At 43.3% G+C, this 72,089-nt stretch overlaps 1 protein-coding gene across 1 annotated transcript; it reads left to right on the top strand.

Moving 5' to 3' along the window:
- Window positions 1-27,274: 27,274 nt before the first annotated feature.
- LOC147866408 (calcium-dependent protein kinase 28-like) lies at window positions 27,275-37,427 on the top strand. Its single transcript, XM_087316853.1, has 14 exons — window positions 27,275-27,412; window positions 27,991-28,070; window positions 28,476-28,836; window positions 29,441-29,571; window positions 29,653-29,694; window positions 33,863-33,974; window positions 34,069-34,147; window positions 34,242-34,411; window positions 34,494-34,620; window positions 34,727-34,842; window positions 34,987-35,094; window positions 36,057-36,119; window positions 36,221-36,394; window positions 37,041-37,427. Exons 3-14 carry the CDS (start codon window positions 28,552-28,554, stop codon window positions 37,188-37,190), a joined length of 1,557 nt encoding a protein of 518 aa, XP_087172979.1. The 5' UTR covers window positions 27,275-27,412; window positions 27,991-28,070; window positions 28,476-28,551; the 3' UTR covers window positions 37,191-37,427.
- Window positions 37,428-72,089: the final 34,662 nt, after the last annotated feature.

The following is a 72,089-nucleotide window of genomic DNA, read 5'->3' as shown; positions in this document are numbered from 1 at the left end:
CAGATGCTCATGTGAGCATTGAAGTACATGGTACTTCTGTCAGTCCCAAGAGGACTTGTATAAATAGTGCTACTTAGCATAGTGTGTATACACAGTCTTGATATAATTTTGAAATTGTGTTCTGCTCTCTCTCTCTCTCTCTCTCTCTCTCTCTCTCTCTCTCTCTGTGTGTGTTGTTCTCTGTTTTACGCTTCCGCAAACACTTACGTTTACAGGTTCGGTCGAACCACAAGCGAAATCGGGACTCCCTCGGCACAGAGTGCTAAGAGGATTTTTAGAAAGGGCTATCAAGGCGTGGGGCTGCGATAGTCTAGACGGTCACCGGAAACCCCACACTTGTACACTAAGTAGGAAGTTTTGGCTCACCGGAAAGTGAGGTTGTACAATAATTGGCATTGGTGACCGAGAGAAAAGACGGGTCGGAGGGTGCTTGAAGGCATGCAGAGCCTTGGGCCCCGGTGATGACATCACTGGCGTTGTGGAGGCAGTCTCGTTCGACGACACCCTCGAGGAGATCAACAAGGTAGTCTTGGGGGATCTAAGTGAAGACCAGACGATTCCAATCAATTTGGTCGAGATGTATGAGGTCAATTCGGTCGAGATGTATGATCGAGGCAGATCGAACCACTCAGGTGGACACTAAGTATAAGATTGTGGACTAGAAGGTGAGGCCAATTGTGGCACCCTTATCAGAGGACAACTAAGAACGAATGAAAGGGGTCACGACCAACCCGAGTCTACGAGAACTGGCCAACATAGGGCACCGGTTCACCGACGAGACATTTCGGAAGTTGCATATTAGTGGGGGTGGCTTTCTACTGTCGGCGAAGGAGGACTAGTTTCAGAGGATGCTCGAAAGGCATGGGAATGCCTTTACATTCTCTCCGGGGGACATTGGGTGCGTCGACCCGACAATTGTGGAACCAATGGTAATCTTCATGGTACCGCATGTACTATGTAACCTCAAACTAATTCCGTTGTCGAGAGCTCACATCCCAAAGTTGATGGAGTTGCTCAAGGAAAAGGTCGACATGGGGATTCTTGGGCCGTCGAGTGCCCCATATTCGAATCAGTGGTTCACGGTGCTAAAGAAGAGTTACGGCACATTGCGTTTCATTTAGGACCTATAGCCAGTGAATAAGGTGACCATTCGGAATGCAAGGGTCTAGCCAACAATCAATGAGTTCGCGGAGGCCTTCATCGGAAGGTCGATCTACTCAGTCGGCAACTTATACTCCGGGTACAACCAGTTCCAACTAGTCGTCGAAATCAGAGACATCACGATGATGCGGACCCCTCTCGGCTTAGTTCAGATGTGTACCCTACCTCAAGGAGCCGAGGGTGTTCGGAGGATGTGAAGCACGAGTCGGTCGGAGAGGATGGATGCCAGAAGTTCGTGTTGGACCACATCGCTGATTGCGAGAAGATATTGGACCGACTGGAAGGAGCATGCCTAACTTTGTCGGGAGAGAAGTCGGCTTTCGGGCAACCAGAGATTGTGGTAGTCGGGCATCTGTGGCTCATACAGTCGGAAGTCGTCTCCGGCAAAGATTGAGTCCATCACAACCATGAAGGAGGAATGTCAGTCAACCATCGAGGTTCGACATTTCTTGGGGGCTTGTGCTTTCTACAACATATGGATCCCTATCTACCCACACATTGCAGAGCCACTCAATGAATTGTTGAAGAAGGGGCGAAAGTTCGAATGGAGAGAGTAGCACTCAGAGACGGTACGAAGACTAAAGGGGATGCTGACAGTGGCACCAGCTCTTCAGAAAGCAGTATATGGGAAGGACTCTTCGGTTTTCGTCACGGTCGACACAAGTTCGACCGGAATCAAATGGGTAATCAACCAAGAGGATGAAGCTGGAACACAATTTGCCATCCAATTCTATGCAAAGGTACTGAACAAGTGACAATGAGGATACGTCCAAGTTAAGTGTGAACTGTGGGGTATTGTTTCGGCGGTAAAGGCCAACAAAGACTACTTAATCGGGATAGCGGTAATAATCGAGACGGACTACCTCCGGATTCTCAGGATGATATCTAGATGCACGTCTCAGGACCTGGCGATGCTTAGGTGGATCACATATATCAAGTCCCCCAATCCGGAGATACGACACAACTCCGGAAAGGACAACGCCATGGCCAACATGTTATCGAGGGCAAGGTACAACGGAAAAGAAGACATGCTATCAGAAGATGAAAAAGTCGGCGTGGACTTCTTTGAGTCGGCTCAGTTGTCGGGGAATGGGCGAAGCAATCCGACCCTACACGAGTTCAACAAGGATGACTACGATAGGGAGTGGCTTTAGATTGGATGGTTCTTGAGTTTGATGATGACGGGCGTGTCGGGGACAAAGGAGGAGGCAAGTAGAATCCGGAAGAAGGCATACCGGTTCTTCTTGAGGGATGCTAAGATATGGCGGCATCCGAAGAAGTGGAACGACACACCACTCCGAGTGGTGATGTAGAAAAAGGACCAATCGGTGTTGATGTCGGAGTTTCAAGAGAGCCCTTGGTCCGGACATTGGGGCACTTGGGCCACGTTCGAGAAGTTGAAGGAAAGGTACTAGTGGCCGGGGATGTAAAGGGATGTGCACCACTTCGTGTCGACATGCAAGAGTTGCGAAAGGCATTCGGCGGTCCGTCACTACAACAAGTTGTACCCGACTTACCCGTTGACCATTCAGTTCAAGTGGATGGTCGATTTACTGAAGATATCGATGGGGGTGTAGCCCATGCCATGAGAATCAATTTGATGTCTTGAGCCAATTAGAGGATGTGTTTAAGTCTAGCCAAAATAGGAGCCATTTGGTTGAACCATCCTAGATATGTAGAGTCAGTACCTAATTGTGGTTCCATTTCATCAAATCAAGTTATTAGAGTTCTTTCTGCACAAGTCGAGCTTAGCACATCTACAGGTCATCGAGTCCTAGCCTCTGCCCTCCTAGATTCCGGAGCCAATTCTTGTTTCATGGATTGCAAGTTTGCATTGAGCCAAAACATCCTCTTGAGTAAGCTCTCGAACCTGGTAGCTGTAGGAGTCATCGACGGTCACCCTATAGCATCAGGTGATGTAGTCGAAGAGTTTGAACCAATTCGTGTAGTCCTAGGTAATTTTGCAAGTGTCATCTCATTCAACATCATTAGTAATCCAGAGCACTCCCTAGTTCTTGGTCTTCCTTGGTTTGAGTTACATAACCCAACTATTAATTGGAGAAAAAGAACTATTGAAAAGTTCATGGTACAGTCCGAGTCTCTTGAAACTCCAACAAAGGATCTGGGATCCCACACGATTTCAACAATCTCTATACATTAGTTACGTGAGGATGGAAGGAAAGAAGACAAGTTTGTGTTCGCGGTTTTAACAACTCCTTCATCTAGCTCACAAGAGTTGGGGGTCCAACTACCAAAGAAGTATATAGAATTCTCTGATGTGTTCGATAAGGTGAAGGTTAATAGACTACCAGAGCATCGACCATATGATTTCCCGATTGATTTGCAGCCAAGAAAAGAGCCTCCATGGGGACCAATTTATAACCTTTCGCCCATGGAATTAGAGGTTCTTCAAAAATATATCGATGAGAACCTAGCAAATGGTTTTATCCAACATTCAAGATCTCCTACTGATGCACCCATCTTTTTCGTTAAGACGAAAGATGGAACGCTTCGTATGGTCGTGGATTATCAGGGCCTGAATAAAGTGACTATTTGAAACCGAAATGCTCTACCATTGATCTCAAGCCTCTTGGAACGCCTTAGTGGAGCAAAATATTTCACGAAGTTAGATCTTCGAGGTGCCTACAACCTCGTTTGAATTTGTCCAAGGGATGAATGGAAGACTACTTTCCGCACTCGCTATGGTCATTTTGAGTATACAATGATGTCATTTGGTCTCACGAATGTACCAGCAGTTTTCCAACATATGGCGAATGACATTTTTCGAGACTTCCTCGATATCTTCATCATAGTTTACCTGGATGATATCTTGATCTACTCAAAACTCAAGAGGAGCATGAGATACACGTTCACCAAGTTTTGTAGCGGTTGCGAGAGTATGGTCTCTATGCAAAATTGGAGAAGTGTAGTTTCGACAAGTGTCAAGTGGAATTTTTGGGGTACATGGTCTCTTCAAATGGCATCTCTATGGATTCATCAAAGGTTCAAACAATTATGGATTGACAAACACCACAATCTATTTTTTGGGGTTCGCAAACTTTTATCGCAAGTTCTTCAAAGATTGTATTGCCCCTCACTCAATTGACGCAAAAGAATCGACCATTTGTATGGAGTACGGAGGTGAACTTTACATTTGAGGGTTTAAACCAAGTGTTTACATTTGCACCAATGTTAATGCATGTCGATCCAATGAGGCACTTTATACTTGAAGCTGATGCATCTGACTTCGCACTCGGAACTGTACTATCCCAGATTAGTGATGATGGCGAACTGCATCCTGTGGCTTTTCACTCACAGAAATTTGAAGCCGCAGAAATCAACTATGAGATTCACGACAAAGAGCTTCTTGCCATTGTGGATTCTTTTCAACAATGGCATCATTTTTTGGAGGGTTCTTCTCAATAGATTATTTTCTACAATGATCACAAAATCTAACATACTTCCAAAGTGCTCGAGTATTGAATCGTCGACAAGCTCGTTGGGCACAGTTCTTAACTCGTTTTGATTTCGTAATTCTATATCGCCCTGGGATGCAACAAAGAAAGCAGATGCTTTATCTCAACGTTCGTATATGGAACTTCAACCGGGAGAGGCCGCATTTGAAAGTCAGAAGCAAATCCTCTTAGGTCCTGATCGTCTACGACTAATGGCAATAAATACTATTAACACACCGGAAGATTGAAGGCTTCTTGATACATTCAAGAGCCTATTGCGACTGATGCATTCGCCCAAGAGATTTTGAACCATATTATCCCAGATCGTGCTTCCAACTCCCAAATCCTCGTCTAGATTACACCTAGTTCAGTTGGCATGATGGTTTACTTTTTCGACAAACTCTCTTGTATGTGCTTGACAGTCCTTCTCAACTGGAAGTCATGCAACAATTTCATGACACACTAATGGCTGGACATTTCGGCATCCACAAGACTTTTGAGTTGATTTCTTGCCGATATTGGTAGCCACAGTTTCGCCATTTTGTTACGAATTATGTTCATAGTGGTGATACATGTTGCCAATCAAAAAAACCTCAACGTCATCCATATGGCTTATTACATCCAATGCCCATTCCTGAGAGCCCATGGAAATCTATTTCCTTGGACTTTATTACCGATCTTCCACCTTCCAAGGGTTTTGATTCTATTCTCACGGTAGTAGATCGTTTTACGAAGATGGTCATTTTCTTCCATGCACGAAGACCATTACTAGCCAAGAGACATCTGATTTACTCATGCGGGAGGTGTTTTGCCATCACGGTCTTCCAAATGATATTATCAGTGTGGGGTCCCCAATTCATCTCAAAATGTTGGTGCCACATGTTCAAACTCTTACATACTTCTTGTAAACTCTCTTCCGGCTACCATCCAGAGCCTAATGGGCAAAGTGAGCGCACCAACCAAATAGTTGAACAATATCTTCGTTGTTTTGTAAACTATCAACAAGATGATTGGGTTGATCTATTACATTTGGTGGAATTTGCTTACATCAACTCTGAACATTCTTCTACTAGATATTCCTCATTTTTTGTGAACATTAGGTACCATCCTCATTGGACAATGCTTGAACTTCCCGAACTTTCGATAAACCCAGCTGCTAAAGATCGGCTCACCTGACTCCAAGAAGTTCAAGATATACTTTTGCACCATTTATGTGATGCTCAAACCACTCACAAGAAGATTTTTGACCGTCATCGGCGTGATTCGTCGACTATGTTTCAAGTAGGCGATCGAGTATGGCTCTTACAAGGTAGCATTAAAACCACCTGACCTTGCTACAAATTGGATTATCAACGTTTCGGCCCATATGTGATCTCTGGTAAGATCAATGATGTGACATTTCACTTTGATCTTCCTCCTTATATGCGTCTTCACCTAGTCTTCCATGTTTCACTTTTGGAACCCTACAGACCAAGCTCTATTTCGGGTCGTCTTACAACACCCCCACCTCCAATCGAAGTTTCCAATGGCTCAAAATATGAGGTTGCTGCCATTCTCAACTCCAAGATCATCCGCAACAAACTATATTATTTGGTTGATTGGTTAGGTTATACACCTAATGATCGAACATGGGAGCCTATCGAACATCTTGCTAATGCCTCTAACATGGTTGTTGCATTCCACAAAAAATATCCCCATAAACCAAGTCCGAACTCTTGTCTTCCAACTCGTGCAACTCATCATCGAAGAGGGGGGATAATGTCATGAAGACATACATTTTAGCTTATGAGGAGTCGAACCCACAAATTCTTGGTCTATGTGTTGAACCTTTAATCATTGTAATAACATATATGATGTATAGTTATAATAATTATATTTTTAGTGATTACAAGATATTTGGAATATTCTTGAACATTCTAGATTATTCTAGAACATTCTTGAATATTTCATGATTATATTTATTATCATAAATATCTTAAATATTCTAGAACATTCTAGAATACTCCATAAGGATCTATAAATAGGTGTCTATAAATTCATCACAACTCATTCGGTTCAACACCAGTCTTTAGCCCTAAATCCTAGTAACTCTTTGTAACCTTGTTTTCTCATAATATAATATCATTTCCATTTCCATTTCCAACTTGATTCACAAGAATCTTTCATGCCACATATCTCAAGGATGCAAGAGGATATGCAAATGTATAACCGCTCTTCTAGCGATGAAAAAGATCCGGACCAATTTGGGAAGTTACTCCTACAAATGTGCAATAGTACCGGATTGCTTATTGCAAATGGTATTTCCTTATGGCCCAACACTAATGGTTTTACATGTAGAAAATACAACGGAAATAGTGTGATTGATTATGTGCTACTTTCCGAAGGTATTTTGGATCGTATACATAAATTCTCACTTGGTGAATGGACACCGGAATCAGATCATAGGCCTTTATGTATTGATCTCAAATGTATGCATAGGTTTGATTGTGAGAAGGCTATTGAAGATAATAAACAACCGCACTTGAGCATGAACCTTAAGTGAGCACCCATGTATTCCAAGATGGTTGAGGATATGTTACAAATGACAAAGATACAACATGGTGCCACACTAGAATGCAAATGGGAAGCTTTCAAGAAAGTCATTCTCTCATGTACAAACAAATGTTTTTCAACCAACCGCACATCTTGGAAATGCACCAAGAAACTTAGGAAAAAATGATTTGATAAAGAATGTCGTGAAGCTCGAAAGTGCCTTATGGTTTTGGATGTAGTTAAGGATAAAGAGAATTACCAAAAGCATTTGCATGAGTATAAAAGGCTTATTCAAAGAAAGAGAAGAATATGGGAAGTTACTCAACAATTTATCCAAACACAAGAGAAAGCACATGCATGTGCTAAATTTTGGGGAAATCTAAAGGGAAAACGTGTTGAGAGTTATGGTGACTTAACTCTTCACGACTTGTCTATGCATTGTAAGAATTTATATGAGTTATCTCTTGCCGGAAAGATGATGTGTTATGGTTCTCTTTCACATATGCCTTCCTTCTTTACAATTGAAGATATATGCATAGGACTTAAGAAATTGGCCTCTCGAAAGGCAAGCGATCTTCAATGTATAAAGGCTGAAATGCTCAAATGGACGGGAAAGGAAGCACATATATGGATAAGCGATATGTTTAATGATGCATTGCAACATGGTATGCCGTACGATTGGACTACAAATTGGATCAAACCTTTACATAAAGGTGGAGATATAAATAATGTAAACAACTATCGAACCATCATGGTTGGCTCATTAATGGCAAAACTATTTGGATGTATAATGGAATCAAAGATAAGTGTATGGGCTGAAAAAAGTGGTAAGAGAGCTTATGGACAAGCTGGCTTTCGGAAACACCATAGCACCATTGATCACCTTATCACCCTTCGAGTATTAATGGAGGAAAGTCGCCTTAGAGGTAAAGGTTTATATTGTTGCTTTGTAGACTTCAAGAAAGCTTTTGATATGGTACCTCGTGAGCATCTTTGGAGGCGAATGGAAGAACTTGAGGTGCCAAGTGAATATATGCTTGCAATTTCCCGAATTTATGAGAAGGTTATATGTTGTGTGCGCATGAAAGATAAACTTTCAGATTTTTTCAAAAGCACTATTGGTGTTAAGCAAGGATGCCCACTCTCACTAACACTATTTGGTCTATGCATTGATGAATTGGAAGAAATGGTTACCAAGTTTGCAAAGGAAGAATGTGTTGAAGAAGTTGCCATTGGGAATGTTGTGATTATGCTTTTGCTATATGCAGATGACGTAGTGCTTTTTGCAAATACTTTAGGAGATGCACAAAAGCTTATGAAGGCATTGGAAAAATTTTGCATGCATACTAAATTAAGTGTCAATAGCTCTAAAACAAAGAGTATGCTTGTGAAGAGCCAAAAAAGAGATAAACCATGCATTATGTACAACAATGAGCCACTTGAATGTGTGGAAAGCTTCAAATATCTTGGCCTTGAAGTTCCTTCAAATCATAGATGGAATGAATGTGCTACACGCCGCTTAGAGGCGGGCAAACGAGCATACTATGCATTTGAGAACACATGCAATCTTGGAGATATTAAGTGTTGGGTCCTCAAGAAATATCTTTTTGACACTTTGGTGACACCAGTTCTTCTCTATGGGGTGGAAGTATGGGGCGGTAGCATCCCTAAGTCTATGTGGAAAGAGTTTGAAAATGTCCAAAAGCATTTTCTTACCAAGTTTCTACAAGTTAAGAAACAAACGCCCTACACCCTGCTCCTCCTTGAGACGGGATCGCTTCCCATTGAGATCATGGCCATGGAAAGGGTTGTTGAATACATGCTTAAGGTTCAAAAAAGTCCCTCACATCGACTTCCTAGAATTGCGTGGGAAGCAAGCAAAAAGATCCAAAAGACGCATAAAAGCAAAATTTTGTGTTCCGGTTGGATGCAAGATATAGAAAAATGGTTTGGTAGATGGGATGCGAGACACTTGCTTCATGATGCATCATTAGATTCCTCTGTAAATGAGGCATTTTTGCAACGCCAATGTATCATGACATGGGACAAATGTGGAGGCTCACGCTTCACACATTATACTACACATGTTGCACCTAACTACAAAACCATATTCTTTGCGGAACGGGGAAATCGTACACATCCATACATGTTAGAGCCCATACCGTTATCTGCCATTCGAACCATTGCTTCCATGCGACTTAGCTCACATGCATTGCGATGTGAAACAGGGCGTTGGGGTACAAGTGATGAGAGTGGTCGGCTATGCACACTTTGCCCTAAACAAGTTCGCGAGTCTGAGTATCACACTTTGATACAATGCTCTGCCTTTGATCATATTCGACCATGCTTTCCACATCTCTTCGATCGAGCCCAATCTTTGCATGAATTCCTCTCACAACCACAATGTGCACTCTCGATTGCAACATTCATTGGTAAAGTTCTTGAACATCGAGAGTCACTACTCACTTTCACACGTATCACGTGAAATGTAATATTTTTGGTCTCATAGGTCATATTTGATCTCCGAAGACGATAATATAATCTATCTATCTATCTATCTATCTATCTCTCTCTCTCTCTCTCTCTCTCTCTCTCTCATGTACAACAATGAGCCACTTGAATGTCTGGAAAGCTTCAAATATCTTGGCCTCGAAGTTCCTTCAAATCATAGATGGAATGAATGTGCTACACGCCACTTAGAGGCGGGTAAGCGAGCATACTATGTATTTGAGAACATATGCAATCTTGGAGATATTAAGGGATGGGTCCTCAAGAAATATCTTCTCCACACTTTTGTGACACCGGTTCTTCTCTATGGGGTGGAAGTATGGGGCGGTAGCATCCCTAAATCTATGTGGAAAGAGTTTAAAAATGTCCAAAAACATTTTCTTACAAAATTTCTACAAGATAAGAAACAAACACCCTACACCCTCCTCCTTGAGACGGGATCGCTTCCCATTGAGATCATGGCCATGGAAAGGGTTGTTGAATACATGCTTAAGCTTCAAAAAAGCCCCTCACATCGACTTCCTAGAATTGCATGGGAAGCAAGCAAAAAGATCCAAAAGATGCATAAAAGCAAAATTTTGTGTTCCAGTTGGATGCAAGATATAGAAAAATAGTTTGGTAGATAGGATGTGAGACACTTGCTTCATGATGCATCACTAGATTCCTCTGTAAATAAGGCCTTTTTGCAACGCCAATGTATCATGACATGGGACAAATGTGGAGGCTCACGCTTCACACATTATACTACACATGTTGCACCTAACTACAAAACCATATTCTTTGCGGAACGGGGAAATCGTACACATCGATACATGTTAGAGCCCATACCGTTATCTAGCACTCGAACCATTGTTTCCATGCGACTTAGCTCACATGCATTGCGATGTGAGACAGGGTGTTAGGGCACAAGTGATGAAAGTGGTCAGCTATGCACACTTTGCCCTAAACAAGTTCGCGAGTCTGAGTATCACACTTGGATACAATGCTCTGCCTTTAATCATATTCAACCATGCTTTCCACATCTCTTCGACTGAGCCCAATCCTTGCATGAATTCCTCTCACAACCACAATGTGCACTCTCGATTGCAACATTCATTGGTAAAGTTATTGAACATCGAGAGTCACTACTCACTTTCACATGTATCACATGAAATGTAATATTTTTGGTCTCATAGATCATATTTGACCTCCGAAGACGATAATATAATCTCTCTCTCTCTCTCTCTCTCTCTCTCTCTCTCTCTCTCTCTCTCTCTCTCTCTCTCTCTCTCTCTTCTAGCCGTTGTGATAATGATGACACAACAATTCGTTGTCGCACCGTCGTCTGTTGCCATGTGGTGTTGCCTGCCATCGTCTGCGGCCATTTGTTGTCTTCTGTCGCCAACCATTGTCATCAGTCGCCCCATTTGTGATAACGACGACGACATAGCAGTTCGTTGTCGCACCATCGTCGGTTGCCGTGCGGTGTCGGTTGTTGTGTGGTGTCGCCTGCCGTCGTCTGCTGCCACGCTATCATTTGCGTCCGTCGTTGTCTGCTGCATTCTTGCCATTGTAAAGTGCGCATCGTTGGATCTTTGAGGTGTGTGGGTTTCACCCATTCGTGGGTTCTTTCGGCGTTCTCATAGTGTGCTTCATACGAACCGACGAAATGTTGATGTGACTACGACATACACACAAACTCGGCTAAGTCTCACACCCATTTATTTTATCTTTTTCTTGTTGACACCACAATGATGTCTAAACGAGCTAAGGAACATAAGGATATACAAGACGAGGCTATAAGTAAAGAGGACTTTTTAGATATGTTTAACCGTTTAACAAAAATAGAGATGGATATGAAAAAATGGGCGAAAGACACTGAAACCCACAAGAAAAAAGATAGAGGAAAAAGATGCCCTCAAGGCTAAAATAGAAAAACTGAAAGTGGAAAACACCAACCTTAAAAAACAACTTAATGACATCGAGGTATTTGGAGAGGACGGTGAAATATCCTCCATAGAGGATATAAAGGACGAGATTAAAAAAGTTAAAGAGGAAGTTAAAAATAACATAGAGTTAGCTAAAACGGGTTGGGTAAACGTGATTAAAAGAAACATTAAAAAAGAAATAAAAGATGAAAATATTGTTAATACCACCCTTGAAGAAGAGAATATGTGTCAGGCCCAACGCTTAAATGTACGTGTCATTGGGATCAAGGAAGGTGCATCCCCAGACGAGGATGCACAAACACTTGGGAAAATGTTAGGGTACATAGAGGCCCTACTTATCACCAAATCCTAGAGGGCCGAACGTGACACAACTAGGAAGAGAGCCTTAGTCCTTCAATTTAAAGACTTAGACTCTAGAATCACTTTCTTTAAGAAGAGACCAATTCTTCGAGGATTGGATGGGGACCCTATCTATCTTGATGAAGATCTCACTAAGACCTCACTAAGACCTCGCAAGAGTTGTATGCCACAAGTTATGCAAGCTCGTAAAGAAGGGCATCACGCCTTTTACCGAGACAAGCGAGTGATCATAAACTATCGCACTATTAATTGACGGCGTGTGGCCCATGTGACAGAAAATACACTTAGGATGACCTTATGGAATTGTAACGGCGCACTCTGGACACACCCTAGTCGCCTAGAGGAGATGTTAAAGGTATCAGATATACTTTTCTTGGTAGAAACACATCAAAGCCCAAATAGAGGACTCCCACAAGTCGAAGGATTCCGTTGGGAGTCCGCTTTTAGACAAACCTCACGTCGACACACTACCAAGGGATCTGGAGGTGTTGCGATACTGTTTCGGAGAGAACTACATAATAGGATAGAAATACTGAGGACAGACCCAAAAGCTCATTTTATGTGGGTGAAAGTGTCCACAAGCAAGGACCAGGTAGTATTTTTCGCCATTTGTTACTTTCGCCCAAAAGGATCCCGTTATAATACTGCTGGCTTGGCGAGATTAGTCGATGAAGGAATGCCACATGGGCCTTCCCCATACAAACCTCTATCGGATGACATAATCCAATATTCTTCCCAAGGAGAAGTATTCCTTGTAGGAGACTTCAATGCAAGAACCCAATCCCGACAATGTACAATATTTCAGATGAATAGAAACCTAGAAATGGTAAATGTCGATCCTTTAGACATAGGCACCACACGTACTTCAAAGGATCAAGGTATGGACGCCATGAGCTTTGGCCATCATCTGCTCGAACTTGGCAGTCAGCACCGGATGGTCATATATAATGGTTTAGCCAAGTGGCCAAGCTCGGAAGATCTCACATGTTTCCCACATGGAGGAGGGGACAGCACTTGATTATCTAATAGGACGCCCTGAAGCGACCCACATGATTAACTCCTTCCGGGTGTGCCCCCATGCCCTATTGGCGCAAACCATAGTTTCTTATACTTCAAGCTAAAATGTGATATCTCTAAGGTCACCAACTCTAGTCAACCACGTCATCACACCACAATACATTTCACACATGAGCTCTCTGACATATACTCTCCACATGGTCAGGCCCAGCTCTCCTCCCTTGATCCCTCCCTACCTTTAGAAAGCCTTAGTACGAAACTGACACACATCCTTCACTCCACAGTAGTTAGCAGTTTCCCATATACAAAACACTCAAATCAAGGTAGATCAGGATCTATGCCACAAAATAAATGGTATGATGAGGATTGTAGGGACTTCCATAGACAACTTACAGTATCACAACTCAGTTTTAGTATTACCTAAATACAAGCTCGCAAAGAAATGCGCAAGATGACACGTCGTAAGAGACGAGCGTGGGAGGCATCCCAATATTGGGAACTCTACCATATGCTCATGAGTAGCGATTGTGCCATGGCATGGAAGAGACTACGGGAGCCAAGACCACAAACACCCATCGAAGATCCAGAAACCTAGCACACATATACAGAGAGACTTTACCAAATCCCAAACCAACCACCGATTCCAAGGCCTTCCACACCCCGGCCTACCACAGGGACAATTTTCACGACCTCTAGGGTCGCGAAGGCCATAAAGAAATTACAACATAGGAAGTCCATGGACCACACAGGATTGCAAACAGAACACATTATATATGCGAGAGAGTGCCTAGCTCCCTTGCTATCTCTAATCTTCAATCGTGCCCTCGCACAAGGTTTTCCACCACAATGGACTATGAACACAGTGGTCCCCATACATAAAGGGGGGAACCCAATGGACCCAAATACATATAGGACCATTATGATAGGTCATACCCTTCCTAAATTATATTGTGTAGTAATGGAAGTAGAGCTTAGCGATTATATGGAGACCCTAAATCTTCGTGTACTTGAATAGGCTGGCTTTAGATGAGCCTTCTCCACTATTGATCATATCTTCACACTTAGATGCTTAATTGACCAAACTAAGGCTCGCAAGAAGAAATTATATTGTTGTTCTGTGGACTTCCACAAAGCCTTTGACACAGTCCCAAGAGAGCGGTTGTTTGATAGGCTTAAAAGCTTGAGGATACCAAATGATATGGTCTAGGCCATCTACACACTATATGAACAAGTGTCTGGGTGTGTCCGACGCCCAGGTGGCCTATCTAATTGTTTCACTAACATTATTGGTGTAAAACAAGGTTTCCCCCTATCACTGACACTTTTTGGGATCTACATTGATGAGATCATAGATTTTATTGCTCATAAGGGAGGCAACGGAGTAGTCCTTGGGAATACGTAGGTTCATATCTCGCTCTATGTAGATGACATAGTTTTGCTCTCTGAATTTGAACACAACCTACAAAGGCACCTTAATGTCTTAGATGACTTTTGTGCACAACGAGGATTGGTAGTGAATCTAGGGAAAACTAAAGTCCTTATCTTCCACACATCGGCCCAAGTTAGAGCTAAGTGTCACCTAACTATCTCCCATGGCCCAGTTGAGGTGGTTGGATCATATGTCTATCTCGAAGTCACTTTCAGTGCCCGCTCAGGTAAATTTTCGATGACACAGGCAGCGAAGGATAGACTTACGAGAGGACATGCATCCCTCTCACTACTTGAGAGACAATGCCACCAAGCATACTTTCAAGAGCCACAGACTAAAGGGTGGCTCTTTGACTCATTAGTGACCTCCTCCCTCATGTATGCATCAACGGTTTGGGCTCCAGGATTACCATCTTTCATGTGGACACAATTAGAGAGACCATTGGTGATGATGTTATCATGCCAACTCCAAAGCAAATCAACAATACCACATGACATTATTAGGGTTGAGTTCACGTTACCCCCAATGTTAGTAGAGGCACTTTTCCAACTTGTAGTCTTTATTCACAGGATACATAGCCAACCACATGATAGAATATCTCATCAAGCCTTTAAGGCCTCTCGATCACTGTATGAGTCCGGCTATACTAGCTCATGGTATGGCATGATGGTGAGTTGGCTTCTTGCGAATCTTCTAGACATTAATAACCTACCTCCCCTTAGGTACAACCACACGATTGATAACACTTTAATCTCTCATGAGGACCGCAATAAAGTAATACGCCAAGAAATATGGAAAATTTACACTCGGCCTTTCCCTTGATGAGGCAGAAAACCAAAGAAGAACCAGACGTCCTCGGGTGCCGGGTTTCAAAACAAATATCCTTCCATTAGTTGTATAAAAAAGGTCATAACTACAACATACAAAGTTTTCCCCCCCAACCTGTCTTGTGAAAGACACTGGTTGAGCAAACAAATCCAAAATAGAGAAAACAATCCATTAATTGTAAGTTATTCCTTAGACACAATGCAAGGTATCATATCCACATACAACAACCAAAGTACTTATATTCGCAGATCATAGTTATGAACCTTTCAATACTTCGTCAACCTGCTCCTGTCTATTGCATATTTGAAGGCGATCCAATACATTATACTGTCAACTCAACAAATATGCTTCCTCTTTTCACATCAACCATCTCGCCAGTTACCACCAACTTCCTATACATCACAAATTGGAATGAGATCCAATACATTATACTGTCAACTCAACAAATATGCTTCCTCTTTCCACATCAACCATCTCGTCGGTTACCACCAACTTCCTATACATCACAAATTGGAAGGAGATCCAATACATTATATTGTCAACTCAACAAATATGCTTCCTCTTTCCACATCAACCATCTCGTCGGTTACCACCAACTTCCTATACATCACAAATTGGAAGGAGATCCAATACATTATATTGTCAACTCAACAAATATGCTTCTTCTTTCCACATCAACCATCTCGCCGGTTACCACCAACTTCCTATCATACAACACATTAAGTCATTTTTCTCCCACGCCATCATCACTCATCCTTATCAAAAACCTACAAATTGCTTCGTGAAGTCTACATCAACCATCTCGCCGATTACCACCAAATTCTTGCACAGAGACAATAAAATGAGTTTAAATTCCTCATCTTCTCATGAGAATCTGCTTCGGCCTCCACACCATCATCACTCATCCTTATCTAAACTGTTACTAGCATGACCATATAATATCCTGTGGTGAGAATTTACCGTAGTATTCTATACACGTGGATAAGTGTGAGGGTTAAACAAGAGTGTAAAGAAGGGGAGGATTACTTTTAATACTCGGGATTGAGACAACCCATTAGGCCAAGTGTGAACTTGCCTAGGGGCCTTGGGTATCGCTATAAATAAGAGGTCTAGCTACCCTCATTTCATCATCTTTAGACTACGTCGAGACTCTATTTCATGGTGGTTCAACTCTTGTAGCGAGCGCACCAGTACCAGGTACGACTCGACGCCACGACAATGGTATGGGACGCTGATCGAGGCTCGAGTCCATCTCGATCCCTTCACTTGGGGGTGGTTGGGTGGATCGACACCCTTCTTTCTCTCTCTCTTTTCTATCTATCTATCTATCATTCTTTTATCCTTATCATATGCTTACATTAGGGCATATCTCTAATACAAACCATGAAAATTGCATCGTTAAGTCCACATCAATCATCTCGCCGAATACCACCAAAAAATCTTACACATACAACACAATGAGTCTTGTTTCCTCATCTCCTCATGAGAATATGCTTCGTCCCCCACATCCTCATCACTCATCCTTATCAAAAACATACATTCTTCTTCATCAATTCCACATCAAAGATCTCGTTGATTATCGCCAAAATCGCTAATTTACCACCAAAATCATGTACCTACAAAAACAAAGTGACACCACTCTCCTCGTCTGTGTCATGGACATGACAACAGTCATGTCATGATTCAAACTCTTGACCTACTGTATTTAATCGATATGTTTTAACCAATATATCCAATACATAATCATGTTACTTTAATAGATTATTGTAGATTATCTATTCTACATGTAGGATTTTAGAAACTTCCAGAAAGCTCCTAAAGCTAGAACATTCTAGAAGCTTGTGCATGAAAATGAGTCTTTGCATGGGGCTACATTTAGAGCCCATAAACATGTATAAATACAGGGGTTCACCATGGATTCAAGGAAAATCAAGACAATTCAAGAATAGGCCACTTCAAAAGGAGTAAAGGATGTCGAGTCGTTCCTTGGTTTCGCAAATTTCTATCGGCGATTTATCAAGGAGTTCTCCGTTGTCGTGAAAAATCCGTCACTACGTGCGGATCGTGAGGTGGAACCGCCGTGGTTCTAGACCAGAAGGATTCCGAAGTTTGCACTAGCTTTAGCGAGAAAGTATTTAAGATAGATTGAAAGAGAGAGAGATTGAGATTGAGATTCTAATTTTGAAACAGATTGAGAAAGATTGAAATGGAGAGAGAAATTAAGAATGAACGCTTGACTTTAGATTCGAGAGTCGCGATTAATACATCACCAAATGGGATAACAATTTTTCTTACTTTTAATTTCTTGATTATTACATTGCCCTTGTTTTTCTTCCTCATCCACTCTTTTATAGATGCCCCCATGCATATGATGCATGTGAGGGTGCAAGACATGCATAAAATGCATGAGATGCATGTTTTCCATTTGGCGCTCATGCATTACATGTGTTGCATGATAACCATGTCACTCAATCAAGCTCTCATGTATGAGAATTTACATGTGAAAGTATAATGATAAAAATATAACTTAAAGAAATGACTCAACTTTTTCGTTTCACACCGAAATCTTCAAGGCATCATGCTTCACAATCAACCTATCCGACGGACCCATCTATCTAGTCCGCATCCGACCCAGTGATCAAGTCTATCCAGTCCGGTTCCGTGGCCGTTCAGCACCGTCCGCCGGTCCTATTCTGGTTCCGTCGTCGTCCATCCAATTACGGTTCCGGTTTCAGTTCCGTCGTCGTCCGGTCCTGGTTCTGGTTCTCAAAAACCATTATGAGTAGTTAAGCCACAGTTTTAGCCTAAGAACATTCTATGCTCCACACATAGACAGATAGTAATAAGTTTTGGCTCTGCTTATATAATGTGGGATCTTGATTTGTCCTATCTATATGGGATATCTCATAGTTTTGTTTTTCTCTTCTTCTTCTCAAACTTCACATAACTTGACTCTTAGTTGTCTGTTTCAAATGTAGTAAAGTACATTCGGAAGCTCTTGAAGACCTTCAACTTCCTGTACTAAGATATTAAGCTAATCTAAAATAGTATCTTCACTATTATTGTTTCATGTCTTGTGTATGAAGAACCACACTCAATTTTGTTCATTCCATGTAATTTTCACACTATTGCCGAAAATCTTCACGACACCATCATAGTCCAACCCTTGATTGAGCTTACTCATAAAGGGATGTCGTTTCAATAGACTCCATCTACTCAACACGCCTTCGACCTACACAAGGAAGTTTTTACCCGGGCTCCAGTCCTCCTTCACGTCAACCCTACTAAGCATTTTCAAGTTGAAATAGATGCCTCTGACTTTGCCATTGGTGTCATCTTATCACAACCTGATGATGGCATCCTACATCTGGTGGCGTACTACTCCCGAAAATTCACAGCTCCAAAAATCAACTATCCCATCTACGACAAGGAGCTCGCAGCTATAGTGGCAGCTTTCATGGAGTGGAGACCTTACTTGGCTGGGGCACAACATCGGGTTCAAGTATTAACAGATCATAAAAATTTATTGTATTTCTCAACACCCCGTACTTTGAATCAACGACAGGCCCGTTGGTCAACTTTCTTAGCCGACTATGACCTTGAAATTGTCTTTCGGCCGGGGGCACAAAACATGAAGGTTGATGCTCTTTCACGACGGTTGGATTTTGAGTTGAGCCCAAGGGATGATGTCTATGCTCAACAATCTCAATGTTTGCTTAAACCAGATCAATTCCAACTCTTCACCCCATGCATGCTCCATGACGACTCTTTGCTTGAGGAGATAGCCAAAGCACTTCCCACCGATAAATTTGCCAACGCAATTCCGGAAGGTCTTATTGATCTGTCTAAATCCAAGACCAAGGAAAACCTTGACCGCTTCAGATTCAAGGGGGGATTGCTTTACCGAGACCAACTCTTATATGTTCCGGAGGGCCGATGTCGAACTCAAGTTCTCCAAAAGTGTCATGATGACCCCTTGGCTTGTCATTTTGGCGTTACAAAGACACTCGAATTAATCTCACAAGGATATTGGTGGCCTCAACCATGGAAGTTTGTCAAGGAATTTATTAGGAAACAGGTCCCTCCGGATGGGAAGAGAGAAGAACAATGTTGATGAGAAACTCGGTCGAGGCCAATAGGCCAAGGCCAAAACCGGATGAGGAGTACCCGCAAGAGCCGGATGGTGAAGGCCCGGTGAGAAGTGCTCACCGGATGAAGGGACATATTCGTAAATATGTTTATGAGAGTCCATTGGGGCTATATTTGTAAATAGCCGAAAAGTCATATTAGTATAAATATGACTTAGGGCAAACAGAGAATTATGATTGTAGTTGTCTTTCTTGTTGGTGCAAGATTAGAGTGTGTAACAGTGTACAAAGAGAGAGAGAGAGAGAGAGAGAGAGAGAGAGAGGAAGAGGTTGTTGCCTCTGTTGTAACCGCCACATGTGGCGAAGATAGCAAGCTCGAGGTCGTGGCCTCGGTGCTTTACTATTGTACATTCTGATATAGTGATAGTTTGCAGTCTGTGGGCTGTCGTGGTTTTTCCCTAGTTTGGGTTTTCCACGTTAACATCCTGTGTACTCTTCTCTTCACTGTGTCGTGCGTTCATTATCCGTTTTCTATGTTTGATTTTAGACTCGGTTGTGGCTGAATGTTGTGCTTAGGGAGCGTGCATCCCTGTCAGAATTCATCAAGACATGTGATACTTGTGCTAGATCCAAAGTCATCCACCATAGGCCATATGGGTTGCTCCAACCACTTCCCATTCACAACCGGCCTTGGGCATCAATTTCCATGGATTTCATCACTGACTTGCCTCTTGTCCACGGATATGACACAGTGCTCATCATGGTAGATCGGTTTACAAAGATGGCTCATTTTGCCCCTTGTGCAAAGACTATTTCAGCAGAAGCAACAATCAATCTATTTTTAAAGAATGTGGTGCGGCTTCATGGGGTTCCAGATGATGTCACCTCAAATCATGGACCCCAATTTGTCTCTTGTTTTTTGCAGCGGCTCCTTCAAACATTGGGCACAACAATGAATTTGTCTTTGTCCTATCATCCTCAAACTGATGGCCAAACGGAGCGGGTGAACCAAATTCTTGAGCAATACCTTCGATGCTCACTTAGCTACCAACAAGATGATTGGGTTGTCATCCTACCCTTGGTAGAGTTCACATATAATAATACGCTACATGGTTCAACTGGGGTCACCCCATTTTTCGCCAACTATGGTTTCCATCATTACTTCAGTATTTCCATCCCTGGCAACTCTGTCAACTCGTCAGCGGAAGGACGTGCTTGTATTTTAGCCGACATTCATCAAGACCTCTCCCTCGAACTCATCCTTGCAAGGGACCGGTATAAAGCGCAATCTGATCGACATCGTTCCACTACACCCGCCTTTGCAGTTGGTGATCAAGTTTGGCTCTTACATCACCATGTCGATACTACTCAACCTTGCAGAAAGTTGGATTACAAGAAGTTGGGGCCTTTCCGCATCATTGAGTGTGTCAATCCCATCACTTTCCGACTGGAACTTCCTCCACATTTCCGGATTCATAATGTCTTCCATGCCTCTCTTCTCTAACCTTATTATCCATCCACTATTCCTGGAAGACACTCTCCACCTCCACCTCCAATTGAGCTTTCCACATGTGAGGAGTATGAGGTGGACAAGATTCTGGACTCTCGTTGGCATCGACGACAACTTCAATACTTAGTCCTATGGAGAGGGTATCCAATTTAAGAGGCAACTTGGGAACCAACCCAACACTTGGAGAATGCACCGGACGTTGTTCATGCATTTCATCACCAATATCCACAAAAACCAGGGAGGCATCTTCAGAGGCAGCCTTAGCAGGGGCATCATGTCATGGATATGACAACAATCATGTCATGATTCAAACTCTTGACCTATTGTATTTAATCGATATATTTTAACCAATACATCCAATACATAATTATGTTACCTTAGTAGATTATTGTAGATTATCTATTCTACATGTAGGATTTTAGAAGCTTCCAGAAAGCTCCAGAAGCTAGAACATTCGAGAAGCTTGTGCATGAAAATGAGTCTTTGCATGGGGCTACATTTAGAGCCCATAAACATGTATAAATACAGGGGTTCACCTTGGTCTTAGTCAAGGTGAACAACAACAATTACGGAATCATAATTCAATTCTTGTTCTCTTGACGACTTTCTCTCTCTTTCTTATTATCTTGTCTATGATCTCTCTCTCTCACTCTCTTAGTATTGAGCCTCATCTACTTGTTCGTGACAGTCTGCTCATTAAATCAGTTACAGCCCTCAACACTCTATAGTGTACAATTTTGCCTATTCATTCATTCATTCAACATTTGATGAATATTTTGAGCTTGAAACTTCAAAAAGAGGATTTGGATGTAACTTCAATTGGTGCAAAATTTGATATCACTATTTCTAATATGCAGAGGTATTTCTCGAGAAATGACACATTTGTGGATGGAACAATGTATTTATCTAAGTTCTTAAGATGTTCTAAAGTTGGGTTTTTGGAAATAGAGGATAAAGATGGCATTACATATGGACATGAACTATACTTCAAACAAATTCCCATGGATAAAGCAAGTCACAATGATAAGAATCTCAATATTAAAAAGTCTAAGCTAATGAGGCCATTTATAGATGGATCATTTGAAAGTTGTATTAAACTATCTCAAAATTATTTGCAAATGATTATTGATGGACTAAATGTAAGGTTCCCTGACTTAAGCCTCCTCAATGTAGCAAATTATTCAACCCATGCCATTATGTAGATAACGATGTGATTAGGGATAGTAAAGCAAAGACATGGTTGGGAATTTTGATTTCTCACTTACAACCAAATGTTGATGTCAATGCATGTCTTCAAAATTTACATGATGCAAAGGCTTGTGAAACGAAACTCTATAGGTTTGTTGACACTTTACATTTAAATTGTGAAGACTATACTATGCATGAAGCTTGGCGTATGTTTTTCAAAATGAAGGATTGGCAAGATAGTTTCCCTCATTTGATGAAATTATGGCACGCTACTTTCGTTATTCCATCTAGCACGGTTTCGTGTGAGAGAGGGTTCTCTAAGCAAAATCTCATCAAAGAGATGAAAAGAAATTGATTGAATATAGAACATTTAGATTATTTAATGTGAGTCTCATTGAATGGGCCACACATTGAAGAAATACAATGGGATCATGTATATGAAATTTGGAAAGATGCAAAGGATAGAAGGGTATAATATATTGTTTAGTACAAATATTCGATGTATTTACTTTTTGAAGGGCAATTGGCAAAAAATTTGGAATACCATTCTCATGACAGGCAATGTTAGCCGTCAAAAGGCAACATTGCAACCACCTCTTGAGAAGGAGGTGGAGACTTAACTACCTAGTAATTATGTGTCATATGACTAACTTCTATAACACGCTAGTTATGATACAAAGTGGTGGGTGTTTACACACTTGACTATTCCTAAGGTGTGTTCCCACACTAGGGAAATTGAGTTTGATTCTCAACGCATCGAGTATTGATGTAGGTCATACCTTGGGTTTAATGAGGATCACATGTGCTTAGGTAACAAGAGCAATAGCCACTCTAACATAATCTTGACATAGGTAAAGTCTCCTTGATAAGAAGGTAGCTAGTTTCTTATATAGGACAAAACCCTAGGACAAGTCTCCTTATGAAGTAGTCAAGTGACAACACACTTAACAATTATCTCATGTTGTAGAATTGTAATATTCAACTCATAGCCTTGTTCCTTTCGGAATAATCTTGCACATACTCATCATAAGATAAGGGGAAACTACAAAAAACAAATATCCCTAACCCCCACTTCCCCCAAGTACAACTTCATATTGTTGGCACCCTCCATTCCTAACATCCCACGTGCAACTAGCCATTGTCCAAGCCTTCCACATCCCCCCCACTCCCTTCCCACCCTAAAAGAGATACATCTTTTCCTTGCAACAAGTTCATGCTCTCCGCCATCCCTCAACTTGATGGATTACATCTCATTGAACAATGAGTCACATGATGTACCTAAGAGTATGCCCTCACGAAGCTAGGAGGATGTTAGGTGCTCTTCATTTAATATATGGGGTTGAATTTGATGACACACAAAAGTCAATGAAATGTGTGTAGGAAACTATGACAAGTACATGAAGGGATATGGGGCCATTAGAGAAATAAGAGGAACAAGGACTTTTTAAGAACACTAGCCCGAATGAAACAAAGAGAAAAAACATAACATTGAGTTTTAATCTTAATGCACAAAAGCATTGCCTTTATACATCCTAGTTGATTATATGCCATGTTGTATAAACTAGTAAATAATATGGGTCTCAACCGAAGAAGAGGCGTTAACTATCTCGACCACAATTAGTATAAAGTGGTCTTTTTAGGGTATGTACTTAGTCACTTACAAGAGAGTTTAAGAATAGCTAAGCTACTCAATGTAACCGTGCTTGATTTCTCCTAAATATATCCAATCATAGAATAGTCCAAGACGGGATTCAAGATGTTGTTGTCTCCTAATGAAGGAAATAATCTCCAATGCTAAGTCATGATCGTCTTCAATTGGCTCATAGGAAGTGGGTTTATGACTATTAGAGATATATCAAATTTATTATTGTCCTTTACACAACATGTGTGGAGCTGGTCAACGACTCTCAACTTGCAAGAATTCTATTAATGAGTGCTACAATTGAGATAGCATGTTCTAATCGAGAGATAAATATGTAGGAATACGTCAATGTCGAAAATGTGGGGAGCATGTTTGGGTGATTGTCGTTTGCATGTTTCAAAGCAATGTTGGTAAAAAACGTGTATTCTATGTTCAGAATACATTTTTCAATACTCTGAAGTATTCTCCATGTATTCTACGTTTTAGAACTACCATTTTATATTATTTCATGTATTCTAAGTATTGGATATTTAAAAGTATTTAACGTTTCCAGAAAGCTAAAAAACATTTAAAAAATAATAGTTATTAGTGCTACTATTTAAAAACAATAGTTATTAATGTTATTTTTAAAAACCCTTATAATTTAATAAGTATTTCAAATTTTTTATATGTATTCTACATACTGTATTTAATCTATTTTATACGTATTTAATGTATTTTATCTATAGAACACGTATTTTAATTATTATTTTTAAAAGGTAGAATACTTATCATACATATTCTACAACAATGGTTGAAAGAATTTGGTATCTTTGTAGATTGGTGTAGCATATGTTAATGTAATGTGGTGCATAACACGTGAACTTTCACCTCTCTTCACAACACACATAGCAAAAAAAGCTTAGTCACATCGAAATCTATTTTGTGATGTGTGTCTATTAGAGAGAGTGAGAGAGAGAGAGAGATTCTGATGAGATGAGAGAATCTCTTATTGACCAACCATATGTATATGTAATTTTGACATATATAAAACACATTGCATACCTTTTTCGCAACGATGGCATCCTTTTTGTACTCCAAACTATTGCTTTTACAAAAGAACTATGTTACTTTTCAAACAGGGATTCAAATAATCCTAGTGCTACATAGATCAAAATCATATCAACATAAGTAAACAAATGAACAAGATGATTATATATGCGTAAATGAATAAATAAATAGTCAAACAATTAAATAAATGAATGATGAGTGAATGAACGAATAAATCAAACAAATTTTCAAATGAATGAATAAGAGGAAAGAGTAAAATAAATGATAAAATAAAGAAAACAAAGACAAACAAACAAATAGAATGATAAAGACATTACGCGTCAAAGCATAAATTGGGACACCACCACATATGGCACCATGCACATTTCATTTGATTCAACCCATAAATGATTACTTCAAAGATTCTGAAATATGTGAGATGTAAAGTGTGGCGATAAAGCTTGACTTGAGGTTAATGTAGGTTTGACACCCAAATCCTTGGAAGAGCTCATTGTGCTTTTAGTTTGAGATCAAGCATGCTATCGAAATCAGGTTTCCTGGTAGGTTTACAAGAAAAGTAATTCACAAGTTAAAATGAGTCCATGTGCGTAGCACAAATTTCTCCTACAACTAAAATGTGATGTTGTAAATCATTTTCCATGACCCAATGATTGAAAACAATACCAGTCCCTACTAGGAAAAAAGTATTTCGAAAATGATAGCCAATTAAAAATAATTAAATCGATCAAATTATTGTTAATCCTCTATGAGTTCCGTTGATTATTTTGACTTATTAAACACAGAAATAGCACTCTTGTTTTTCCGTCAACATTCCCAAAATAAGGTGATTGTAAAATGATCAAATTTCTCATGCCATTTTTCAAGAGTTTTCTGGAAAAACTGAGGAATACATGAATGTAGGGGAAAAGAACTTAGTGATATTCCCAAAGTTTTCTTTAGGTGGCCAAATATCCATGGGTTTTCATGATCTCCCTAAAAATGCCCTTGGCTTACCCCTCGATGCCCAAAAATAATAAAAGAGCAACCAATCAATGACACATGTTCATTGGTAGCATGGACAAATTTGTCCCATGTTTTTTTTCTTCCAAGCAGGTCAAAATGGGGGGGGGGGGGGGGCTAAATGAGAACTTTAGAGGACCATTTGCAAGCAATAGAAAGAGAATGATAGAATAAGGAAGTCACATAACTTTACGAGACCATTTGCAACGTATGTTGTTGTGAGTCCCAATATATCATCACCCTTTCTTATCGCAATGCACTGACCACACTCAGATCATCACATCCCGAGTTTAATTTCGCAACACTCCCTCCCAAGTGCGGATCCAATGGGACAACAAGTCATGAAGGAAGGCACACATGCTACTATTCTTAGCTCTTATCTTCGTGGAGTTTTTTGTTGTTTAGAAAAGAGATCCATTCATTACTGTAAATAGTTTACAATGTTCTGATTCCTATGTGATTGGAAGAGGGAACAACCATCTTGGTGGCTAAAAGTGTCAAAAAGAAGTGTCATTCTTCGAGTACGTAAGTGGAGTAGCTTTTCACAAAGTAAGAAACTATTGGTGCTGGGCAACTTTATCGTCCAAGTCTCCAATAATACCATCCCATTAACCCTTCAAAGTATGAACCATGTCCAACCAAATATTATTTACCAATTCAGTTGGTGAGGGTCCAACTTGATGAAAAACGAGAGAGCACCGAGCCTTCCAGATATAATATGTAGTAGTAGTAGTACTACTCGGTATCACCCATAATGGTTGCACCTCCTTCCTTATCCCGAAAAACTGCATAGACACTGATGGAAGTACACGAACACTTCCAGAAGTTAGTATGAAAACCATGGTCCATAGATTCGGCGACATTGTAATGGAAAATAGAGCGGACAAACGACGTCTGAACCACTATGCCCCATGTGAATACTGGATGGGGGAAAGTAGTTAGCAAATATTCTAAGGAAGGCGTTGCCAAACCAGTTGACACTCAACATAGTCCCATAGAATACCAAGTAGTAGTACATATTACATCTGGAAGGCTCGGTGCTCTCTCGTATTTCATCAAGTTAGAAGCCTCACTAATTGAAATGGTAAACAACTGTATTTGGTTGGAAATGGTTCATACTCTTTGAAGGGTCAATGGGATTGTATTACCGGAGATTCTGAAAGCTACTCTCCACTTATGTCGTGCGAACTCTGAACGAAGAATGGCGCTGCTTGTCTTGGCACATTCAGCCAACAAACAAAAACATAGGAATCAGAACTTATATATATTATGTATATATGTAAATGAAGAACACTAATGAATGGAAAAAAGTTTAGTGTAGAGTAATAGTAGTAGTAGTAGTAGTAGTAGTAGTAGTAGTAGTACACAGTAAAACTTTAAAGAAAATTTCTTTTCAATTCAGAAGAAGAAGAAGGAAATGGTCCATCGTCAACAAACAAACAAACCAAACAAACAAACAGACACTCAAACCAAAACAAACAGACGATCGATCGATCGATCGATCGATCTTCTTCTCCCGATCGATCTCCGTCTTCTCCACGATCGATCGCTCGCTCGCTCGCTCGCTCTTCTTCTTCTTCCTCCTCCTCCTCATCATCATCATCATCATCTGCTGCTGCTGCTACTGCTTTTGCCCGGATACTCTTTTTTGTCGCACAAATCCTCCATCGCCATTCCGTTCCTTTCGCCACGTCCTGGACATCCTTCTCCTTCAAAAGTACGTCCTCTCTTCCCCCCTCCCTAATTTAAATTTTCTCTGTCTCTCCTCTTTCTGTGCTTCTTTGATCCTTCCGATACATGCGGATTCGTGCATCTTCTTCTCTTCACGGGAGATTCACTGTAATTAGGTTCAATTAATGAAATCGTTCCGGACACTGTTTCCATCCCGAGCTATGCAATATTCCTCCTTGGCGTTCCTTTACAAGTCAGTGCCAGTCTCTCATTTCCATGAGTAGGATCTGTCTGTTATTTGCAGAAGAAAACAGTATGCTAGTTGGCGAAGAAAACTATGCGTTTTAGATGCAGAAGAACGTTTCATGTATTTTGTTTCCTTGAATGTCTTGTTGAACAAGTATGAAATTCTTGAAGAAGCGAATGTTATATGATACGCAGATGTAGGGGTAAGTCACATATTCCTTACAGTTTGTAGAGATAGAATTATTCATCATAAATATGAATATGCTAGGTGCAGAGTAGATTTCAGAAGGACACTGTATGTCTTTTGTTATCTTGATTGTGTTGTAAACATGATAAATGAAGTAAAATTAATTGATTTCATGAGGTTTTTGGATACAGAAAGATCACATATTTCTGCCACTTCTTACAGCATAGCAAGCTCATATCTCGACATTTCCACGAGAACAATTGAAAAACTGGTATGTTTTCTAGAGCTTCAGAGCTGCACACGAAAAACTGTATGGTAGATTATCTTGTTTTGGAGAAAACTTTGAAATACCTCTGACTTTTTAATTTTTTCCCAAAATGGCGATATGTCTTTGTTGCATCACAACTGATCTTTGGCAGTGTCCCCTTGATATGATATTTGGGCGAATGTATGGTTGTTTCAGCCCCCTTGCTCTCAATCATATTGCGATTTGTGCAATTAAATGCTCAATTCTTCCCTTTTCTCTCTCTTTTGGGGGTTGATCAAAGGAATTTGACGAAATAAAGAAAACCTTAGGTGTATTTTGGAGTTTTTCTCTCTGATTTTTTCTCAAATGCCTCGTTGATTCATTGATGTTTGCAAAGAAATGAATGATTTTTATGGTATCTAAATGCAGGAGGATAACATATTTTGGCCAGTTCTTGGAGTAAACTGGATTTCTTTTGCTTATTGGTCTCCAAGAATTAATAGTCATGGGAGCGTGTCTCTGTTTACTAGCTAACAGGGGAGAGAAGAAGAATACAAAACAGAGCCAGAACCCCAGCACTCAGAATTCTGAAACAACTAAGAGTACCAAACCAAAGAATACTTCTACCGTTCCTTTAGGAAAAGTAACAAAGTTTGGGTACTCAACAGACTTTTCACAAAGATATGAAAAGGGGAAGCTTCTTGGCCATGGTCAGTTTGGTTTCACCTATGCTGCGACTTCACGTTCGACTGGGGAAAAAGTTGCAGTTAAAGTTATTGAAAAGAAGAAGGTTCGTTATGCCTGGAATGTATTTATATCTGTGTGAACTGTATGATTATGAGAAAGGGCTCATCATGCTTTGGATGTATTCATATCTTCAGACAATGTATGAATGTTTGCAGTAAAGTCATAGAAAAGAAAATGATTTTTCGTACTTGGGATGCATTCATATCTGCAAGCACTGTATTAATGTTGAAATCATCAGGTTCCATATGTGCACATACCTATAAGAAGCAAACACATCCATTCGTGTTGCATCTAATCTAGTTTACAATTTGGTGTGTTTTTAATATGCACATATTCAATACTATCTTACCTATTGTGTTCATAGTAGTAGATGCTTTGTTTTGGTGTGTTTCAAACCAGTAGCTGAATTTTATCTATTGTTTTTGAACTTGATCTTACTTTTTACGTTTATAATAATAGATGCTTGTTTATTGTATGGTTTTAGCAAGTAAATGCTTCTTATCAATCGTTGTTGGATTTTATCACATCTTTTGTATTTATAAAGCTTAAACGAATGGATTTTGAAGATGTCAAAAGGGAAGTAAGCATTATGAGAGACTTATCAATTGCTGTTGAATATTATCTCATCTTTTGTATTTATAAAGTAGATGCTTAAACGAATTGCTGTTGAAGATGTCAAAAGAGAAGTAAGCATTATGAGAGACTTATCTGGCCATGAAAATGTAGTACAATTTTTTGAGGCTTTTGAGGATGAGGATGCTGTCTATATTGTGATGGAGTAAGTCATTTTCAGCAGGATGGTATTTGATTTCTGATTATATTATGTGATGAAACTTATTGTACGAATTGTGTTGCGCAGACTGTGTGAAGGTGGTGAGCTGCTTGACAGAATTCTTGCCAAGTTAGTCTTTAAAACATTTGCTCATGTTTCATGCAAAATGAATGATATATGTGTGTTTATAAAGGGTTTTAATGCTCATCTTTCATGTGTGTAAGCATTATGCTAATCAAATTATATTTACATGTAAGTATGTATATTAAGATTGTCAGCAGAAAGATATTACTGTTTATCAGATTTCTCATGTCATCTTTCACTATTCTAAACAGCCCCTATTCAAACAGTATCAAGGTATTCCCTTGGGTTCTGATTTTTCTGGGGAAGGGACTACTTTCATTCCCTTTACTTATGAATGTGGTTTGATGAGACAAATAATTCTATCTATTTTCCTACATGATTGTTTTCATATTAGATACATGTAGACGATCTCTTGTGCGTGGCACTCCACATTTACTGGGTTGTACTTTTTTCTTAGGAGATCTTATTCTTTTCAAACAATATTGAATTGTCAAATGGGACAAACATTTGATTGCTGATGAGGCAAATAATTCTATCTATTTTCTTACATGATTGTTTTCATATTAGATACATGTAGACGATCTCTTGTGTGTGGCACTCCACATTTACTGGTTTGTACTATTTCTTAGGAGATCTTATTCATTTCAAACAATATTGAATTGTCAAATGGGATAAACATTTGATTGCTTCCCATTCCATCCCTGTCATGTTCCCTTTAGCTGTCCCTTGCTATTTTTCCTTGTTTATGTTCACTAAAATTATAATAAGGAATGAAATTTAGTTCCATCTCAATTTGAATTTTAGACTTTAGGAATTCTCTGGGTTGATTGTTTATATTTATTTCCCCTTTCTTTTCTGCTAGCCTTCATCATGAACAGGTTCCATATATATTTAGGTGTAAAAGCAACTAAGTTGATTATGTTTTGCATCTATCCCTACTCTTGGACACTGGCAACGTAGGGGGAATGGATGACGTAGCTTTGGTTTAGCCTATTTATGATGATCTTTCACGCCTTGAGCTTCATATTCCAGTGTTGAGGAGTGAGCTCAAAACAAGGGAGTGGAGGAGCAAGAACCTGCTTGAGTATTATGTATGCTTAAAAAATTCACGCGTGGCTCTACTTGAATAAACTATTGACGGTTAGCTTGTGTGCTGCCATCATCATGAGTTTCGCTGTACACTTTTGATACACTTTTCACAATTTCTCTTCTCTATGAAGTAGGAACTTGGGGACCAAGTCTTCACAAGGAAAATAGCTGGAGAAATTTGGCGAAGACCTTTAGTCTCATGATATAATTCAGGCTGAGATGGGCCCCAATAATCACCGAGGCATTATTCTGATCAGTGGCAGCAAGGCACTGAAGATTGGCACTTACCGTCATCAAAACAACTTGCTGAATATGGAGATATAATCATTTTCAGTATTTTGAAATGCAACAATGGTTTGAATAACATGCAGAATAATAAATTCATTATCCCTATTCCAATATGGCTTGGATTGTCCCCATCTGAACATGATCAAAAAGGAAAAGAATAGAGTGACCTAATCCTAACCAATATTATCAAATTAGATAAAAAAAGAACATGAATCAGCCCCACAACATCTCTTGGTAGGAAGATGCTCCTCTTTAAGGCCCGCCTTTTGCACACATCTGAGGGTAGATTTATCATTGGGCCCTCTTATATGGATATACATCTGTCACATAGGTTGCGAGTGTGAAAAGGCAGTGGTGAACTTCTTCAGATCACTTAGAGATTGAGGTAAGAAGATATACATGCACACCTCTGGAAGAAAGAGTTTGTCAATTGTGTCATCAAGGAGTGGAATCGGAAGAACACTATGTTTGCCACTACGAGGGACAACAATACAAAAATACAAACTCAAACCTCTTCAGTAAAGAGCAATCACAACTTCATTTAGCCCCATCATTCCTATTCATGTTACAAGTCAATCAAGCCTACACAAGTGGGATCCAGATCAGGACATGGTAAAGGGGTTATAATAGATCAAGCAAAACCAATTTTTCATGCAGGTAGGGCATGGCCTTGTGTAGACTACGTTCTTGCGTAAAGGCCATTATCTCCAGCCATCACAAGTGCTTCCCTCGCTTTGAAGGTCACTAAAGACTGATCACTAAAACCATGGTTCAACATCCATCGGATGAGGTTGCCTAATTACAAAGCTTTAGTTACCAGTTACCACTAATACCGGGCTCGCCATTATCTCCTAGGTACCATTAACAGTCCAAGAGGGCCTAATAACACATTCTTTTGTCTTAGGAGATAATGATGAGACTTGGGCAGACTGTAAATCATCCCGAGCACCTCTTGGACCGTAACTGAATAGTTCTTCTTTGCCTTGGACAGTCATCGGCTGATGTAGAATATTGGGTCACGACTATGGCTTGTATAGCTACATAAGCATGCTGCTGATGGCAGTATCCTAGACACTACCATTCTGCCTACATTAGAGAGGCAACATTAACCAACAATTGTTCTTTCAATGGAAAAGCGTTTAGATAAAGCTGCAAAGTATCCAGTGAAGAGGGATGGATAACTTTGCCGCAAAAGTTGCTTCCATTATTTAATATTAGCAACAGAGATTTTCTCACCCAACACTCTACATCCATATTCACATGTCTGATGACTGGTTCTTTCTACACTCTTCACTATGAGATATGTCCTGATAATTGGTGTGATTGATAGGTTGCTGAATGGAAAAGCGCAATACAATCATGCTTAGAAAGATGCCGTTTTGTGTATGAATGTGACATCTCTCTTCCACTCTCTCTTCCACTTTTAGTGCACTTGTATAATAGAGCAGGGAAAGATGCCATTTTTCTTCGCCGAAGGATCTGGACCCTTAGAGTGGAGTGCACTGACCAAGGATGCCTAGAGTTTTTAAGGAGACATGGAGAGGTTCATTTGAGGAAGGACTGGCATACAGACCAACCTCAGTGGATGAATTTGATTGATATGCTCAGTAAGATACTTTGGGGACATACCCATTGACACTGGATGGATGGCTATCACCCCTTTTAAAATGGGAATGTGTCTTATAATGACTGGTCATTGCTCTGTTGTACCATGCCACACATGTCTATTTGGACCATTGTCCTGATGTTAATATTGTCACATCCTACACAAAATTGGAGATGTCTTGGGAGCCCCACATACCTTTTCATATGGAATCACCCCTTGATGGGGGATCTTCAGAGGGTGGCAATTCTAATCCTGGTTGCCAGGTACTTTTCGTGATCACTATCGATGATTGAGTCACCTATGGCTGCATCTATTCAAGCTTTAATGTTTTAGAAATATAGATGACATATTTTTTTGCTACGCATTTTAATGAATTAAAATAAGTAGTGGTAGTGTTGAAGAGATCTCACAGGCCATTATGTGTTTTAGGGATGCTAGTATATCCTTTTTTTTCTGTCTAATGGCTTATTGATTAGCTATGTATGTATGTAAGTTATGCATATATATCCTCAAAAAAAGTCTCCGATCTCTAGACAAACTTCTCCAAGTACTCGTGTAAGATAACTTGCTTATTCTGTGACACATATCAAACTACATTTCAAAGCAAAGGGAATAAAACTCCCTGCTGATGCTTGAAGACATCTAAGTAACAAAGAGATGCGTCATATATCTTTGGGAATTATATAAAGAAGTAAATGGAGATCTGCTCTATTGCGATGTACTGTCCATAATGTTTTTGGTCCATCTTTTCTAAATTGTGATCATCCTAGAAGAGTAGGTATAGGAGCTTATAGTAGAGCATCGATTAGCAACATCAATATATATGTTCACATCAACAGTAGTGAGGACTAATAACATCCAACTAATTCTGTAGTGTTATGGGTTAGTGATGAAGGCCTTTAACCTTGATTATTATTTATCTAGAGTCTAATAGAACAGAAAGTGAATTTGATCTTGAACTACTAATTATCATGCGTATAGTATCTTGAAGTGCATATGATAAGTGAGGATGGTTAGCCAGATGCATCCAAACATAATAAAGTCTTGTCATAATCTGTATTAAAAATACTTCAAATTTCAGGAAAGACACGATATGGTCAAAAGGATATAGTAGTAATTGTAAGGCAAATGCTAAATTTGGGATATGATAAGTGAGGATGGTTAGCCAGATGCACTCAAACATAATAAAGTCTTGCCATAATCTGTATTAAAAGTATTTAAAATTTTCAGGAAAGACAAACGATACAGTGAAAAGGATGCTGCAGTAATTGTAAGGCAAATGCTAAATGTGGCTGCACGCTGCCACCTACATGGAATTGTGCACCGAGATCTAAAGCCTGAGGTATGAATAGGTATAACTTATCATGATCAGATTCATATTATTGCACGCTTTTGCATATTTTATTCTGCATAATTTTCAAACTATTCTTTTGTAGAACTTCCTCTTCAAGTCGCGAGCTGAAGATTCACCCTTGAAGGCGACTGATTTTGGCTTATCAGACTACATCAAGCCTGGTGATTACTTTCTTCTTGAGCATTTTGTATTGTATGAAGTAAATTGAATGGTAACTAAAAGTTCTGAAAGTGTGTGTTTGGAACATATTGTTAGGTGAAAAGTTCAATGATATTGTTGGAAGTGCATATTACGTTGCCCCAGAAGTTTTGAAAAGAAAATCTGGGCCACAGTCTGATGCTTGGAGTATTGGTGTTATCACCTACATTTTATTATGTGGAAGGCGTCCATTCTGGGATAAGACAGAAGATGGAATATTTAAAGAGGCAAGTTATTCTGTAGGGGAGCATGTTTTGAATGATGGTTATATCTACTGCAAACTTCTCAATTATTCTTGTGTTTTCTCAGGTTTTGAGAAGGAAGCCTGACTTTAAGCAAAAACCCTGGCCATCAATAAGTCCTAGTGCGAGAGATTTTGTAAAGAAACTTTTAGTCAAAGATCCACAAGTTAGGATGAGTGCTGGACAAGCATTATGTATGTGCTTCTTTGAATTTACTTACCCTAATTCATAGTTTTATTATTCTTGTTTTATTGTGAGTTGGAGTGAAAAGCTAACAAACTTTGATCTTACTAATTTCAGCTCATCCATGGGTTAGAGAAGGTGGTGATGCAACAGATATTCCATTGGATATTTCTGTTCTTTCCAATATGCGGAAATTTGTAAAATACAGTTGCTTAAAACAGCTCGCTTTGAAGGTAATTGCTTGCTTCTGGTGGTATGTGTTATTTAACCATTTTTATACTAAAGTTTCATATTTTCCTTCAGAGTTTTTCCAGTTTTGTTTTCATCACAAAAGGGGTAGAAATTAATAGTTAGTTAACATCTTTGCATATGTTCAGGCATTAGCAAGCACGCTTGATGCTGACGAAATTGCCAATTTACGTGATCAATTCAATGCTATAGATATGGACAAAAATGGGACTATCACTCTAGAGGAAATAAGACAGGTGTGTTTAGAAAATATAATTTGCATACTCTTGGTAAATTGTTATATTCAGACATATTGACCCCAATGAATTGGTTTTTCTGTTGCATGCTCTTGGTTGGTAACCAGAGCCTCATGATGTATTTTGTAAAATGGATTCATAACACTTCTGTGGACTTTAAAACCACTGCTTCATTAGCTAAAACAATATTACAGAGACTCCAATGACTGATATACAACCACTGCTTCATTAGATCATGCAGTTTTACAGAGAATCCAATGACATGTACAGAAACACTCTGAATAATTAACTGAATGCTAAAGAGTCATTCATTTGAGCTTCCTATTGAAAACATATATTGAATCTTGAAATCAATTTGATTCTTCCGGATTCAGAAGCAATTATATCACTGCTGGTGACTTGATTTACTACCTATTCCCACAAATGTAGCAAATGCGACTGTTTTATTACAAGAGTTTCTTACTGCTCAGAAACATTGATTTCTTGATTGTCACAAGGTATGAAACGGAACTGTAAAAGCCATAAAATAGAAGTAAATTTGGTATGATGCATGATATATATTGTATACATGATAAGTAGTACTATGCATCACAAAATAATGTGGTCAGTGGCCACATTCGTGTTGGGACACAGAAGTATGTCCAAAACTCATGCATTGGATCTATGAGATTAGGAGAATCCTTTATAAGATCCATGTGTAAATACAAAAAATAGAATGTACTTTTTCGTATCTGAAGAAAGCTTTAGTATGGTCTGGTTCTTAAAAGATAGGTAATATTTTGTATTGGACGCAAGCTTCACAAGATCTGGAAGATCAAGTGACTGACATGAGTTTCAATTGTGAGTCGACAACTTTTCATCTAACTATTGGGACATTCTTCTTTAATCATCTATTTCTAAGACCAGATCAACTTATCAATTGATGTGAATTTTTTTCTCATATTAATTTACCATGTCTTTAGGCACTTGCTAAAGATCATCCTTGGAAAGTGAAAGAGTCGAAAGTCCTCGAAATTCTGCAGGCAGTATGTTCTTTTCCATTTGTAAACAGTTGTGATGATGCACTTTATTTTCATTAGTGGACCCTGATATATGCAATGTTCTTTTGTATTTATGAATTTTATAGATGGATAGTAATAGGGACGGTCTTGTGGATTTTGAAGAGTTTGTCGCTGCAACCTTACATGTTCATCAATTGGAGGGACATGACGCTGAAAAATGGGACCAACGGACTCGTGCAGCTTTTGAGAAGTTTGATAAAGATAAGGATGGATATATTACCCCTGAGGAATTAAGAATGGTAAGTAAATGCATGGATGGGATGAAAGAACACTTAAATTATAATCTTCTAGGCAAATGGTTTATATGGCTTTTTGGATGCCATGTGGCACCAATATTTAACAGCATTAAGAAAGATAAATACTGTGTTGTATTCTAGTCTCACATATATAACTTACGGATATGGTATCCCTGAAGAATTGGTAAGAGTGGTAAGGAAATGCAATATGAGATGAACGAACCATTATATTACTATTATCTAGACATATTCTTTGCATGACTTGTGGCATGCCATGTTCCCCTAGTATTTAATAGCATTATGAAAGAAGACTGCTGTATATTAAATTCTAGTACCACACACTATACTGTAAACGTATAAAAAGTTTCACCATATTTTTGCTGCTTCAGCTTAGGATAGTTTCCAGTGTTTGGGAAAAGATACCAATGAAGTGCCGCATCAATTTTTTGAACTTGCTAGTGGGATATATTTTTATAAGCCAAGTGGAATCTGATTGGACTAATCATTTTTCCTATACAAATTTGATTGAAATATGCACATTTTCTACACAATTCCATTATTTCATGTATGAGAAGGAATCTCAGGTTGTTTATGAAAGACTGTTTTTCTATGGTATTAACCTTTTCTGTCAATGTTCTGGTGATTGCAGTATACAGGGTTGAGAGGATCAATTGATAACGTACTAGATGAAGCTGACATAGACAAGGATGGGAGGATAAGCCTACCTGAGTTTCAAAAGTTGCTTCGTCAAGCTAGTATGGAAATGGAGCAAAAGAAGAAGGATCATTTACGAAGATAGTCATAAAAAATGAACATTGGAGCAGAATAGAAAAAGCCACCAAAGAAAAATCAAGTGAAGAAATGATAATTTGGAGGATATGCATGAGAAATTTTATAGGTTCCATTCTGTAATTTGTATAGTAGAAAATTTGTACATTGAAGAAGGTATAGTTGGATAGGCAAATGCCACTCTTGAAAAGCTTCTCATTCGTTGGTATGTAAAATGGTGTTACTAAGAAGAAATCTTCTACACTCACATACTATCTCCCTTTCTACTGCATGGTTTTTTGGAAGCAATCAAATAATGAATGATAAGCTAATATTTTTTATTTAAAACAAGTTTAACCTTGGCTTTTTATAGTATCCAAAGTTTAGTCTCATTGTTCTCTTTTGCCACATTCTCTCCATAATGTGGTCATTGTAGTTCCCGCACACCCGCACACGTGCGTGCACACACACACACACACACACACACACACACACACACACACACTCTCTCTCTCTCTCTCTCTCTCTCTCTCTTCACTATTTAGTTCACTATTTTGTATGGCTACATTAAAGAGAGAGGAGAGAGAGAAAAAAGAGACGACGTTCCAATGATAGTGTTAAAACATGTTTCTGATATAACATTGTCCTCAAAACTCAGTCTTTTGTGATTCTTGGCTCGTTATGAAGCTCGTTTAGAGAGCTTTCGAAGGATTATTTGGATGTTAAGTTTTGTGGTTGCTGCAAGAATTTACAACTTTGATGCCTTTATGAAGTCACATGGTTATAGTAAAAGCAATTAGGTTGCTCATTGCTAGTAAAAACAAGGATGAGCTACTTAAGAATCGGCAACGATTTGGTTTGAACTAAACCAAACCATAAAACCGTGGTCTAATGACTTAACGGTTTAAACGGTTCATTTCCTGTTCAGGTTTCTTTAACGGTTCAGTTCAAATGGTTTGAAACCATGGTTCAAATAGCTTAAATGGTTTAAGATTGTCACTTGATTATTTTTTCTTAAATATTGTCTTAAATAGTTTTTGAATAACCTTTTCATTTAAAGCCTAATTTTGACATTTTAGGGAAGAAATTAAAACTTAAAATATTGAAAGATTTACAATTTTAAAATTTTAAAATCGAAAGGTGAAATTTGATCTCACTTGAAAACCAAAACTAAACTGGTGTAATGGTCAACGGTTTGAAAATCTCTAAAATTGTTTGGTTTGAGTTTGGGTTTTCTTTAACGGTTTGGTTTGAACAATTTTGGTGTAAACGAATTTGTGGTTTGGTTCGGTTTAAGTTTAAGTTTTCTTAAAAAATTTGAGTTTCATACCCTTGAACTGAACCGGACCGAACTGAACCGTTGCCAATTGCTAGATCCATGTTGAGGGAACATCTAATTCAAACATTTGACATGATAAAGATTGGGAAATGCAAAACATAATCTTGGTATTCGTATTACTAACGACAAGAGTAATTGTTATGTTTATTGATCTTAGTTTGAGTATATATCCAAAAATACTGAAGAGGTTTATTATGGAGAGTCGAGACTATAAAACCTTTGAGCACACCATCATCCAAGCATTTAAAACTAAAATTGAACGGAATTGTGTAATTACTAGCCGTGATACTCTCCAGTCAAAGTTCCCAATTCTTTATAGTGCAACTCTCAAGTTATGAAATCAATAATGATTTATAATACAACTCTTGAGTAATGAAATCAATAATGATTTATAATTCAACTCTTGAGCTATGAAATCAATAATGATTCTCAAGGCAACTCTTCAATAATTGTTGCCAGGTCCCCAAAATATTAAAAAGAGTTATATTCATATAGTGAGAGTTTTAGAATGGAATTTGATGGGAAGGAACTCAAAATGACCTATTTCTTAAAAGGAGTTGTCAAATTTGGAAGGAAAATTACATGTTGCTACAGGAACACAAGGTTTTAGCTATAAGTGGAAATATATAAGAAAGAGACGAAGATTTTGTATGGCCATTGCCTAACATAGTTGACAAAGGGGTACTAATTGCAAATGATGAAGGTTGCCAAGGGGTTGGATGTGCACGCATGAGTGGCGCATCAGACACGACGTGTCTTAGCCCTCAGTACTTGGGGATAGTGGTTACATCATGCCCACTAGCACACACATTGATTTGGTGGTTGTAGTATCTTTTCTCCGTGATCCAATCAGCTAGGGCCTGCTCAAGTGTTGTTGGGGCACTTGCTGTCCAATACCAATACAAATTCTCGCCATAAGGACCATCAGAATGGCACAACACGTTGGAATAACCAATTGTCGGTCTATCCTAACTCGCAACGTACTCGTTGGCATAGGCCGCCAATGTGTAGTCCCACACTAGAAGTGGAAAGCCCAATCTCTGCCTCTCCATATTGTGTGCCTTCAAAAATTGGTCTCTTTGTGATTGTGTAACCACCCCACTCATAGCTCCACAAGTCATCAACACTACTATTGCTAGAGTGAGTAGTGATATAACATATAAATTGATTATTGGTGTTCTTTCAGCTTCACCATATCTAACTAGTGGTAGTTCAATATTCAACTAAAAGTTTTACACACACACACACACACACACACACACACACACACACACACACACACACACACACATGCATCCTATATTAATTTCTTACCCTTCCTAAATGAAACGTGTGTGCGCCCGAGAGATAGATAGATAGATTATATTATTGTCTTCGGAGGTCAAATATGACCTATGAGACCAAAAATATTACATTTCATGTGATACATGTGAAGGTGAGTAGCGACTCTCGATGTTCAAGAACTTTACCAATGAATGTTGCAATTGAGAGTGCACATCGTGGTTGTGAGAGAAATTCGTGGAAGGATTGGCCTCGATCGAAGAGATGTGGAAAGCATGGTCGAATATGATCAAAGGCAGAGCATTGTATCAAAGTGTGATACTCAGACTCTCGAACTTGTTTAGGGCAAAGTGTGCATAGTCGGCCACTCTCATCACTTGTGCCCCAACGCCTTGTCTCACATCTCAATGCGTGCAAGCTAAGTCGCATGGAAGCAATGGTTCGAATGGCAAATATCGGGATGGGCTCTAACATGTATCGATGTGTACGGCTTCCCCGTTCCGCGAAGAATATGGTTTTGTAGTTAGGTGCAACATTTGTAGTATAATGTGTGAAGCGTGAGCCACCACATTTGTCCCATGTCCATGATACATTGGCATTGCAAAAGGCCTCACTTATAGAGGAATCTAGTGACGCATCATGAAGCAAGTGTCTTGCATCCCATCTACCAAACCATTTTTCTAAATCTTGCATCTAATCGTAACACAAAATTTTGCTTTTATGAGTCTTTTGGATCTTTTTGCTTGCTTCCCATGCAATTCTAGGAAGTCGATGTGAGGGACTTTTTTGAACCTTAAGCATGTATTCAACAACCCTTTCCATGGCCATGATCTCAATGGGAAGTTATCCCGTCTCAAGGAGGAGGAGGGTGTAGGGTGTTTGTTTCTTAACTTGTAGAAACTTTGTAAGAAAATGTTTTTGGACATTTTAAAACTCTTTCCACGTAGACTTAGGGATGCTACTGCCCCATACTTCCACCCCATAGAGAAGAACCGAGGTCACCAAAGTGTCAAAAAGATATTTCTTGAGGATCCAACACTTAATATATCTAAGATTGCATGTGTTCTCAAATGCATAATATGCTCGCTTACCCGCCTCTAAGCAGCGTGTAGCACATTCATTCCATTTATGATTTGAAGGAACTTCAAGGCCAAGATATTTGAAACTTTCCACACATTCAAGTGGCTCATTGTTGTACATAATGTATGGTTTATCTCTTTTTTGACTGTTCACAAGCATAATCTTTGTTTTAGAGCTATTGACACTTAATCTAGTATGCATGCAAATTTTTTCCAATGCCTTCATAAGCTTTTGTGCATCTCTTGAAGTATTTGCAAAAAGCACTACATCATCCGCATATAACAAAAGCATAATCACAACATTCCCAATGGAAACTTCTTCAACACATTCTTCCTTTACAAACTTGGTAACCATTTCTTCTAATTCATCAATGCATAGACCAAATAATGTTGGTGAGAGTGGGCATCCTTGCTTAACTCCAATAGTGCTATTGAAAAAATCTGAAAGTCTATCTCTCATACGCACACAACATATAACCTTCTCATAAATTCGGGAAATTGCAAGCATATATTCACTTGGCACCTCAAGCTCTTCCATCTGCCTCCAAAGATGCTCACGAGGTACCATATCACAAGCTTTCTTGAAGTCTACAAAGCAACAATATAAACCTTTACCTTTAAGGTGACTTTCCTCCATTAATACTCGAAGAGTGACAAGATAATCAATGATGCTATGGTGTTTTCGAAAACCAGCTTGTCCATAACCTCTCTTACCATTTTTTTCTGCCCATACACTTATCTTTGATTCCATTATACATCCAAATAGTTTAGCCATTAATGAGCGAACCATGATGGTTCGATAGTTGTTTACATTATTTACATCTCCACCTTTATGTAAAGGTTTGATCCAATTTGTAGTCCAATCATATGGCATACCATGTTGCAATGCACCATTTAACATATCGCATATCCATATATGTGCTTCCTTTCCCGTCTATTTGAGCACTTCAGCTTTTATACATTGAAGATCGCTTGCCTTTCGAGAGGCCAATTTCTTAAGTCCTATGCATACATCTTCAATTGTAAAGAAGGGAGACATATGTGAAAGAGAACCAAAACACATCATCTTTCCGGCAAGAGATAACTCATATAAATTCTTACAATGCATAGACAAGTCATGAAGAGTTAAGTCACCATAACTCTCAATACATTTCCCCTTTAGATTTCCCCAAAATTTGGCACATGCATGTGCTTTCTCTTGCGTTTGGATAAATTGTTGAGTAACTTCCCATATTCTTAGAGAAAGAGAGATTCTATTATCGTCTTCGGATGTCAAATATGACCTATAAGACAAAAAATACTAGATTTCACGTGATACACGTGAAAGTGAGTAGCGACTCTCGATATTCAAGAACTTTAACAATGAATGTTGCAATTGAGATGTACATTGTGGTTGTGAGAGAAATTCGTGCAAGGTCGAATATGATCAAAGGCAAAGCATTGTATCAAAGTGTGATACTCAGACTCTCAAACTTGTTTAAGGCAAAGCGTGCATAGTCGACTACTCTCATCACTTGTGCCCCAACCCCTTGTCTCACATCGCAATGCATGTGCGCTAAGTCGAATAGAAGCAATGGTTTGAATGGCAGATAACGGGATGGGCTCTAACATGTATCGATGTGTATGGTTTCCCCATTCTGCGAAAAATATGGTTTTGTAGTTAGGTGCAACTTGTGTAGTATAATGTGTGAAGCATGAGCCTCCACATTTGTCCCATGTCATGATACATTGACATTGCAAAAAGGCCTCATTTATAGAGGAATCTAGTGATGCATCATGAAGCAAGTGTGTTTCATCCCATCTACCCAACGATTTTTCCATAACCTGCATCCAACTAGAACACAAAATTTGCTTTTAAGCGTCTTTTTGATTTTTTTGCTTGCTCCCCATGCAATTCTAGGATATTGATGTCGGGCCTTTTTTTGAACCTTAATCATGTATTCAACAACCCTTTCCATGTCCATGATCTGAATGTGAAGTGATCCTGTGTCAAGGAGGGGGTAGGGCGTTTGTTTCTTAACTTGTAGAAACTTTGTAAGAAAATGTTTTTGGACATTTTAAAACTCTTTCCAAGTAGATTTAGAGATGCTACCACCCCATCGAGAAGCACTGGTGTCACCAAAGTGTTGAAATTTAAAGTTATTTCTTGAGGAACCAAGACTTAATATCTCCATGATTGCATGTGTTCTCAAGATATAACTATTTGTTTGTGACATACTAGGATGTACTAGGAAAAATACCAAGACATACTAGGACCCTCTCCCAACAATTGAATACCTTGTATATCTTAGAGAGAAAACAACACGGACAGAATAAGCTACTATCATGAGTAGACAAAAACATCATAAGCTTTGGGGTGACTTTAACCCAATAACCTAACTATTGAATACCTTGGATATAAAGGCACTAGGGATATAAAGACACTAGGCAAGTGTGTCTTAGAGCTAAAATATAGAGAGAATAAGCTATTGTCATGAGTAGAAAAAATGATATAAGCTTTGGGGTGACTCGAACCCATAACCTAAGTGAGAGAACACTTAACTTTAGTCATTAAGTTATTCATGTTATAAGAAAAAGCAAAGCACTTTAATCATTATACTATTCATATCATACATAGAAATATTATTATTGCAATTTTGATATTGTGAGCTAGGTGTCATGACCCTACAATATTCCAACGAGTATCATGACCCTACAAATATCTAAAGGGCACATGCTACTAATATATAAACATGGCATATTGTACTAGTAGAGCTATTCCGGTTTAATGCCAACCATCGGTGAATCTTCATTTCCATGAGAATCCTACCAAGTGTTATCGACTCCATAGAATCATTGAGTAAGCAAGAGTATGTCTGAGTTGTCTTTGAGTTGGCGTTGTCGCAAAGTGCGCGTTACACGTGCGTTGACAAGCAACAGACCTCTATCTGCAAGTGGTGATGGAGGATCGAAAGGATTGTTCAAAACAATCGACCACAACTTATTGTTGAATAAAATATATATTATATATATATTGAAATACTAATTTATAACTCATAATTCACAATTTATTGTTACTTGTATAGGTGTACATGAGGGTTAAGAGTATAATGTGTAAGGTGTGTAATGTGTAAACATGAAATGTGTAATGTGTGAGTGTGAGCAAGAGTGTGTACACATTCACATTTGGCTTTTTGTGTGCATGTGTACAAATGTGAGAGAGTGGGGTAAGTAGGTGTAACTAACTCCATTTGGCTTTTTGTATTGTCTTGTAACGCTCAGATTTTGTACTATATGATAGGGTGTATAAGACAGATCATAGTCGTACACAATATGAGGGCTTGATCAAACCGATTAGATGGAGTTGTGAATTATAATAGTTTTTATAGATCAAGGTAATTACGAATTAGAGAGGGAGACTCAAGAAATTAAGACAAAAGGTATAGAAGATGAGAAAGAGATGAGAATGTTATAATATTCCACTATCAAGTCAATACAAAGAGTATAAACTCCAAATTGAACCAAAAAACCAAAGAACTTCTTACTTCCAATCACTCAAACCTACAAATGTCTTTCACTATTCTACCTTAATCTCTTTCTTCCTTTGACTATGCTTCCTTCTTCCCACTTCTAAGACCTCTCCTCTACTAAGACTCCCCCTCTTTGTATCTTCTTATTCTTTCTCTTTCCTCATTTTTTCACGCTTTTTTAGAAGCTTTTTATCTTCTATTTTTAGCTATAACACAACGACCATCTAATCATCATATCTCCCTCATCCGAGCTCCAAATTTAGAGATTTAAAAAGTTACAGAAAGATGATATTTGGGTGACAAACAAAAGAGTTATGACCATTCCCTTTACTAGACTGTTTTTGGGTGGCCCACTTTTTCTCTTTTTACTTTTCCCTGTGTCTTGTATTTTTACTTTTGACTTCTTCTTAAGGTCTTGGTTCGTGTTCTTAGCCTCCAAATGTGAATGCCCCATACCTTATATTCTTATAATGTTCAATGGCTTGAATTCTAAAAACACTTTCACACTATATAAACCCCACCCATGGGGCATGAAAAGAAGGAAGGAATAGAAAAGTTACCCCTCAACATTGTGTTTCGTTTTCCCTCCCTCCCTCCTTTCCCCTATAAATTATTTGGTTTGGAAGGGTTAACCATCATGTGCCATTGGCAACACGACAACGCATCTCACAAATACGTTTGTGGTGTTAGAGCAAGAAAATCAATGATTACTTAGATATTTACAATAAGTAACCATAGAAAAGGCACAACCATATGAGGAGTTATCAACGTGTTGTTGTGAAGTTACAGACATGCATATGAAATCTAAGCCGAAACATCGAGGACATGAACTGAAGAGGATGGGTTGATTCGAGTTTTCCAAATGTGATAGTCAGGGATGTCAATGTCCAAATTAGTGAGTGCTTTGAATTGTAGGTCGATGATGTGTGTATATTTGTCGATGAGTGTGGGTATTTGTCCCATATTGGCTGATGATGGAGATAGGTTTTTTAATTATTACTATTGTTATTTATTTGCGGTTATTATTATTGTTTCTGTTGTTGTTATTATTATTATAATTATTTTATTTATTTTTCTTACTTAATTAACTAATTAGTTATTATTTATTTATTTTCATTCAATTACTGTTACTTAACCATTGTTAATTTATACATGTCCTTAATTATCATTTATTTATTATTTATTATATGGTTATATATTAAATTATTTATATTAATTAGTAATTATATTATATATATTATAATTAATTAAAAAATTAATTTAAATATTATTGTTAATTTCATATTATTATTCTACGCTTATTCACTTATTTTATTTTACTATTACTAATATAAAATGTTAGTATTTTAATTTAATAATAATAATAATAATAATAATAATAATAATAATAATAATAATAATAATAATAATAATAATAATAATAATAATAATAATAATATTTTCTTATTTTTAATTTCAAAAAGTGGGTCCCACCCTTCCTTGGGCACCAACACACCGGTTTTGGCCGGCATGGTGGGTGGAATTTAGATCCAAAACGTTCTTCATGAACCTCATGATGAAGGCTTCGTATTGATGTGATGAATTTCCCAACAAGATGATTTAATGACTTGTTTTACACTGCTTTCACCAAAATTCATGTAACTTTGTGTCCAAAGCTCGAAATTCCAAGACAAAAATTGTGACGTGATCGTCATAGCGAAATCTTCGTGTCAATTACTCAAGTAAGGATTTTCATAAAATAGAGAAATAAATATTATATTAAAATTTTGTAAGCAAAATTAAGTTTTAGAGAGTGAAAGTATAAAGAGAAAATTCTTGGCTCCGTTACATGGAGTTAACAAGTGATAGAAGAAGGATATGAATAAGGTAGGAGTAAATGTAATGCATAAGATCATGAGTAAAGGTTCAGGGGGATATCCTCGAGTTTTGGTATGATGTCTAAATGAACAATGACCACATTGCCTTTTGTTGTTGTCGATCTCGCACGCATTCTTAAGTCTCAACCCTAGCACTCTCCTCAAAATTCAACAACGCTTCCGTGTCTCTAACTTTTTCCCTCGAACAATGAGCTACGTCACAGTATATCTTTCCTACTAGACCTCAATATATCATTGAACAACTTTTTTAATATTCATAGTTTAACTTAATTCCTCTTATTCATTTCCCACATCACAATTCACGACATCATGTATACCAACTCGAAACGACGTACCAATCTCTTCATCAACAAGCTACAACAAAGCTCTCCCAAAGAACAGAAGTTTTGTTTGCCTTGGAAGTTTGATGGTAATCGGTCATAGTTTTTAGGATTTCTAAAATAATGTGCATCTAGTAATTCATATGCATCTTAACAAATATCAAACCCATCCAACTCAACTTGGGCTAGTTGGAACTCTCTTGACAAGAACAACATCAATGTGGTTTGCATCTTTACTAGAAAAGAATTCTCCTTTGCTTGAATACTTTGAAGGTTTCATCGAAGAATTTCAAGGAAAAATTTAGAGATACCGATAGTGTTAGAACGACGATCAACAAAATTCGAAGACTGTATCAAGGGGATAATCTTGCCTCACCCTACATTGTAGGTTTTTGCCTCTTAACTTATGACATTCCGTGAGATGAAGATGCATTAATGGATTAATTCCACTATGGACTCCGCATTGATGTAAAGGATTTGTTAACCTTTCATAAAGATCCAAGATCCCTTATAGAAGTGATAAGTCGTGAAGTGTGGTACAATGACCACATATACGAGCGATGTTTAGAGCATCAATCAATATCATGACAAAGAATAGATCAAACATATGATTCAATAGTAGCCTCGATACCTTTGAGCACTGCCCAAACATCACACATGATTCCAACAGGTGGCCCAAGTCGGATGGAGATCAAAGTAACATGTGGTTGAGGGCCTTTGTCTAAAGCTAAGAAGCAACAACATCAAGCAAACCATCGACGTTTGTATTGTGGTAGTTCGGCACACATGGTGATCAAATGTTAAACAAATAAGTCCAACCAAAGTTAGAGGTTGGTTGGACAACAAAGAATATGTAAAGTCTGTCCTGAGTACTAGTTCCATTTTATCAAATAATGTTGGTAGAGTTTTTTTGGCACATGTTGAGCTTAACAGTTCTAGGTGTCATCAGATTCTTGCCTCTACTCTCTTAGATTCAAGAGCCAACTCTTGTTTTATAGAACTTTAGCCTAGAAATTCATGTTGAGTAACCTCCCTTGCCCTACAACTATTGCTGTCATTGATGGTCGCCCTATTGCATCCAAAGATTTAGTTGAAGAATCTGAGCCAATTCGAATAGTCCTTGGTAACTTGTCTTGTGTGATTTACTTCAATATAATTAGTAGTCCTAAACATTTGGTTGTCCTGGGTTTGAACTTCATAATCCTGAAATTGATTGGAGAAAGTGAGTAGTGAATAATTTCCAACAAGAACATGAATCCAACTTCCTTGTTTCTACCAATTGAGCTTCAAGGCCTCACCAAATCTCGACCATATCTCTACAAAGGTTAAGAGAAGAAGCACATAAAAATGAAATGTTTGTATTTGCAATGATAATAAATTCATCCTCTAGTCTACAATAGTCGGATGCTCTTCTCCCTACTAAGTACCAAAAATTTGAAGATGTCTTCTTAAACAAGAGTAAAGTTGGAACTCTCATAGAGCATCACTCTTATGATTGTCCAATCGATCTACAACTGGGGAAAGAGCCAACATGGGGGCTAAACTATAATATATCACCTTTCGAGCTCAAGGCCCTTCGAGAATATATAGATGAGCACTTGGGAAATGGACTCATTTGAGATTCTCAAAGCCTTGTTGGTGCACCCTTCTTCTTTGTCATGAAGAGAGATGAGTCTTTATGATTGGTTGTGGACTATCAACATTTCAACAAAATCAAGGTTCGAAACAAATATGCTCTAGGCTTGATATCGGGTCTATTGGAACGCTTAGTGGAGCGTAATATTGCAAGAAGCTAGACCTTCAAGGTGCTTATAACCTTGTTCAAATATGTCTAGGCAATGAATGGAAGACAACATTTCATACTTCATACGGACACTTCGAATACACAGTCATGCCTTTCGGCCTCGTAGTTTTTCAACACATGGAGAATTATATTATCTATGAATTCTTGGACATATTCACAATAGTATATTTGGATGACATCTTGATATTCTCCAAGACTCAAGAGGAGGATTACTTGCACATCCACCAAGTCCTGCAACACTTGCGGGAATATGGGATTTATGCCAAATTCCAGAAATGTAACTTTGATCGTGACCCCATAGAATTTTGGGGTATGTGGTTTCAAAACAAGGTATATTTATGGATCCATCCAAGACTCAAACAATTATGAACTCACAGACACATTGTTCAATGTGTGACGTTTAGTGTTTCTTGGGATTTGCAAATTTTTATTGCAAATTTATCAACAATTATTCAAACATTGTGACATGCCTCTCACAAAGCTTACATGGAAAAACAAGTCATTCACATGGAGTCCTAGTGTGGCCAAGGCTTTTGATAACCTAAAGCGAGCATTTACTTTTGCTCCTATTCTAGTTCATGTGTTAATATGTGTGTGTGTGTGTCTCTCTCTCTTTGTGTGATAAAAGCACACAATTATAATAATTGTATGTAAAATCCACCTGTTACAACACTTCTTAGCCTCCTCTACCTATCTACTGTTACTGCCTTCCTGGGGAACACCTTCGATTACTCCTCATGAGTAATCGGGTCAAGGAATTGTGGTCGCGTAAGAGACCAAGATAGGGTTGAGCAGGGGCGAAACGTTACACCCTTTTGGGTTGGAAACTCCGAGGATCGACTACAACCGATCCGTACTCACGATGTACAGAACAGATAGCACAAGTGGAAATGAAATTTAAATGAGACAGGTACAGAGGTTAACCCAAAACGTATAAGTAATTGATTATTGAATAGATAATATCAGGGTAGTACAAAACCGAGTAAGGTCGGTATCACTCACTCTCTCATATCCAGATCTAGATTTTCTAGCTTTAGTCACTTTGGTTACAATTAGATATACCCCTGTCCCCTTTTTCTGTCTCCTTCACGCCTTATATAACTCTTTCCTTTATCAGCGCGTTCCAACTACTCTATGTTGATTCTCGGCCTATGTTTTCGGTTGCTTGTATTTCGGTTACTTTTACCCTCGGTTGCTAGTGCTTGACTTCTTTTATCTTGACCTACTCGTCCCCTTTCACCTTTTACTTTTACGATCCGTTTCACACCTTGCTCTTATCGTCCCACGGATAACACCTGGCATGCCCATGGGACAGTGCCTTCCACGTTGAATCCAAAAATCAACCAAAGAAATCGAAAAATTGAAATTATTGCCTTCCGTAATGAAAGAATTGGAATTTGTTTTTTATTATACACTATTCTTCTTCCAAAATAGCCCGAAGGCCCTCCTCTTGTCTTGGCTCATTTGGTTTGAGTGTGGCTGAAAGATTTAGCCCTTGGTTTTCCACTCTGTTGGCCAACAATCTCTACCATAGCTTTTGGAGCCACCTCTACCTACTTCGGCTCAATGTCCTGTTTAGTCACCGGTTCGATCTCCTGGTTAGGGCACGCCACATCGTCTACTTTCCGCGCTTGTGTTGCACCTTCGGGCAACACTTCTGCTGATGCTTGTGCCGCGGTTTTGGCTTCCTTCTCGGCTTGGAGGTGCTCATGTTCATATCCTTCCGTTTCAATAGAAAGCAACAATTGATCATCGTTGAATTCCTCAAGGAGGTTTCCGATGGCCGTGGTGTGTGTACGCGCCAAAGCTTGGAATTCCTCAGTGAGGTCTTCGTGGAGAATTTGAATGCTATTCTCGTCCATTTTGTAAAATCCACAACCCTCCTTTTTTCGATTTTCGGTGTCAGCTCGGAAGCCTTGTAATTTGGGTGCTTGAGTCGACCAATCTTTCCTGCCCCGAGCTAGTGCCTCTTCAACCTTTAGATTCAGCTTTTGTCGGTGCTTTGTAACTAATGCCTTTACCCGTGCTTTGCCCATTTTATACTTGGCCCGGAGAGTGTTCATTGCCTCTTTGGCAGTTTTGGCGTTGAGTTCGAGCTGAGGTATCCGGAGTTGGTATGAGGTATTGAGTCTGGCAACCTTTGTCTCCATTAATTCTGCATGTTGTTCGTACCTTCAGAGGATCCAATTCTTTTCCTCTTCTAGCTCTTGTTGGTACCGTTCCCGATCTTATTGTGCGGAGGTCCATAGCTTGTGGAGGGACTCCGACAGTATGTATTTTTCTTCCTTTAATTCCCGCAACATTCGATGTTGCCTACTGAAGTGGTCTTGGAGTTCCGTGTGCTCGTTTTGGAGAATCATGAGTTGGTCATTCATTATTGCGGAAGCAATTTTGCCCAATTCCGTGGAGTCATTGTTCAAACTATTCGGCTTTCTGAAGCCTACCATAGCTCCGCCGCCATCTTGGCCTATTTCTGTGCATGTTTGTTATTGAGAGCCATATCCTTGGTTGCGCGGGTCGTCTTGTCCAATTCTCGGTAAGCTTTGACTAGAGCCGTGTTAAGCTCGGGTAGCTCAATGAGGAGACAACGACTCTTGGTTTGAAACTTCTGACGGATCTTCTGTAACGCCTGCTTGTCGTCCAACTCAGCTTCTCCTGTGAGAGCGCGTTGGACCATCTATTTCTCGGCATGTTCTTCGGCCATGTGTGCTATGACGGCAACCTAGAGACGAACGAGAAAGTCTATAAGCTTGTATGCCCTATCATGCCGTAAAATCGCACCGAGCTCATATGCTTCCGCGGGCAGGTCCTTGAAGGTCAATACTTCTTCCTCTGAGATGCAGGAATCTAAACCCTACACTATATCCTTTATTAAGGACAGAGCCTTGTCTTGGACGAGAACTACGGTCTCGCAGATTTTTGTGTGGATGTGTTGAAACTGGGGGGGGGGGGGACCACGTGGGTCTCGGACCAAGGAACTAGTAAGAGTAGGAAGGTTGTTCGGATATCTTTGCCGGATCGGTTACTGGTCGCGTATTTGGTCTGGATCGATTCTCGGATGGCGAATGGTGAGCACATGGGCTCAAAGACGCGTATTGTTCTAGACCAGATGCAGGTTGGCAGCAATGAGCTCTCGGCCTCAATTGCTCGAATACACAACACGACAGGAATAGATCAGAGACAAGAACACGGGGAAGCCCAAAGCACACATAGAGACTCAACAAACTAACGATTAATAGAGAAAACAGGAAAGATTACAACCGGACACGGCCGACAAAAGAGCTTCGAGCTCGCTACAAACACACACACGCAGACACTCGTGAGCCTCTGATCGGGAGCACACAGGCTACCAACGCGAAACGGAGGCCTCACAACACAACGATAGGGAAAACCGGAAGATGGAGAATAGGAAGGAAGCCTGCGGAGCTCTGTCCGGCATCACTTCGTTCTCCAAAAACGTGGATCCTCTCTCCTCCTTTTATAGCTCGAGGATTGGTGAGACCGTTACATCAGCTATAAAAACAACCGCGTTTCACTTAGATTCTCTCCTCGATTCTCTCACATCATACCTCTAATTCTTCTCTATACGTTGTCGTGAAGATTGCCGGCTATGGTGAGAAAATCGAGTGGAATGGGCAACGTCGGCAATGTGCACCATGTGCACATTTACATTCGAAAATGTATACAAAATAAAAAGGGGAATATTTGTCCCACATTGTAATATCCTTTCCTCGGACTATAAAAGGAAGGAGGGGTCTCTTGTTAAGGGATTGCCCATTTTGAATTAGGAGGGCGTACCACTTAGATCTAGGGTTTGGTAATTTTCTTATTCTTATTTTCTTAGGGTTTCAACTTTGGTCTTCTTTACCCTGTTTCATTTTAGGGTTTCATTTTAGGTCTTCTTTGTTATCGTCTTGTGGGTTTGGTTCCGTGCCTTGAGTGGAGGTTAGGTGTTCCATTTGGTTCTTCATCTTGTCAGAGTTCGTGGGAGATTTAGGGTTTCAGTTTTCTTCATGTGAGTTAGGGTTTATGTGGTTTAGGGTTTTGGTGTTACTCTCTTCTTCTTTTTCGTGTGAGGGGTTGGTTTTGGCTTGGGGTTTCTACAATGGTGGCTCTTCAGCATTCCGGTTGTGGCACATGGTTGTTCGGTTTCCTCCCCTCGATGGTGAGTGTTTCGCGTTGTCGTGAAGATTAATGACCATAGTGAGAAACCCGGGGAAGTTAATGGCATCGGCGGAGTGCATCATGTGCACTTACCCTTGTATAAAATGTGTTAAGATAGGGGAGGGGCGCCTTTATGGCGCCGAACAATAATTAATTCAGGACAGAGAATCCCATGTAAAGCGGGATTTATCCCACATTGTTACGCATCCCTCTCCTTGTCCTATAAAAAGAAGGGAGTGTATCTTGTAAAAGGGTCTCATTTTTGAGGTTCCATAGGCTCCCACTTGTTGGTTCCATTTTTGTTTCTTATTGATAGGATTCTGTTCTTACTCGTCTTTGTGTACTTCTTGTGTCAAGGAGAGGAAGCTAGGGTTGTTTCTTCTTGTCTTCCGGTTGTTCCTTTGCTTTTGTTTCTCTGTTAGGGTTTGTTTGCTATGCAGGTGCGTGCATTCATTGTGTCGGGTGATGTGTGGTTGTCTTCACTCCTTTCTTCCTCTCTGTGTATGTTGTCTTCCCACACTACATCTGTGTGTGTGTGTGTCCATGTTGTCCCGAGGTGCTATTGGTTAGGTCAAGACGTGTGTTCGAAGATCCTATGTTGAGGCCTCCTCTCCGTCGTGCAAGCCCCACTCGTGCGAAGAGCTCGTGTGCTCCCAACTAGTGGCTTGGCGACGAGAGGTTGTTGCTACGGACTGAGTGGAACCGGCGTCGCACCGAACGCCGCATACGTGAGCGGGTGCGTGTGTCTCGAGAGGCAGCGTAGGCGTCTAGGTATCTGAGTGTGGGTGCATGTGTAGTGAGTTGGTGCAAATGCGCCGATCGTAGCTGGTGTGTATATGTGTGTGTGCGTGAGCGCAGGCATGGTTAACTGGGCCGTGGCCCGTGCTTCTTTTGAGGCCCTTGTATATACGGGCAGGAGGGCTGCGTGGATACGCATGCGCACACTCTCTTCCTTCAAGAGTTTGGGCCGCTTCTGGGCCACTTCCGGAATCGTCTGGATCGGTCTTCCCCGAATACCATCTAGAACCAATCCGGCCAGCAACGTAGTTGGCTCCGGACGATTCGGCCTTCTGGAAACTCCTTCCCTCCTGGTCCATGTCCCGGTGGTCCCGCCCGGATCCGACATGCAAGCGCGGGATTTTGCGACAACGTGACGGCCGGTTCGAGAAGGAAGGGCACAGGAACACTCCATCGTCCTCGGGGTGTGACCAACGGTGGATGTCGCGGTCCCGAGAGCCCACTTGACTCGCCTTTGCCGATTCCCATTTCCTAACATTGTTGCATTAGCTGATTGTTTTGTAATAGCCACCGGATTCAAGGCATGTAAACTGATTCGTTGTAAAACATTTAAAAAAATAAAATATTTTTGTATATTCTTCTCTGTTTTCACCTTTTATCAATTGGGTCCTTGTTCATGGTTAGGCATCTTATCGAACCCAGAATCTTCGTCGGCCAGAGGCCGATCCAGGTTGATCCATCCGGAACGGGATATCGATCTATATACCGATCCAACCAGAAGCCGACGCGAGTGGAAAGCCAAAGGGTCGAGACCTCCACCATCTGTCTCCCTATTCTGAAACCTTGTGGTTCCGCCCAAGCCGACATGTACACGCGGATATCCGCAACAATGTATGGGATGTGAAGCACTTTATAAAATCACTCTACCTAGTATTCAATGCACATAAGTATTTACATATGTTTGTACATAACGACATTTTCGTGTGCATCTGTGCACACCCGCGTTCATGCGCATATGGGCTCCTTTTCCCCTAGTAGCCAGATTCCTTCACGACATCCACCCCCACCAAACCGCACATCCTCCGTCATGTGCCAAGTAGTGAAACATTATGGAATCCGGGACCGTGACGAGCTGCACCCGACCTACCCGCCGAACATTCACTTCAAATGGATGGTCGACCTAGTGATGATGCCGATGGGGGTGGGGCAGATGAGCCACCTGATGCTCCGAGAGAAGAACTGACGAACCAGGTGGATGGTTGAGCGTTGACGAACAAGACGACCACAACCGTATGCTGGTATGGGTGTGTGGGTAAGATGGTGTCCGATCGAGGGGAGTTGGACGCGCAAGAATCTGAAGAGCTATGCGATCGACTAGGGCTCAAGCTTTCCCTCACGACACCGTAAAATCCGGAAGCAAATGGGAAGTTCGAGCGCGGACACGGGCCAATCGTGAAGGAGATCGTGAGGGTATTTGACGGGTGGGTCGGCCACTGGCCGAGACTCCCACCCTATGCTTTATGGGTCAGCAATTGACCGGAAGCGCGAACGAGAATGGGGGCCACACGGATTTCCGCGTGGATGTGTTGAAACTTGGACGGGACCACGAGAGTCTCGAACCAAGGTCCCGGTGAGAGTAGGAAGGTTGTCCGGATATCTTCGCCAAATCGGTTACCGGTCACGTATCCGGTCCGGATCGGTTCTCGGATGGTAGATGGTGAGCGCACGGGCTCGGAGACGCGTATTGTTCCGGACCGGATGTCAGTTGGCAACGATGAGCTCTCGGCCTCACTCGCTCGAATACACAACATGACAGGAATTGATAAGAGACAAGAACACGGGGAAGCCCAAAGCACACTGAGAAACTTAACGAAGTAATGATTAATAGAGAGAACAAAAAAGATTATAACCAGACACGGCCGACAAAAGAGCTTCGAGCTCATCAGAAACACACACACGTAGACACTAGTGAGCCTTTGATTGGGAGCACACAGGCTACCAACGTGAAACAGAGGCCTCACAACACGACAAAAGGGAAAACTGGAAGACGGAGAATAGGAAGGATCTTGCAAAGCTTAGTTCGGCAACACTTTGTTCTCCAAAAACGAAAAAGACAACCACTTTTCACTCAGATTCTCTCCTCGATTTTCTCACATCATATCTCTAATTCCTCACTATACGTGTGGGTTGTAAAGTACTTTATTAAATCACTCTACCTAGTATTCAATGCACATAAGTATTTACAAACGTTTGTACATAACGATATATTAGTGTGCATCCGTGCACACCCACGTTCACGCGCATCCTGCCCCCTTTTCTCATAGTAGTCGGAATCCTTCATGACAACGGTCTTCTCGGGGACGACGACGACCAATGGTAGATTCTCGCCCGAGAAGTCCCCCTTGGCTAGTTCCTCGCTGCGTCGTTGCAAAAAACGATGTTTCTGACAGGAACTACACGCTCGCGATGAACATTGCTCGGCCACAACTGAGTTTAGAATCAAACACAGAAACGGAGAATGAATGCACGACACGATGGAGAGAAGAGTACACAGGATGTTTACGTGGAAAAAACCCAAACACGGGAAAAACCACGGCAGTCCATTGACTGCTAACTATCACTATGTAACAATATACAAAAGATGAACACAGAGGCAACAACCTCTTGTTCACTGTCTTCGCCACAAGCGGCAGTTACAACAGAGGCAACGACCTCTTCGTGTCTTTCTCTCTCTCTCTCTATCTCTCTCTGTACACTGTTGCGCTCTAATCTTGCGCCAACAAGAATGACAACAACTACTAAGTTTGCCCTAAGTCATATTTATACTAATATGACTTTTTGGCTATTTACAAATATAGCCCCAATGGACTCTCAGAAACATATTTACGAATATGTGCCTTCATCCGGTGAGCACTTCTCACCGGGCCTTCACCATCCGGCTCTTGCCGGGTACTACTCATCCGGTTCTCACCGGGTCTTCCATAGTCGGGTACTCTTCATCCGGTTCTCACCGGGTCTTCCGTATCGGGTACTCTTCATCCGGTTCTCATCGGGTCTTCACCATCCGGCTCTTGCCGGGTACTACTCATCCGGTTCTCACCGGGTCTTCACCATCCGGCTCTTGCCGGGTACTACTCATTCGGTTCTCACCGGATCTTTCGATGCCGGGTACTCCACATCCGGTTTCGGCCGAGGCTGACCGGGTCTTTCGATGCCGGGTACTCCACATCCGGTTTCGGCTGAGGCTGATCGGGTCTTTCGATGCCGGGTACTCCACATCCGGTTTTGGCCGAGGCCGATAGGCCTCGGCCGAGTTTCTTATCAGCACTGTTCTTCTCACTTCCCATCTGGAGGGACATGTTTCCTAACAAACTCCCCCATCACTCCGGCATGGGATGTCTTACTAGTCCGATCCGCTTTCGGCATGCATCCAACTTGTCGGGTATCAGTACTTTGGTTAGCATATCTGACCCGTTCTCGGCTATGTGGATCTTCGTCAGCGCGAACTCCTGGTCATCTACTCTTTCCCAGATCTAGTGATACCTTTGCTGGATATGCTTCGTCCAGGAATGGTAGGCCGCATTCTTAGCAAGGTGGATGGCACTTTGACTGTCGCAATAGAGCCGGTATTCATCTTGCCGGATACCGAGCTCTCCGATGAAGTCCTTCATCCATAATATTTCCTTGCTGGCTTCCACAACCGCCATGTACTCCACCTCCGTGGTTTACAACGCAACCGTCTTCTGCAACCTTGTCTGCCACGGAAGTCACCTCCTTTGAACGTCTTCACAAACACGCAGTGATCGGCCTGCGTCTTGTGGTACCCTTGATCGGTCATGAAGGAGTCGAACTTCCGGTACCATTGTTGGGGAGCCTGCTTCAGTCCATATAGGCTCTTCTTCAACCGGCATACCAGGTGCTCCTTCCCTTTCTCCACGAGTCCTTCCGGTTGCTGCATGTAGATCTCCTCTTCGAGGTCGTCGTGAAGGAATGCCATCTTCACGTCTAGCTGCTCTACCTCGAGGTCCATGCTTGCCGCTATACTCAGCACCGTCCGGATGGAGGTCATCTTTACTACCGGGGCAAATATCTCGTCGAAGTCCACGCCCTTCTTCTGCTGCAACCCTTTCACCACAATCCTGGCTTTGTATCTCAGGGGGTTTCTGGCATCTCCCAGTTTCAACTTGTACACCCACTTGTTTCGGAGTGCCCGCTTTCCTTTCGGTAACTCCACCAATTCGTACGTATGGTTCTCATGCAGGGAATCCATCTCATCCTGCATGGCACTTAACCATTTGCGGCTGTGGGTGTCATCCTTCGGTTCTTCGAAGCTTTCTGGCTCTCCCTCATCGGTCAGGAGCACATGCTCTGAATTCAGAAATCTTTGGGGGGCCCTTCTCTCTCTAAGAGGACATCTCCGTCTTTGGCCTTCGGCAACCGGCTCCACTATTTGATCTTCATCCGAATCCGATTCGGGGTCTTGGCTGGTTCCGGTTTCAGCTTCCTCTACTTCTTCTTTTGCCGGTTCGGTATCCTCACCGTAACCGGCTGGTTCCTCGAGTGTTAACCGGTCTCTTGCCGGTTGGGTCTGCTCATCGTAGAATCGATCCTTACCGGTCGACTCGGAGTTCATTATCTTCTTCTCTGACTCCTAGTCGGCGAGCGTCTTGTCCTCCATGAAGATAATATCTCGACTCCGGAATACCTTCTTTTCGACCAGGTCCCACACTCGGTAGTCGAACTCATCGTCGCCGTAACCGAGGAATATGCATGGCCGGGTCTTTGGATCCAACTTTCCTCTTCGGTCCTTAACTACATGCACGTACGCAAGACACCCGAATACTATTAGATGCCGGTACGACACTTCCTTACCCGTCCAGACTCTCTGTGGCGTGTCTCCGTCCAAGGGTACTGAGGGTGATCTGTTTATCACATATGTCGCCGTCGACAGTGCCTCAGCCCAAAACTTCTTGGGTAGTTTTGCATGCGCCAGCATACTCCGGACCCTCTCCATTATAGTCCGGTTCATCCTCTCGGCCAGCCTGTTTAGTTCCGGCGTCTTCGACACGGTAAATTCGAGCCGGATTCCCTTTGAGCGACAGTACTCTTCGAACTACCCTTGGTATTCACCTCCGTTATCTGCTCGAACCGCCTTCAGCTTCCGGCCGGTTTCTCTTTCCACTCTCGCGTGGAGCTCTTTGAAGACGGATAGCATCTGATCCTTCGTCTTCAACGGTGTGGCCCACAGCTTCCGGCTGTGGTCATCTATGAATGTCACGAAGTACTACAATCCCGCATGTGACTTCGTGTCCACTTGACACACATCAGTATGCAGCAACTCCAGTGGTGCATTACGTCTCATCGGTGGCCTTGGTCGGAAGGAGGTCCGGTTTTGCTTACCGGCCAGACAATCAGTGCACTTCTCCAAGTGCACGTTCTTCATTGGTATGAGGTCGTCGTCTGCAAGCCTCTTCATCCCCTTCTCGCTCATGTGACACAACCTTTTGTGCCACAGCTCATCGGTAGTGTCAGATGCCACGTTCCCTTCCTCTGGACATAACCGAACATTCATCAGGTACAACGTGTTTACCTTCCGGGCCCGAGCCACAATCAGGCTCCCTTTGCTGAACTTCATAACACCATTCCGGATGCTACCCGTGTAACTTTCATCATCTAGCCGACCGGCTGATATCAGGTTCAGACGAACATTCGGAATGTGTCAGACATCCTTCAACAGCAGCTTGCATCCGGTTGGTGTTGTCAGCCACACGTCTCCTATGCCGACAATTCGGCATGTACCTTCATTCCCCATCCGGACATAGCCGTGATCACCGGTTGAGTAGGATGAGAAACATTTCCGGTTCGGGGTAAGGTGGAACGACACTCCGGGGTCGACCACCCAGGTCATCTCGTTGCCGGCAAGGTTTCTCTCACTCTCCTCGATGATGAGCATCAACTCTTCTTCACTTGCCGCGATTGCCGTTGTCGTGAAGAAAACCGTCCACAAGCGGAATCGGTGCACCGGAGCGTAGGAACCGGCTCTTCATGCACGTGCGCCTTATGTTGGACATAGGAGATCCTAGGCAGGTAGATTCGGTAGGTAGGAAGTAAAGGGGAAACGACTCCTTCCTTGCCTATAAAAAGGGGCGGAGAGTGGAGGACGAAGTGTTGTCGGTTTGTAGGCGAAGGCTTCTCTCTCTCTCTGGCTCACGAACTCCGTGCCTGATTTCTGTGCAGGTTTTCGGGAGGCTCGCGCTGCTCTGAGGAATGCCCGAGTGCTTCCGGCAGCACCTCCAACCTACCCTTTCCTTTCTGTGCATTTACGAACAGGCATCGGCATCTGTCCGCCGGCCTGTTCGGTTGTAACAGACTTCGTGCTTCTTGTTGTTTGTTTGTTAATATATATATTTACATACATTCGTGTCTCTCTGTGTCGCTGTTGCATTCGCGTCTCTGTGTCGAAGGGCCGTGTCCCTGCGAATCTACGTTCGCACCTTGTGGGTCTCTTCCCCTCTCCTTTTCTCTCTTGCTCTTCGGTACAAGACCCCCGAGGTCCCGCCTCGTCCCACGCATCCGCGAGGAATACCTCGACATCTTGGTGAACCCGACCTACAGGGGGCGGCAGAAGAGCAGAAGAGCAGAAGATGAAAGGGTCGGATCTTGCGGAGGCCATGGCTTCGGCCGTGGATCGGATATTGAGCGCACGCGAGGGCTCCGGCGTCCTCGACAGAGCCATTGAGGCGGTCGTCGGTACGATCGGCCGGTTCAGCGGAAAGGATGCCACGAAGTATTTGGCCTCCTACGGGGCAGAAATGCTGATGCGGGACATTCTGGAAGAGAGGCGTTTTGCCGGGTTCCCTCGAGTGGCGATGCCGAGTATCCATGCGGAGGTGCTCAAGGTGCGGGCGGAGAGCCGTACCTGGGAGGAGTTTGAAGGCCGACTCCTAGAGAAATATGGGCTGGACGACGCGCTCCGGGTTTCGAAACGGGACTTCATGGAATGGGTGGAGTTCCCTGGCAAGGGAAGAAACGCGTCGGCACTCCTCCGGGAGTTCGAAGAACGCTTTGCGCGCCTTTCGGCGCTTGACCGAACCGTTCTGGATACGAGCCGGGTCCTACTATTCGTCAAGTCGGTGGACGAGCGGGACCGGGATCAAGTCGGCCCCTTACTGGAAACCGAAGACGGGCTGACGACCGACTGGGCTGCGGTTAAGAGAGTCTGTGGCCGTTTCGACAAACGACGAGAATGGGCTGACAACGGGGCGGCTGGTGCGGGCTCTGTCACAGCAAGGAGGCTTGAACCGGCAGCGCAAGGGCGAAGGGAAGAAACCCGGGAATGGCTCGAAGCCGGTCCGGCTTCGACCGGCATGGTCAGTAGCTCGTCCGGAGGAGCAGTGCTAGAGGAGTTGACGCGGGCGATAAAGGATCTCTAGATCGCCCAGACTCGAAGGGAAGGCGGCGAACCGGCTCGTGACCGATGACCGGTAGCAGGGAACAGGTGCATGTGGTGCGACGAGGTCGGCCACATCCGAAAGGACTGTGGCGATTTCGCAGAAGCGTTGAGGAACCGGGTGGTGTACCTGTGGGAAGGCCGGGTGCACGCCGACGACACCAGAAGGGCCCTAAACCGAAATGACGGGCGAGGAGGAATGAAGAGACTGATGGAAGAGGCAGCGGCCCGACACGAAGAGGCCATCCACTACTCGGCGTCGGCCGGCATTCGGGTCGGGGGCAGCGAGGCCCGAAAGGAGGGCAGAGACGGATTCTGGTCGGCAATGCTAGAAGGTCTTGCCGGCGCACGACTAAGGAAAGATGAAACGGACCGTGCTGAGAGACGGGTCCGGGAAATAACCGAGTGGAGTGATCCGGTCGAGGAGAAGACGGGCTTCGTAGAAGCCGCCTGCCCGGAACTACGAGGCTCTGGTAGAAGACAAACGAGTGGGGAAAGCCGGAGCGGCCGGGCCCTCACAACGGTACGAGACCCGATTCGGGCAACGACGGAACGATGCCGGTGGGTCCAGCTCGCAAGATAACCCCAGGAAGGGCGAATACCGACTGGGGACGGAAATAGAAAGGACTACGGACCTACGAAAGGTCCTAGAAGAACGGATCCTCGACAGCAAAGTGGAGCTGTCATTGCGAGAGGTGCTAGGGATCGCCAAGAAGGAGTTTCACGACTCCATTGTGGACCTGGTGAAACGGAAGAGGCTGTTGACGGAGACGGAACCGGAAAGACCGGTGGAGGTGCGGACGACGCACATCGACGACATGGTGCTGGAAGATGAGTGGGCGGAGAGCCACTATTCGAGGCCGCACTGGGCCCGAGTGACCACGGAGACCCCGGTAAAGATCGGAGATGTTCAGGAACCGGTGGTGGCATTGGTGGACCACGGTTCGGAAATAAACATGTTTCCATGGACTTCTATAAGAAGGGAAAGTGGCCGATCACCACCAAGCACGGGTGGAAGATACGGGCGGCGACGCGCGCCACCGAGGAACTGCACGGGGCCTGCCCGAACGTGCGAGTCAAGATTGGCGACGTCGAGATTGACTAGCACTTCTTCGTACAGGAGACGTCCTCGCACCCGGTCATATTAGGGGAACCATACATCACGGCGGCGCGGATGGAGACCAAGGTGCTAGACAACGGTTCGGCCTACGCAAGGGTCAAAAGCTAGGACGGGCGCCGTTCGGTCCAATTTCTGACGGTGCGACCGAACCACGAGCGAAACCGCGAATCCCTCGGTAGCGAGAATCGGGAGGATTTTTAGAGGGGGCTGCCAAGGCGTGGGGCCGAGACAGTCCGGACACTCGGGAAAGACCCCACAACTGTACGATAGAACCGAAACCGAAGATACCTTGTACGATAGGTAGGAAATTTTGCTTCTCCAACGACGGAGGGTGTGCAATGGTCGGCATCGTTGGCCGAGAAAAGGCAAGGGCAGAGGAGTGACTTCGAGCGTGCGGAGTTCTTGGCCCGGACGAGGAAATCAGCGGAGCCGTGGAGGCGGTCTCCTTCGACGACACCTTGGGGATGCTGAGGAAGGTAGCCGGAGAAGACCTTAACGAAGACCGGACGATACCGGTATGTTCCGAAGAGATGTACGAAGTCATCGCGGACTTCAGTCAGGGGCTCGAGTCGGATCAGATGGCCCGAGTTAACACGAAGTACAAGACTGTGGACCGGAAGGTAAGGCCGGTCGCGACACCCTTACCGGAAGGCAGTGAGTCCCGAATCAGAGGGGTGGCGTCGGACCCCAGTTTACGAGATCCGGCCTGCATAGGATACACCTTCACCGACGGGACGCTCTGGGAGCTCAAGATCGGTGGGGGCGGGTTCCTACTGCCGGCGGAGGAAGACCGGTTTTGGAGAATGCTCGGAAGGCACGGGAAAGCCTTCGCATTCTCACCGGAAGAGATCGGGTGCGTAGACCCAATGATCGTGGAGGCGATGGTAATATTCACAGTACCGCATGTGCCGTGGAATCTCAAGCTGATTCCGGTATCGAGAGCTCACATTCCGAAGTTGATGGAGCTATTGAGGCAGAAAGTAGATATGGGCATTCTCGAACCGTCGAGTGCCCCATACTCGAACCGATGGTTTACCGTACCAAAGAAAAACGGAACGATGCGCTTCATTCAAGACCTGCAGCCGGTCAACAGAGTGACCATTCGGAACGCAGGAATTGGACCGACCATAGACGAGTTCGCGGAGGCCTTCGCCGGAAGGTCGATTTACTCGGTTGGTGATCTATACTCGGGGTACGACCAGTTCCAGCTAGCCGTGGAGAGCAGAGACATTACGACGATGCGAACTCCCCTCGGCCTAGTGCGAATGTGTACCCTGCCACAGGGAGGGACCAACTCGGTGGCCCACATGGTGAATGCAATGAACAAGGTACCGAGGGATTGCATCCCGGACATCACCATGCCATTTCTAGACGACATCCCGATCAAGGGGTGCCCGGTGGAAGAGAAGGACGCAACACTCGGATCGGACGGATGCCGGCGATTCGTAGCAGCACACATCGACGACTGGGAGAAGGTGCTACAAAGGCTAGAGGATGCAAGGCTCACCTTCTCCGGGGAGAAATCGGCCTTCGGGCAATCAGAAATCCTGGTGGTCGGACACCTATGTGGACCATATGGCCGGAAGCCGTCTTCGGCAAAGGTAGAAGCCATCTCCGCGATGAAGGCCGACTGTAGCTCGGTTACGGAAGTTCGGAGGTTCCTGGGGGCATGCGCGTTCTACCACATATGGATCACGCATTACGCCCACGTTGCGGAGCCGCTATACGGGTTGCTGAAAAAGGGGCGAAAATTCGAGTGGCGAGACGAACACACGGAGTCGGTCCGGAAGCTAAAGGAAGCTCTTGCGGCAGCGCCGGCGCTCCGGAAGGCTGTCTACGAGAAGGGTACCCCGGTATACGTAACGGTGGATATGAGTCCGACCGGGATCGGATGGGTCGTCAACCAAGAAGACGAGGACGACATTCGGTTCCTGATCCGATTCGGCGCGAAGGTCCTCAGTGAGCGACAACGAGGGTATGCCCAGGTTAAACGCGAACTCTGGGGTATCGTTTCGGCGGTAAAGGCCGACAAAGACTACCTGATCGGGACAGAAGTGATTATCGAGACGGATTGCCTGCCAATTCTCGGCATGGTTTCCGGATGCGCGACACCGGACCTGGCGATGCTCAGGTGGATAGCGTACATCAAGTCCCTGGATCCGGAAATACGGCACATATCCGGAAAGGACAACGCCATGGCCGACATGCTTTCGAGGGCGAGGTTTGATGACGAGGGCAACATGGTTTCGGAGGACGAAGAAGACGGCGTGGACTTCTTCGAAGCGGCGTACGTGACGACCGATGGGACGAGCACTCCGGCACTTAACGACTTCGACGAGAGCAAGTACGACGGCGAGTGGCTCCAGATCGGTGGATTTTTGAGGACAATGACGCCGGATGCGTCATGGACGAAGGATGAGGCCAACCGGATTCGGAAGAAAGCTTACTGATTCTTTCTCCTGGACGGATACTTATGGAAGCACCCGAAGAAGAGGAACGGCGTCCCGCTCCGGGTGGTGGCGATGAAGGAAGATCAGGAGGAGCTGCCGACGGCTTACCACGACAGCCCTTGGGCTGGTCACCGTGGAACGTGGGCCACGTTCGAGAAGATAAAGGGGAAGTACTGGTGGCCGGGACTGTACCGGGACATGCATCGGTTCGTGACAACTTGCGAGAGCTGTCAGATGCACTCCGTAGTCCGACATCGGGACGAGCTTCACCCTACGTACCCTCCGACCATCCACTTCAAATGGATGGTAGACCTGGTGACGATGCCGATGGGAGTAGGACAGATGCGGTATCTGGTCCTGGCTCGGGAAGATCTGACGAACCAAGTAGAAGGCCGAGCCCTTCAAAACAAAACGACCGCGGCCGTATGTCGGTTCCTGATCGAGGACGTGATATGCCGGTACGGGTGCGTCGGGAAGATCGTGCCTGATCGCGGGGAGTTGGACGTCGAAGAGGCCGAGGAGCTGTTCGACCGGCTAGGAGTCAAGCTCTCGCTTACCACTGTGTACAATCCGGAGGCGAATGGGAAGGTGGAGCGCGGACACGGATCGATCGTCAAGGCGTTAGTTCAGGCATGCGGAGGTCAAGTCAGGAACTGGCCGCGATTGTTGCCTTACGCGTTGTGGGCAGACCGAACTACGCACAGTTCGGTAACCGGATTCATGCCGGCAGAGCTCATGTTTGGACAGAAGCCGATCATGCTGATGGAACGTACGATCTCCTCATGGGCAACCGTGGACTGGAGAGACTGTTGAGCAATCGACGCTCCGATTAACCTTCGCCACTCGGCCACAACCGAGTAAGCACGAATCAATGCAGCAGAAAATAGGAACCACAGAGAAAGAACACGAATACACAGGGATTAACGTGGAAAACCCTAGACGGGAAAAACCACGGGAGTACAAGACTCCAAACCAAAACTATGCACAGAGAAATATACAATGGCGAGCTGCAAGGCGACGACCTTGAGCTCGCTGTCCTCGCCACAGGCGGCGGAATTACACAGAGGCGTCGACCTCTTCCTCTCTCACGCTCTATCTCTCTCACGGCTGCTCTCTCTTCACTCCTCTTGAGTGGAAAAACAGAAAAAATGAGTAGCAACATTAAAACTGTTTGCCCTAAGTCATATTTATACACATATGACTTTCGGGCTATTTACAACTATAGCCTCAAGGGCTCTTGGCAAACATATTCACGAATATATCCCCGCATCCGGATCTCTCTCCGGGTACATTCGTCATCTGGCTCCGTAACCGGGATCTTCATCATCCGGTTCCGAAACCGAAACCGGGCTTGTCGTCATTCATCTCCGACATCCGACCATCCCATCCGAAAGGGACCGTAATCCCAACAAACTCCCCCTTCACTTCGGCATGGGATGTCTCTCCAATCCGATCCTCTTCCGGCATGCTTCCAGCTTGTCGGGTGTGAGCACCTTGGTCAACATATCCGACCCGTTCTTGTCCGTGTGGATCTTCGTCAGCACGAACTCCTTGTCTTCTATCCTTTCCCGGATCCAGTGGTATCTACGCTGGATGTGTTTCGTCCGGGAATGGTAGGCCGCGTTCTTTGCAAGGTGGATGGCACTCTGACTATCGCAGTAGAGTCGGTACTCCTCCTGCCGGATCCCGAGCTCTCTAATGAAGTCCTTCATCCATATTATTTCCTTGCCGGCTTCAACAGCTGCCATGTACTCCGCCTCCGTGGTTGACAACGCAACCGTCTTCTGCAGCCTCGACTGCCACGAAACGGCTCCCCCTGCATAGGTCATCACATACCCGGATGTGGACCGGCTGGTATCTGCATCAGCCGACATATCCGAATCGGTAAAACCGTCAAGTTCGGGCTTATCGGAGCCGAATCGGAGGCACACGTTTGCCGTGCCCTTCAGGTATCGGAGTATCCACTTGGCCGCGTTCCAATGCTCTTTGCCGGGATTGCTCATGTACCGGCTCACCACTCCGACTGCGTATCCAATGTCCGGTCTTGTACACACCATTGCGTACATCAGGCTTCCGACGGCAGAGGCATATGGCACTTTCATCATGTCCTCCTTCTCAGCCTTTGTCTTGGGGCTTTGCTTGCTGGACAGCTTGCAGTTTGCCGGGAGGGTCGATCCGACCGGTCTTGCTTCCGACATGTTGAACCGTTTAAGCACCTTTGTCACGTACTTCTCCTGTGACAGCCACAACTGCTTCTTGCTCCGGTCCCGGATGATGTGCATCCCTAGTATTTGTCTCACCGGACCCAAGTCCTTCATTGAGAAGGTTCGGTGAAGAGCCTTCTTCAGCATCCGTATCTTGACCTGGTCCCGTCCGACGATCAACATGTCGTCCACGTACAGGAGGAGTATTAGAAAGTCTCCTCCTTCGAACTTCTTCACAAACACGCAGTGGTCGGACTGCGTTTTGAGGTACCCTTCGTCGGTCATGAAAGAGTCGAACTTCCGGTACCATTGCCGGGGAGCCTGCTTCAGTCCGTAAAGGCTCTTCTTCAACCGGCATACCAGGTGCTCCTTCCCTTTCTTCTCGAATCCTTCCGGTTGCTACATGTAGATCTCTTCTTCGAGGTCACCGTGAAGGAATGCCGTCTTCACGTCCATCTGTTCTACCTCGAGGTCCATGCTTGCCGCTATGCTCAGCACCGTCCGGATGGAGGTCATCTTCACTACTGGGGCAAATATCTCGTCGAAGTCGACGCCCTTCTTCTGCTGAAACCCCTTCACCACGATCCTGGCTTTGTATCTCGGGGGGTTTCCGGCATCTCCCGGTTTCAGCTTGAACACCCACTTGTTTCGAAGTGCCCGCTTTCCTTTCGGCAACTCCACTAGTTCATATGTGTGGTTCTCATGGAGGGAATCCATCTCGTCCTGCATGGCACTCAACCACCTGCGGCTCTGGGTGTCGTGCTTTGCTTCTTCAAAGCTCTCCGGCTCCCCCTCGTCGGTTAGCAGCACGTGCTCTGGTTCCGGAAATCTCCGGGGGACCCTTCTCTCTCTTAGAGGATATCTCCGTTCCGGAGCTTCGGTAACCGGCTCTTCCGTTTCCTCTTCATCCGAATCCATTTCGGGATCGGGGCCGGTTCCGGTATCAGTTTCATCTTCCTCGGCCGGTTCTGTTTCTTCATCGTCTTCGGCCGGATCCTCGAGTGCTAACTGGTCCCTTGCCGGTCGGGACTGCTCCTCTTAGAGTTGATCCTCACCGGTCGACTTGGAGCTCTTCATCTTCTTCTCCGACTCCCAGTCGGCGAGTGTCTTGTCCTCCATGAAGATGATGTCTCGACTCTTGAATATCTTCTTGTCGACCGGGTCCCATACTCGGTAGCCGAACTCGTCGTCGCCGTAACCGAGGAATATGCATGGCCGGGTCTTTGGATCTAGCTTTCCTCTCCGGTCCTTTGCCACATGCACGTATGCGAGACACCCGAACACCTTCAGATGCCGGTAAGATACTTCCCTACCGGTCCACACTCTCTGCGGCGTGTCTCCGTCCAGAGGTACTGAGGGTGATCTGTTTATCACATATGTCGCTGTCGACATTGCCTCAGCCCAAAACCCCTTGGGTAATTTCGCATGCGCCAGCATACTCCGGACCCTCTCCATTATGGTCCGGTTCATCCTCTCGGCCAGCCCGTTCAGTTCCGGCGTCTTCGGCACAGTAAACTCGAGCCGGATTCCTTTCGAGCGACAGTACTCCGCGAACTGCCCCCGGTATTCCCCTCCGTTATCCGCTCGTATCGCTTTCAGCTTCTTGCCGGATTCTCTTTCCACTCTCGCGTGGAGTTCTTTGAAGACGGACAACACTTGGTCCTTTGTCTTCATCGGTGCCGTCCACAGTCTTCGGCTATGATCATCTATGAATGTTACGAAGTACTGGGCTCCGCCATGTGACTTCGTTTCTACCTGGCACACATCAGTGTGCACCAACTCCAATGGTGCGCTACGTCTCGTCGGTGGCCTTGAGTGGAAGGAGGTTCGGTTCTGCTTACCGGCCAGGCAATCGGTGCACTTCTCCAGGTGCACATGCTTCACTGGAATAAGGTTGTCTTCTGCAAGCCTCTTCATCCCCTTCTCACTCATGTGGCACAGTCTTTTGTGCCACAGCTCACCGGCAGTGTCGGCTGCCACATTCAGCTCTTCCGGACATAACCGGGCATTCATCAGGTACAGTGTGTTGACTTTCCGGGCCCGAGCCACTATCAGGCTCCCCTTGCTGAACTTCATTACGCCGTTCCGGATGCTACCTGTGTAGCCTTCATCGTCTAGCCTCCCGGCCGAAATCAGGTTCAATCGAACCTCCGGAACGTGTTTGACATCCTTCAGCAGCATTTTGCATCCGGTCGAGGTTGTCAACCACACGTCTCCTACGCCGGCAATCCGGCACGTACCTTCATTTCCCATCCGAACACAGCCATGCTCACCGGCTGTGTAGGATGAGAAGTATCTTCTTTCCGGGGTCAGGTGGAACGACGCTCCGGAATCGACCACCCAGGTCGTCTCATCGCCGGCAATGTTTAGTTCACCTTCTTCGGTGATGAGCATGATTTCTTCCTCACTTGCCGCGAGTGCCGTCGTTCCTTTCCTGTCCTGCCCTCGCCGATCCGGACCTCTCCGGTCCGTGGCTCCCCGGTATGCACCGTTTCTCTCCGGTGACTTCTTCGAATCGGTGTCGTCGGCTCCGTTGTCCTTTCGGTAATGCCGACAATTCTTCCGGAAGTGCCCCGGCTTCCCACAATGGAAGCATGTGGGTCTTCCTCTTGACTGCGACCGGGTCCCCGACTTCTCCCGTCTCTGCAGACTCCGGTTCCGTTGTCTTCCCCGATCCGATTCGGTAAACAACATCTTCGGATCGGAGGCCGGTTCTTTATCTCTCCGACGCGCTTCTTCGTTCAAAATACTTGTCTTTACCGTTTGTAGGGACAAGTTATCTTCGGTGCAGGAGGTGCTGAGAGTCACCACCAAGTTCTCCCAGCTTTCCGGCAATGTACACATCAGAATGATGGCTTGCATTGCATCCTCCAACGGGAACTTGATCGCCGCAAGCTGATTCACGAATCCCATGAACGTGCTTACGTGTTCCACCATACTCTCGTCGTCCCGGTACTTGAGGTTCACTATCTTCCTCATCAGGGAGGTCCGGTTCAACGCATTCTTTCTCTCGTAGAGGCCCGACAGCTTCCGCCACATCTCATATGCGTTGGTGTCGTTCGCCACATGTTGTAGAACGCTCACGTCGACGTATTGCCGAATGGTTGCAACGGCTTTCCGGTTCAGAAGCCTCCATTCCGACTCAAGTACCCCCTTCGGTATTTCCGACCTGTCAATCGGTTCGTACAGGTCCCGAACAATCAGAAGATCCTCCATCTTGATCTTCCAGTCGGCGTAATTCTGCGCATTCAGCACCATCATCCCCGGCTGCCCGCTGCCGCCGCCTTCCATTTTCTGCAGCAGTTCGCTCTGATACCAGTTTGTTGAGCAATCGACGCTCCGATTAACCTTCGCCACTCGGCCACAACCGAGTAAGCACGAATCAATGCAGCAGAAAATAGGAACCACAGAGAAAGAACACGAATACACAGGGATTAACGTGGAAAACCCTAGACGGGAAAAACCACGGGAGTACAAGACTCCAAACCAAAACTATGCACAGAGAAATATACAATGGCGAGCTGCAAGGCGACGACCTTGAGCTCGCTGTCCTCGCCACAGGCGGCGGAATTACACAGAGGCGTCGACCTCTTCCTCTCTCACGCTCTATCTCTCTCACGGCTGCTCTCTCTTCACTCCTCTTGAGTGGAAAAACAGAAAAAATGAGTAGCAACATTAAAACTGTTTGCCCTAAGTCATATTTATACACATATGACTTTCGGGCTATTTACAACTATAGCCTCAAGGGCTCTTGGCAAACATATTCACGAATATATCCCCGCATCCGGATCTCTCTCCGGGTACATTCGTCATCCGGCTCCGTAACCGGGATCTTCATCATCCGGTTCCGAAACCGAAACCGGGCTTGTCGTCATTCATCTCCGACATCCGACCATCCCATCCGAAAGGGACCGTAATCCCAACAGAGACGAGATGAGCCGGGAGGAACTGTTGACGGCGCGCATACGGCAGCTCGAGCGAAGACCGGAGGACGTGGAGCAGGCTGCGGAAAAGCTTCGGGTGGCAAGGACGGGGAACAACGCCCGGTTCGACCGGACGCACCGGCTCCGACCGAAGAAGATCGAGGAAGGTGACTGGGTGCTAGTCTACGACAGCAGCCTCGACAACCAGCACCGAGCGACACGGAAGTTCGCGAGAAGGTGGTTCGGGCCTTACGTAGTACAAAGCGCCAACGACAACGGGACGTACCGTCTGGCGGAACTCGACGGCACGAGAATGGCGATACTGGTAGCTGGGAAGCGGATCAAAGCGTTCAAGAAGCGTCACGACGACGAGCTGGATCCGGATAACCTGGACCGGGACGACGAACGATCCGAAACCGAAGAAGAACCGACGGGCGGGGAATAAAGGCTGGACCGGTTTTCTCCGTCCCAACTCAATTTGGCACATGCCGGTGAATGCGCGGTTAGGTGGGGGCAGATGTCGTGAAGAAAACCGTCCACAAGCGGAATCGGTGCACCGGAGCGTAGGAACCGGCTCTTCATGCATGTGCGCCTTATGTTGTACATAGGAGATCCTAGGCAGGTAGATTCGGTAGGTAGGAAGTAAAGGGGAAACGGCTCCTTCCTAGCCTATAAAAAGGGGCGGAGAGTGGAGGACGAAGTGTTGTCGGTTTGTAGGCGAAGGCTTCTCTCTCTCTCTGCCTCACAAACTCCGTGGCTGCTTTCTGTGCAGGTTTTCGGGAGGCTTGCGCTGCTCTGAGGAATGCCCGAGTGCTTCCGGCAGCACCTCCAACCTACCCTTTCCTTTCTGTGCGTTTACGAACAGGCATCGGCATCTGTCCGCCGGCCTGTTCGGTTGTAACAGACTTCGTGCTTCTTGTTGTTTGTTTGTTAATATATATATTTACATACATTCGTGTCTCTCTGTGTCGCTGTCGCATTCGCGTCTCTGTGTCGAAGGGCCGTGTCCCTGCGAATCTACGTTCGCACCTTGTGGGTCTCTTCCCCTCTCCTTTTCTCTCTTGCTCTTCGGTACAAGACCCCCGAGGTCCCGCCTCGTCCCATGCATCCGCGAGGAATACCTCGACACCGTCGTTCCCTTCCGGTCTGTTCCCCTCCGGTCTTTACTGTTCCGGTCCGGTGTCCTCTTCGAATCGGTACCGTCGGTTTCCTTGTCTTTTCGGAAATGCCGTCAGTTCTTGTGGAAGTGTCCCGGCTCGCCGCAATAGAAGCAAGTAGGCCTCGCCCTTGACTTTGACCATGTCCCCGACTTTTCCTGGTTCTGGGGACTACAGTTTCTTTGTCTTCCGCGTTCCGATTCGGTAATGAGCGCTTTGGAGTTGGAGCTCGTATCCTTATCTTTCCGACGCGCCTCCTCATCTAGCAAGCTCGACTTCATTCTTGGTAGGGATAACTGTTTCCCTTCCGGCCCGGCGTTGCCCAAAGTGACAACCAACGTCTCCCAGCTATCTGAGAGGGAACCGAGCAGGAGTAGTGCTAGTACCTCATCGGCGAGAGGTACTTCCAATGATGTTGCCTGGTGGATCAGCCCTTGGAAGGCATTCATGTGCTCCGCCATGGTGGAGCCATCTTGGTACCAGAGTCTTACTAGCTTTCGAAATACCGAAACCTG

Source organism: Azolla caroliniana, unplaced genomic scaffold, assembly GCF_043228905.1.
Source record: "Azolla caroliniana isolate FFs.n. ecotype wild unplaced genomic scaffold, voAzoCaro1.0.p SCAF_3, whole genome shotgun sequence".
Classification (NCBI taxonomy): Eukaryota; Viridiplantae; Streptophyta; class Polypodiopsida; order Salviniales; family Salviniaceae; genus Azolla; species Azolla caroliniana.
This window is presented reverse-complemented; position numbering and strand designations above follow the sequence as displayed.

Excerpts from the sequence above, each read along its gene's own strand:
- LOC147866408 (XM_087316853.1), top strand. The coding sequence starts at position 28,552 with ATGGGAGCGTGTCTCTGTTTACTAGCTAACAGGGGAGAGAAGAAGAAT. Across the intron at positions 28,837-29,440 it reads AAGTTATTGAAAAGAAGAAG|ATGCTTAAACGAATTGCTGT; the intron begins GTTCGTTATGCC and ends TTTATAAAGTAG. Across the intron at positions 29,572-29,652 it reads GCTGTCTATATTGTGATGGA|ACTGTGTGAAGGTGGTGAGC; the intron begins GTAAGTCATTTT and ends TGTGTTGCGCAG.